The sequence below is a fragment of the Apodemus sylvaticus genome, chromosome 11 (assembly GCF_947179515.1).
Source record: "Apodemus sylvaticus chromosome 11, mApoSyl1.1, whole genome shotgun sequence".
Lineage (NCBI taxonomy): Eukaryota > Metazoa > Chordata > Mammalia > Rodentia > Muridae > Apodemus > Apodemus sylvaticus.
In genome coordinates, this window is record NC_067482.1 from 45,858,745 (window position 1) to 45,930,833 (window position 72,089).

At 44.7% G+C, this 72,089-nt stretch overlaps 1 long non-coding RNA gene across 2 annotated transcripts; it reads right to left on the reverse strand.

Annotated features, from left to right (window-relative positions):
• Positions 1-35,243: 35,243 nt before the first annotated feature.
• Positions 35,244-59,539, reverse strand: LOC127696612 (uncharacterized). 2 transcript variants are annotated; one of them, XR_007980282.1, is made up of 6 exons: positions 59,183-59,539; positions 45,016-45,139; positions 44,785-44,914; positions 42,528-42,607; positions 36,230-36,619; positions 35,244-36,105 (listed from the first exon to the last, which is right to left on the reverse strand). It is a non-coding gene; the product is annotated as an uncharacterized LOC127696612 (long non-coding RNA). The 2 variants fall into 2 exon arrangements; XR_007980281.1 differs by having other exon boundaries at positions 35,244-36,619.
• Between the last annotated feature and the right edge of the window lie 12,550 nt (positions 59,540-72,089).

The following is a 72,089-nucleotide window of genomic DNA, read 5'->3' on the forward strand; positions in this document are numbered from 1 at the left end:
CAAGTTGTTTAAATACTAACATTCTTCAGCTAGCAACTAAAAGGCCGTTGTTACCATCCCATTTTGAAGGTTAACAGATGGACTAAGATATGAGGAACCCGGAGCTAAGGCCTGGCCTGTGTGTGCTGGTTTATAAATAGGGGACAGGAAAAGAACATCTCGCAGCCTTACTGCTCAAATTAGCTTTCAGGTCACACAGTCTGACATTCATCTCAGAATTTCAAAATTTACCCATGCAATCAAACATGTTAAATGCAGGTGCTGCCTGACTAGCCATGCACACATCAGGTGCGTTTTTTGTTTTTTATAGCAGCTCAGCAAAAGCCCCAACTGTTGGGCATGAATGAGGTTTTAGAGAGTATCCAAGACTTAGGCAAACGGTAACATATTTCCAGTTGAAACAATGAATAAAGCTCAACCTGATTGAGGACAAGAGACTTGGCATTCCACCCCGCCCCGCCCTGCCCCACCCTGCCCCGCCCTTCCGTAGTAATGAGGATGCAACCTGGAGCTTGCTGCTAACTTGCAAGTGACCCAGCAGCTGAGATCACCTCTCCCCAAATCAAGGAAAATGGACATTTAGAGAAAAGACGTATCTAGAACCCAAACAGACATGAAAGGAAGAACTTCTCCGTGACAGAGTACATAGTTGAGATGTGAAGATACGAAGCAAAGACAGCTTACAAAAAGACGTAAGGGAGGTACAATTGACAACCACACTCCAGGATGGCCCCATGAATATATGGGCAACACAAACCAGACTGTCACTTCTTTTTTTAAAAAGGGAAAGGACATGAAGTTGGGAGAGTGAGAGGATATAAGAAAATAATCAGAATACAACACGAAATTCTCAAATAATTAATATGTTTTATTTTTAATTAAGGAAAGAACTGTGGGGAGGGGAGACATAGGAGACATTTGTGTGAGCTGAAGCTGGCCAGTCAGGAAAGCACTTAGCTTGCAAGTACAAGGACCTGACCCCCCTCACCCATGCAGGCACAGACATTGTTGTTTAAAAAGTAATAAAAATATGCATGCACCAAACACCAAGGATCCCAGATGCATGAAATAAACACACACACACACACACACACACACAAACGGTCAGACAAGTCCTGATACAATAATAATGGAGGATTTCACTTTTAACTTTGTGTGTGTGTGTGTGTGTGTGTGTGTGTGAGGTTGTACAAGTGTCATAGCAAATGTATGGAAGTCAGTCTTTTCTCTCCTGCCAAATAGATTCTATCCGGCTTGGTGGCAGGCACCTCTACCTACTGAGCCATCTTCCCAGCCCATGGTGAAGGACTTTGTAACTCACTCTCATCTTTACTAAATCAACAAATAAATCTTAGAGTTAAGCTACCCCATAGATCAAATGGACTTAACAGACATCCACTGTGTATTCCGCCCAACAGACACACAATGGGCACTCTTCTCAGCGGCCCGTGGAACCTTCTCTAAATTAGATCACATACTAGGCCACAAATCACATCTCCCCAAATACAAAAGAATCAAAACATCTCTTGTATCTTGTCAGATTATAGAGCAATAAACTAGAAATAAACAGCAATAAAAACTATAGAAACCATACAAACACATGGATGCTGAACCCTCTTGAGTGACAAGTGACTCACTGGAGACTTAAAAAGGTTTTATAAGTAAATTAAAACAGAAGCATAACTAACAGAACCTTTCAAGGCAACAGTAAGGGGAAGATTTAGATCTGTGGGTGCTTATACAAAACAGTCCAAAAGATCTCAAATAAATAACTCAATCAATAACTATGCACCTTACAGTCCTAGGAGGAATCCAAACCCCAGGCAGTGTGTGGCAAGACATAGTAAAGATGAAAGGCAAAAATGAATAAAATGGAGACTGAAAAACACAACACATTGAACCTATCAGAACTGATTCTTTGAAGAAATAGACAAGAGTGCCACCTCCTACCCAAAAAATACCCAAGTCTTTGTTAGGATAATAAGGCAAGAGAAAGAATACAAAAGAAATCAAATTATTTTACCTGGATAAGAAATGATTAAAAGACCCTAACATCTCCACCCTCAACCCTTTAGGTGTGTGGGTGCTTTGCCTGTTTGTATGTCTGGGCACCTCTGGGCACCAGGTATGTGCAGTGGCTGCAAAGGCAAGAAGAAATCATTGGAACCCCCTGGGACTGGAATTACAGACCATTGTGAGCCACCAAGAATTGAGCTCTCTTCTGGGAAGAGCAACAGTGCTCTCAGCTGCTGAGCCATCTCTCCAGCTCTGACAAAATTCTTAAACCTGATGAACACTTTTAACAAAGTATCAAGATATAAACTCAACACATATACATCAATAACTTTATTATCTGCCAGTAATAAACTTACTCAGAAAGAAATCTGAGGTGGAAAATCACATTCCCAGGACCTTCAAAAAGAAACGAAGTATCTAGGAAATGTAGCCAAGGGGGGTGAAAGACCTCTACAATAAAAACCTTAAGACACCAAAGAAAGACATTGAATAAGACACTAAGGTATGAAAAGACTTCATATGTTCATGGGTTGGAAGAACTGATATTGTGAAAGTGGCTACACTGTTAAGAGAAATCTACAGGTTAAATGCAAGCTGGATGCCATTTTTCACAGAATTTGAAAAACAAACAATATCTGATCTCAGATTTCATTGTAGGGTCATAGTAACACAAGCAGCACACTACTGACCCCCAAACGGGCATGTTGATCAGTAGAATAAAATAGAGGCGAGGACGTAATCCCACACAGGTGCAGCTCCCTTTATTCAGAAAGCTATTAAAAACAGGCATGGGAGAAAACTCAGCCTGCTGTGGTTTGGATGGTTCTGGCCTTCACAGGTCTTTGGAAATGGTTTGTTGGGGGGAATGCGAAAGAGTTTAGAATGTTGGGATAGAAAGATCTCTAATTCTGTAAGCAGAACTTAACGGTCCATTCTGGTAAGCTTTGGGAAGCTGCTCAGTAGCTTGGGGGAGATGCTCAGTAGCTTTAGGTATCAGGAGGATACCAATTAATGCTGTGCCAAAATCCCATGTCACCCAGTGAATGGTTATCATCAAGAAAGCGAAAGACAACCTCAAGGTGGTGGAGCGAGACTTTAATTCCAGCACTCAGGAGGCAGAGGCAGGGAGATCTCTGAGTTCAAGGCCAGCCTGGCCTACAGAGGAGTTCCAAGACAGCCAAGGATACGTCTGTGTTTCCTGCTGCACCGTTCACAGTAGCTAGAAATTAAAGCAGCCTAAGTGCCCACCAACAGATGAAAAGAAAAATGTGATGCATATTATCAACAAACGAATGTATGTAGCCATACGGAAAAATGAGACCAACTGGATAGTGGTAGCACATGCCTTTAATTCCAGCACTCAGGAGACAGAGGCACATCTATGTGTGTGTGTCCATACATGTGCATGTGTGTGTATGTGATACACATACATGTACATAATGTATACTATGTAATATATGAATATTATGAATAATATATACATATATGTATATAGATATGCATACACACAAACTGCATATGTCTGTGGATGTGTGTTTATATGTGTATTTGTAGGTCATTAAAAGGGGGTGTCATGAAATAGGAGGAAGAGATTGTAAAGGGAGGTGGGAAATGTAGAGGACAGTGGGGCACTCTGAAGCAAAGCAGGAGGAGACAGACTCAGGAGAAAGGGACTCATCTGGAGAGGAGGAGGGAATGAGGGCACAGAGAAGGTGAGTGGGGGAGGGGAACACAGGAGAACAAGCTAGAAATCACTCGTGTATGAAGACGCTGTGATGAAACATGTTACGTCATGTGCTGACCTCACATTTTACTTTAAAAAATTACTAGGGTCAGTAAAATCTAACTCGGCATGCAATATACCAAAGAGAAGTTGTGCTAGTTAAGGGTGCAATCAGAAAAAAATGTAGACTCTTCTAGAAGGCTCTACTCTCAGTACCAGCGGTAGCCATAGCTACATATCTTGCAGGATTCCCCCACAACCACCAAACTCCGTGACTTAATCATGAGAGACAACTGAGCCAGAACAATTCATCTTCATTATTGTATCACTAGCTAAAGAGAGCAAAGGAGAGCAGGCGTTTAATCTGAAGCTTGAAAAACCAAGATGCCAAAGTATAGGAAACTGTAACTTTAAAATATCCGATTACAGTTATACTTGTCCATAAACTGTAAGCCATTACAGCAACCATCAGCGAGAAACACCACAGCTATCTATACACATTATAGACCATAAAGGATTAACAAGACAAAAGGAAGACCTCGCTGTGTTGCCAGGGCTGGTCTGATTCCTGGACTCGGCAGCCTAGTGGTTTTTGAAAGGAAACTGCTTCACTGGCTGGCCGGCCAGAACTACTCTCTTTAAGAACATTACCTCACTACAGTTCTTTCTTAACTTTTCCTCTGACTCCTCCACTGCTCCCAGCAGATCTCTCTCTATATATAAAGGGCACATCTGTCCGTGTGAACCTCCTAGTTTCCTCACATGGAATCAGAACTGCTCCTTATCACCAAAGAATAAAGTTCAAACTTGGCAAGTATCGTTTAAAAAAAAAAAAAGGCAGTTGGAATATATCTCCAAGACTTGTGCCAGAGATACCGTCTGTGGGAACACTACCTGCAGCATCCCATGTGAGACCAGACATCCACGGAAGAAATGACTTCCCTTTTCCATATGTGACATTGAGTATGATTGGGAACCTGCTAAAGATATCTGTAGTGTCATTACAAGAGCAAAAGGCAGTAAATATGTACATGTCCATTTAAAGGGGGACTATTGTCTCTGAGTCAGAGCAACCTCTCTTTCAGTCTTCAATAGGCACAAAAGACATCAGAGTTCTGTGCTTTTATAGTTAGTGAATCACTGAGGCAGCAGCTAAGATAAGAGAACCGAGTCCTCCCTGGACCCCCTGTGATCCTTACTTCCAGACATTGGCAATTGCTCCAGGCCCATGGGCCAAAGCATAGGATGCCAAAACTCTAAAAATCTATAAAATCAAGACCAGGCTTGTAAGAGAGGTTTCCAAAGCTCAAGATAATTATCAGAAACCATACACTATAATAAATGTTAAATTTATGTGCTAAATTAAACATGAGGTTTTCCCTTCCACCATGAAACTTCAGTCCACCCCGCTTAAGTAACATTATCAGTGAGAAAAAAAAATATTTGGTGGTGGGAGGGTTGGATGGGAGTAAGCTTTACTACATGGGGAAAGATGGACATAATAAACAAGGAGGGAGAAGGAGCAGGGAATGCGATTGAGTCTCCGTGCCCTTCCTCTACATACAGAAAGTCTTCCTGTGCTTTGTTCCTCATAGAATTACTTTTATTAGGAAAGTACAATATACATTTAGAAGGAAGATTATGAAATAGAAGTAAAATTAAGTAAGGAAAGCATAAAATAAATGTAAAGAGGTATATATATTTGACGCTATTTGTGGTGGTTTGAATATGCTTGGCCCATGGGAAGGGCTACTATTAGGAGGTGTGCCCATGTTGGAATAGGTGTGGCACTGTTGATGGAAGTACATCACCAAGGGGGTGGGTCTTCAGGGATCCCAGTGCTCAAGTTCTGCTCCCTGCAGGAGAGCCTCTGCCTGGTGGCCTTTGAATCAAGATGTAGAACTCTCAGCTCCTTCTCCAGCACCATGTCTGCCTGGACACTGCCGTGCTTCCTGCCATGGATAATGGACTGATCCTCTGAAACTGTAAGCCAGACCCAATTAAATGTTGTCCATTATAAACGTTGCCTTGGTCACAGTATCTCTCCACAGTTATGAAATGCTAACTAAGACACTATTACTGTAACAATGACCCTAAAAATGTGCCTTTCCTGTGAGTTGGTAACACCATTCTTAGGAATGCTGAGAAAATAAGTCATGGCTACCCAAAAGCACTTATATAAAGTGCTTGTTCTTGGGCCAGGGAAATGGATCGGTAGGGAAAAGCCTTGCTATGCAAGCCTGGTGACTTGAAGTCCATTGCAAAAGCCATACAAAAAGCTGACTTGGTGGCATGCCCCTGTAATCCCAGCAGCCCTGTGGCAAGCCCTGTGAGCATCACAGGGAGACTCTTAGGCCAGTTAGCCTAAAACAAGCATGCAGCACCGAGAATAAGAAAGCAAGCATGCAGCACCAAGCATTCAGCACCAAGCATGCAGCACTCTGTCATGCAGAGTCCTGCTGTGACAGAGTGCAAGTGAACCGTGGCTCCTGAAAGGTATCCTCTGACCTCCACATGCGTGCTACAGTGCCACATAGGCACAGGTCTCACACGTGCCCACGCATATACATACACACACAAGTGCAAGCAACCCTCAAAATAAAATAAGTAAAAGTTAAAGAGAAAATGAAAATTTTAAATTCTCACTGTAGCACTAGCTATGAAAACAACAAACTCTCTGCAGCTTACATGTCCAGTGTGAGAGGATTCCTTAGGAAACCGAGCATGTTCACACAGTGGAGGCCATGAAAAACCACTGTTGAAGAGACTCCTGATATGCAGTGCTAAAACTCAGGCTGGGATGGAGCTTGGCGGGAAATACTCACCCAGCATGGGTGACGCTAAGTCCATGGATAATATACCAAAGGGGAAAAGGTGATGAAAATCAAAGCAACCTGCGAAACTTTCCATCAAAAATAATGCATATTTATAGGATTGGTAACACTGGCCCTCTCCAATTATCTTTTATATTTAAAAAAATATTATATATGTGTATACACACACACACACACATATATATATATATACAGAGAGAGAGAGAGAGAGAGAGAGAGAGAGAGAGAGAGAGAGAGGAGGGAGAGAACACTGTCACTGTCTTCAGACACCAGAAGTGGGCATCAGATCCCCTTACAGATGGTTGTGGGCCACCATATGATTGCTGGGAATTGAACTCAGGACCTCTGAAAGAACAGTCATGCTCTTAACCACTGAGCTATCTCTCCAGCCTAATCTCCAATTATCGTAATTACAAGTGATTACATTTTTTATTGTTATATATTTTCTAAACCCTTTACCCTGAATTTGATTCAGTTGCCTTTCCCGAAGGCATTTCTTTCTTTCTTTTTCTTTCTTTCTTTCTTTCTTTCTTTCTTTCTTTCTTTCTTTCTTTCTTTCTTTCTTTCTTTCTTTCTTTTTCTTTCTTTCTTTCTTTCTTTCTTTCTTTTCTTTCTTTTCTTTTTTCCTTTCTTCCACTCCTTCCTTCCTTTCTTCTTTTCTTCCTTCCTTCCTTCCTTTCTTTCTTTCTTTCTTTCTTTCTTTCTTTCTTTCTTTCTTTCATTTACTTATTTCACTTTCTGTTTATGAATGTTCTGCCTGCTATATGGATGTGGACTGTGAATGCCTGGTGCGCACAAAAATTAGGACAGGGACATCTGATCCCCTGAAATCACACATGGCTGTGAGCTACCGTTTGGATGCAGGAAATTGAACCAGGGTCCTTTGTAAAAGTAACAAGTGCTGTAAACCACAAAGCAATCTCCCCAGCCCTTCTCCCAAGCTTTAAATGTTTGTAGTAATATTATAGTTTGAAAATACAAAAAAAAAAAAAAAAAAAAAACCTTGTCTGGTGTGTTGTCTAAGGCTATGTGTACAATCAAGGCACAGAAAACATGCACCTCAAACAGCCTGTAATCAGCTCCTTCTCCCCTCTGTTCAGCCCCTGGCAGCTGCTGACCTATATCTATTCTTCCTGTGGTTCAGAGTTTTCCAGAATGTCACAGAAATGAAATCATACAGCATACACTCTTTTGAATCTGGCTTTAAAAAAAACATGCACAAGACTTTAAAAATTAATTAAATGTTAATTGAAATTAATATTAATTAAAATATTCTTGCATGAGTAGGTCACAATAGAAACTCGAATAACCACTCATGGACAGATGAACACTTGAGGAATTGTTGTTAGACTTTTTTTATTATGTACATATTTTTTACTTTGTCTGATGTGCATATGTTCTCGCTTCTTCTGTATTTCACATATACTTAGAGATGGGACTGCCAGGTTTTTGCTATCAGTACATTCCTGACTGCATAAGAAACAGATTGCTTTCCAAAGTTGTCTGCATTATTTTTCCACCAATTACTGTGAAGACTAATTGGTCTTGGGACTTTGGCTTGCTTATGTTTTTGATAGAATTGTTTAAGATTGTCCTAATATGTATAGAAGCACATCCTCTGGCTTTGATTTGTGCTTCCTTAATGAAGAACAGCGTTGGGCATCGTTTCCTGGCCTCCATCACAGCTGTGTCTCTTCTTTGACAGAAAGGCTGCTCCACCTTTCACCTACTTTTAAAGGAACTTCATGTGCTTCTACTGAGTTATAATGGTTCCTTTATTTGCTCTGGAACACTCTTATTAAGGAGTGATGTGTAATGTTTTCTGCTAGTCTGTGGCTTTTCTCTTGATAGGACTTTTCAAAGAACAGAAGTGCTTAATTCTGATGAAGCCCAATTTAATACTTCTTTAAAAATCAACTGTGCTTTTGTGTGGTGTCCGAGAAATCATCCTGTACCCCAATCATGACGACCTCGACTGTGTTTCCTTTCGGAGATAATGGCTCTAGGTTTTACACTAGGATTTAATCAGCTACATATTTGCAAATTGTTCCTTCCTGTCTGCATTCTTCTTTTCCATATTTAAGATGTCCTTGCAGTTTTGAATTTCAGTGAAGACAAATTCATTTTTTAATAGTTTTGTATGAGTTTTTTCACCCTTGCATTTAGATTAAATTTTTTTTGTAAATGTCTGTCCCTCCTCTTCTTCCTTCCCCCCCCATGCTTTTCTCTTTTCTTCTTCCCTTTCCTCCCATTCCCTCTTCCTCCCTCACCTCAGTTCACCCTCCTCTCCCCAGTCCCTCCCTCCTTCCCTCCATGGAGAAAGCCCTGGAGAGTACTAGACTGAGCTGTGGTTTCTAAAGGCCAGTTCCTCTGAGGTTTCTGCACACTGGGTTTTCAGGCCTCAAATCAGAAGCACACAGGAGGAAGGCAAGCAAGCCAGTGATGACATCAGCGACAGATACAAATGACAAGCTGTGGTCATTAAAGGGGGTCATTAAAGCCACACACTTCCTATCCACTCTGCAGAAGCGAGACATGCATACACGATTCCTTACTCGTCTCAAAATGTAAACAGAGTGAGACTGTTCTGTGGAAGTGAGGGAATTTGACTGTAGACGACCATTGAGACAGTGATCACTGTACCAGATTTTCCAGAGAGAGAGACTGTGTGCAGTGTATCTTATTTAGTGGATCAAACAAGAGCAGAGCCACTTCAGCGATGTATTATGACCTGCAAGGATGCTGGATTCTTAGGCTGATCTCTATTTTACATAATATTTCATATGCATCAAGGGGCAATTTTTAAAAGTATAGCACGTCTGAACAAAAATATTTGAAATCAGTGATAAACTGGCTGGAAGAACAATATCAAAATTTTAAAAGAAAGAAAGTTTTCCTTATGATGTCATTTAGGGAGAAAAATCTTAGGCCAGGTGTGATTTTTCATATTCTGGTTTGGGAATTGTAATAGTCCCAGCTTTGGTTTAGACACGGGATTGGTAAAAAAACAAAAAACAAAACAAAACAAAAAACAGTGCAGTCTCGTGAACTGAAATAAACTTGCAAATCCTCTTTTCATTCTCACACAGACAGATCCACCTTGGAACCCATGAGGAACAAATCAAGACACCAGAGAGAAATGGCAGCAGCATCTCCTGGAGCAAGCGCGTGCCCTGAGAGCATCCTCTGCCTTTACCGGGCCAAACTGTGTGTAGACGCTAAGAGGATATAAGAAGGGAAAGGTTGCTGATAGCAAACAAGTGTCCCGACAGTCACACATGGAACATGGTTTCACCCTGCTCTCTGAGAAACCCTTAGACCTCACAGAAGTGACACCACAACCATTGATTCATATTTCTTCTGAAATTCAGAACAAAGAAACCTCTGACCAGGAAACAGCTGATGCAGGAACCCATCCTGTGTTGTAAAGACTCAACAATGATGAATCTTGAAATATTTTGTAAGGGGAAGACATGGGCCAGGCTGGGCCAGCCTGGGACTCCCCTTGTTCTCGGCCTGCAGTTAGGCCCTTGCAAGAGGGTCCTAGTGGTTCACATGGAATCACTTTTCCTCATAGCTAAATCTTCAGTTTCCAGAGGGCAGGGAAACCCCACAGCACAACACAGTACAACACTATTATAGGGATGCTAGAAATAATCACTGATTAATACCCCATGATGTAAATAGCAGAGGAAATAACTTTCAGAGGCTTAAAAATGGGCAACTCTTACAATAATACAAAAGAGTTGGACTCTTTCTACAATGAGGTGTTGTTTGAGACAATGTCTTACTGTATAACCCAGACTAGGGGGGGAACTAATGATCATCCTCTGTCAGGCTACCAGCTGCTGAGGTTATAGGAGTGTGTCACTGTGCCCAGCCAGTAAGGAGGGTGGTTTGGGGTTTTGGTATATTTGTTTAATATAGAATTGTTAACAATGAAAACGCTTATTCCATGAATTTTTCCTATCATTTCTGTGTAAATTTCCATTTCCTGTCAGCCCTAGAAATCTAAGTAAAAATGTTTTGGTGTTTTATGACCTCCAGATATCCTTAAAACTATCTATGGAAGCCTTATTCAGCCCAATGTTTTCGATCTCAAAGCATACTTAGAAGGCCAAGCTTTAAATTGTGGAAAGGCTATTTTGAACAGACATTTCACCAAGAGACACACAAACCATGAATGAGCTCATGTAAAGCTCAAGGACAGTCACCAGTCACAAGAGAACCACAGTGAGATGCCATTCAAGGGGGAAAACAAAACCATAGACAACACCAAGTGTTGGCAAGGCAGGCAGGGCCAGAGGAACCTTCACATAGTACAAACAGGAATGCAAAGTGGTATGTGATTTAGGAACACAGTTGGGCAGACTTTACTATAGATTTACTTTCTGTATACATGCTGGATTACCTAGTATCTTAGTTAATGTTTTAGTGCTATGAACAGACACCATGACCAAGGCAATTCTTATAAAGGACAACATTTAATTGGGTCTGGCTTACAGGTTCAGAGGTTCAGTGTATTATCATCAAGGTGGGAGTCTGGCAGCATCTAGGCAGGCATGATGCAGGAGTTGTTGAGTGATTTTCATCTGAAGGCCACTAGAAGACTGGCTCCCACATGGTTAGGAGGAGAGTCTCATTGCCCACTCCTACAGTGACACTCTTCCTCCAACAAGACCACACCTCCTAATAGCGCCACTCCCTGGACCAAGCATATGCAAACCACCACACCTAGGAAACTAACCCTGTATTTTCCCTCCTGAGGAAACAAAGTATATGCATGCAAAATTATAGAAGCTTCCTTTTAGTAACCAAAAACTTGAAAGACCCCAAATGCCCATTAACTGATGTGGAAACAAATAGTGATAAATCCATGCAATGATAAATATATTCATCAATAAAAGGAAACCAACATATGTGACAGCATGGATAAATACCACATGTGTTATGATGAATGACTAAAGCCAGACTGAAAAGACTACAGACTATGTGCTCCATTTAAACAGTCATCTGAAATGGACGAAAATCCATAGCTGCAAGAGAAGTAGGGAAAGACCTGATAACAAAGGAGCATGAGAAATTTAAAGGAGTGGAAATGTTCTATGTCCAAATTGTGATAGTCTCTTGACCTTATGCACTTGTCAATATAAACAGATTCACAAAAACAAGCCAAAGAGACTGGTAGGCTGGACTAAGATTCAAACCTCAGCTCTCACATGCGGGGGATCTGAGTGTGTTGCTTGAGCACTGTCCACAGGAAGGCTGTGAGCCCTACATCCTCCAGGTCCTTTGCTATAGCATTACAATGGAAGCACTCATTGGGACCCAGGTGTCAACTCTGTCCCTGAGCTGTCCCATAGCAGACAGAGAGTCATCCCCTTTCAGTCCTGTGTCTTCTTTTGTAAAGTGTCTGTCACAATCTCACCAGGCTACTGTAACAAAAATACCTTAGGCTACATGGCTTATAGGCAACAGAGGTTTATTGATCACAGGTCTAGCAGCTGTGCAGTCCAAGATCTAGACATTGGGAGATTTGGTACTTGGTGAAGACTCACTTTCTGGTTCTTAAATGATATCCCCAGTGGTGAAAGGGTCTCTGGGACCTTTAGACAGAGCCTCACTCTGTAGCCCAGGTTGACCTTGAACTTGAAGTCTTTCTGCCCCAGCATCCTGAGTGTTAGGATTATAAAGTTGTGCCTGGCTCCAAGGCCTCTTTTACAAGGTGGCTAATCCCCTTCATGAGGCGGGATCTGCCCTTATTATTTAATCACCTCTTAAAAGTCTTCCTTCTTACTAGTCTTCAGAGTTAGGACTTTAACACATGGATTTGGGCTTGGGAGATAAACATTCAGACTCTAGCAAAACTTCCATTGGATATAATCTTAGTGTTAGCATGTCAGTCAGATTCCATGCTTCTGTGGTTTTCCCTGGGGAGAAGGCAGCCTTACCAATAGAGCTCCAATCTACCAATCTCTTGTAGACTTCCAATTCACAGCTATGTCTTTCTAGGTTCTACTTTTGCTTCCCAACAGGTTTAGGCATTTTGTAAAAACCTTAGTAGCCTAGCAGTTCTTGAGTCAGATGAACCCAAGACCAAACAGAACACGGCTCTTCTCTCCTGTGATGCTCCCAACCCCACCCCAGACAATGGAGACCCTAGCAGGGATGCTAACAGTCAACAATATCTGGTCTCGGCCTGGGGGAGTCACATAACTGGTAAAGGGCTCACTTAGCATGGGTGAAGTCCCTAACACTGCATTAAACTGCTATTGTGATAAATATACAAAATCCTAGGACTTGGAAGAGAGAGGCAGAAGGATCAGAAGCTCAGAGTCATCCTCAGCTGCATGGAGTTTGCAGCTAGCCTAGGATACATGATACCCTGCCTCAAAAAATTAATTAATGCATTAAAAATAAAAAATCATGGTTTTGTTGTATATTAGCTGCTATGCGTAAGGCTTCTCTGCTACCCATTTAATCTTCCCCACAGCCCTTGAAGCAGTACAGTTAACCCCACTTTATATATGGGGAGCCAAGCTCTGAAACTTGACACCCACACTGCAGCTGGTGCTCTATTATCTCGATGGCACTAGGGCTACAAGAAACATCCACTCCACTGTGAAAAGAAACAGAGCCGTGAAAGGGGAAGACAGGGAGGAAGAAAGACTCTCAGGAAGGTCAGAAGGCAGAAAGAAATGGGAGCACATAAACATACACACAGACACACACAAATACACACGCATACACACACAGACATACACACAGACACACACAAATACACAAGCATACACACACAGATATACACACATATATACACATACACATACACACAAATACACACAGACATACAAACACACACAGACATATACACACATAGACATATAAGATACATATAGATATACAAACACATATATACACATACACACAGATACACACACACACACACACACACACACACACACACACCAAGCCTCTGTTCTTGGTTCTATTAACTATGAGTTTATTTAGTTTAAAGTCTATTTTAAATAGCTCTGGAGAGGGGGAGGGGAGGATGAGGAGTGGGGGACCTCCTTGTGAGTGGGGGACTCCTTACAAGAGTTCAGTGATTAGAAAGGAGCCGAGATTAACAAGCAGGAGGAATCAACTCTCTCTCTGTGTCTCTGCCTCTCTGTGTCTCTGTGTGTGTGTGTCTCTCTCTCTCTGTCTTTCTCTCTCTGTCTCCCTCCCTCCCTTCCTCCTCCTCTACTCCCAATGCCTCAGGCTTTTCCTGTCATAGCTGCCTTTATGTTGAGTGAGAACGTCTTTCTGGAGATCATATCTACAGAGACCTTAAAGAGCAAGCCACTGTGAGACAATCCCTGACGACAGAGACCGTGGTATCTCTTCACCAGTATCTGTGCTAAGAGAGACTAGAACTGAGACGTGTAGTCTAGGTGGACAGCAAAGTGGAGGAGCCCAAGAAACAACATCCAGTCTGCTCACCCCTCAGATTCACCATCAGAGCAGCTGGCATCTGCCCCACCTCCTTACATCAGGGCTAAGGACAAGACAGGAGACACAGAGTACAAAACTGCTTTTCACAAATGGTGCGGGGTAGGGAGGGGGTGCTAGACACCTAAGCGAGCTCTTGCTGACTGACAGACACCTGAGTGACAGCTGGTGCCTGAGGACAGCGCATCCCAGCTTTGTTATAAAGCCCCATCAGAAGCTTCGGAGTGATGGGGACAGGCTTCAGGGGAAACGATATCATTACAAACATCAAACTGTTTGAACACTGTTCTGACCAAAGCATCCTCTCTCTCTCTCTCTCTCTCTCTCTCTCTCTCTCTCTCTCTCTCTCTCCTCTAATGGAATGCCTGTCCCATTTAACGTGATGTGTCTGTTATGGAGCCTCTAATTAAAGACTTGTGAGAAAGATAAAAAGTCATTATGTCTCACCTTAGGAAGAACTTGTATTACTTAGGGTTTGCTGTGGAAGGCCCTAGGGAACATCTGTCTTCTCAGACTTGGCAAATGCACCAGGCTTCTAGACTGTTCTGCACAGGACAACCAAGATACAGATAGTCTGAGGCTCTAAGTGCCCCTGCCAGCAGCACTCCGGGGCACACTGAACTTAATCTGGGGTCCTCGAAAGAATGAAGAGAGAAGGATCAAGGGCCATCAATCTCTAGTCCCTGTGGAAAGAACAGGTGTGTTGCTCCCACAGGAGGTGACTCCACACACTGTGTAAGGTGTGGGAAAGGCAGAGGGAAGGCAAACGAAGTGGTTCTGAGGAGCAGGGAGAAGAAGAGACCTCACCACCATGTTTGACTTGTACCCTAAAAGTTGACACAGCTATCATATGCTGTTCATAGCGGCCTTATTTGTGATAGCCAGAAGCTGGAAACAACCCAGATGTCCCACGGCAGAAGAAAGGATACAGAAAATGTGATTCATTTACACAATGGAATACTACTCAGCTATTAAGAACGAGGACATCCTGAGTTTTGCAGGTAAATGGATGGAACTAGAAAATATCATCTTGACTGAGGTAATTCAGACCCAAAAGAGCATGCATGGTACGTACTCACTAATAAGTGGATGTTAGCTGAAGTGCCCAAGTGAGGAATCCTCAGTCCCACTTGGGAGAGAGAAGAAAGCAACCACAAGGGGAGGGAGGGAGGAACCTGGGAGAGAAGGGACTGGAGGGGAGAGAGGGGAACCTGATCTGGTATTGGGTGAGGGGGCAAGGACTGAAGCCCCAAAGACCAGCAGAAAGAATGGAGACAGGGAACCTTGGGAGATAGGAGGTTAGGGTAACCCTCCAGAATACACCAGAGACCTGGGAGGTGAGAGACTCTCAGGACTAAAAGGGAGGGACCTTAGATGAAATGCCTGAAAGTAGGGAGAGGGAACTTATAGAGCCCACCTCCAGCAGGAAGAGAGGGCATCAAATGAGGGAAAGGGGGGGGCATCCTATAGTCACAACTCTGACCCATATTTGCTCCCGTCTGAAAGAACTGCAGGGATGGAAATGGAGAGGAACCTGAGGAAAAGAAGATCCAGCGACAGACGACAGACACAAATTGGGATCCAGCTCAAGGGGAGGCCCCAAGGCCTGACACTATTACTGAGGCTATGGAGCGCTCACACAAAGGGGCCCAGCATGACTGTACTCCGGAAGATCCAACAAGCAACTCAAAGAGTCAGATACAGTTATTTGTACCCAACCAATGGACAGAAGCAGCTGACCCCTGTTGTTAAATTAGGGAAGGCCGAAAGAAGCTGAGGAGAAGGGCGACCCTGTAGCAGGACCAGCTGTCTCGATTAATCTGGATCCCCAAGACCTCTTAAACACTGGACCACCAAACAGGCAGCATACACCAGATGATATGAGGCCCCCAACACACACACAATAGAGGACTACCTGTGTTCATTCAGAGATAATGCACCTAACCCTCAAGAGACCTGGAGGCCCCAGGGAGTTTAGAGGTCAGGTGGTGTGGGTGTGGGGACATCCATGTGGAGACAGGGTGGTGGGGAGGAGGTATGAAATATGGAACAGTCAGAGGGTGGACAGGATGGGGGAAATAAAATAGGGAGTGTAAGAAAATTAATTAATTTAAAAAATAAAGGAAAAGAAAAGAAAAGAAAACAAAACAAAACAAAAGAGCCTGACTTAGGAGTCAGGCAGGACAGGGCTAGGGAGGCGGGGTGGGGCCAGGGAGGAAGAGTAGGAAGCTATTTGGGAAAGTTCCAGAGAAGTGGGAAAAGTGCAAGGCAGAGAAGTGAGAACTGGTTGATTTTTCATTCACCTCAAAATTCTCTGTAAGTCCCATCTCTATGGGTTCTCAATAAGTGTTCACAGGGCACGGCATTTCCTGTCATGCAAATTATATTCCAGCTATGATTTCTCTGCAGGAACAGGGCACCCTAGAACTCAGACATTCTCAGAAGATCCAAAAATTACATTCAGCAAGCTATAAAGGGATATATGCTTATAATCCTCACTCTGTTGATTTTTAATTCTAGGCTAGCCTGGGCTATACAAGGAAAAAACCCTGTCTCCCAACAAAATAAATACATGATTCAAATAAATAAACACAAGGTGTTTTAAGAGTGTATTACAGGTGGGTGTACCTTTGGAGTCTTGCTTTGGAGGCTACACTGATAATGCACAGCACTGCTTATAAAATACACTTTGGTCATTTAGAAATGTGTCATATTGTGACTATGATATTTGATACTATCGGAGGCCTTTGCCTTTAGAGACTATGATATTGATATTGATGGTTCTTCTGAGTCCTGATAATCAACAGTTATGACTGCCCCAGCTCCATTCCCCCATATCCTGGATTGACTTGGCTATTATTTTTATTCAGAGCCAAGTAAAAAATAGTATTTAAGCAAATTCCCTTTCTCTTTGAGATTCAGTAATTCATCACCTCTTGTCAGTCGCCTGTGTTACCACAGCACGCATCTCCTTCATGTTTCCTAGGTGTTGCTCTTGGTCGTTTGCCTGACACTCTTTGAGCACCTCTGTGTACCTGTCTTGCTCCCAACGATTGATTCAGCACAATGTCTTAGCTTATTATGTTTTGCAAGAGAGATGAGAAAAGACTGGGGATTAGAACAGGTGGTTCCCATGCTCCAAAGGATTGTGCAGCCATCGTAGAAATTTAGGGAGTGTGATGATTGGGGGGGGGGGAGGAACCAGGCATAGGGACACAAGCCTGCGATACCAGCACTCGGAGGTGAAGGCACAAGGATTAGGGGGTTCAAAGCCAGCCTTTGCAGAGAGAGCTCCAGGCTGGCCTGAACATGAGACCTTTTTTTTTCTTTTAAAGAAATGAGAGAAAGGGAGAAAAGAAAGGAAGGAAAGACAGAAAGAAAAAATGGCATCATTTCTAATATCATGTTTGATCTTCTTTAATGATTTCATGGTGATCTTACATTTTCACTTTGGTGTGTGTTCATGTGTCTGTGTGTGTATATGTGTGTGCTCCTCTAAGCATGGGTATTCATATTATGTACATGCATGTAACTAGAGTGAGATGGTAGGCTTGCACATCCCAAAACACACATTTAACGCATTTCGGTGTTAAAATTCTTTATACCATTTAGTTTATAACAGCCGGCACTTTTTTGTTTTGTTTTTTAACAACCTTTTTCCACTCAGTTTGTGAGCCACTTCTATCTTAGAGCCATTACAACAGATTTTACAAGAAGTATCTTTTCTTCTTTCTTTCTTTTTAAATGTTTTACTTTCATTTTTGAGTCAGCCTTTCTCTGTGTAGCCCTGGCTGTACCAGAACTTCCTCTGTAGACCAGGCTGGCCTTGAACTCAGAGATCCATCTATCTCTGTCTCCCAAGTGCTGGGATCAAAGTTGTGTGTCACCACAGTCTGGCTAAGGGGATGTCTTTTCAGGCATAGCTTAGAGACTCGTCCTGTAACTTTCAGTCTTTGAAGTCAAATTCCAAGTCAATGAGTGTGGTAAAAATGTAGAAGAACCCAGAGAGGAAGTTCGCTTCTGTCATCCCAGCATTTGGGAGCTTGAGACAGGAAAATCATAGGGGTTCCGAGCCAGCCTGAGCTACTTACACAGCAAGATCTGTTCAAAGAATAAACAGAAAGGGAAATGTCTGTATTAGTTTTGTTCTAAGAAGTCACCCATCTACTTTGAGTTTTCTGAGTGACCTTCATTAGAACATCTACTTTACCTAGATTGAATTCTGTCCTTCGTTCTCAGGCCTGAGTCACTGACCCCGAGGTTGCCAAGCAAACAGGTGCACTAAGTGAACGAATCACCCAGCACAATTTTTTTTTTCTTCTGTCAAACTCCCCAGCAGCTTGGCGTGTCCCGTGCCCAGTTCCCCTCTGTCTCAGCCAGGGATGCCTACATCTTGCCCTTCCTGTTTTCTCCGTTCTGAAAGCTGTGTGCGCTTTGAATCACCCTGCTCCTCAGTGCCAGCTCATCTGTCAGATCCTGTCCTTTAAGTCCAGGGGCATTTTCCACTGACAAGTCTTTCATTAGTTTCTCTCTCCAAGGGGCTGGAACACCTCGTCTGATCATCCTAGCCAATCTCTCAGCAAGATGATCGTATCATACAGATCATTAATAAAGATGAAGTGTGTGACACTGAAGTGAGCTCCCGGCCCCACCCAGCACTCCGCCCTGCGTCAGTTTCATCCCAGTGCATCTTGACACTTCTGTGCTTTCTAATTTCAACTCACGTGACCAACAATGACTTCATGAGCTGGACTCTGCAAGTCAGAATCGCCTGCAGGGCCTGCATCCCTGACACACCCCTGATATCCCTTCCCTGCCCATAGATGGCCTGGGCGACTTGCTACAACCGGACTCCACAGGATTTAGGAACCTTGTTGGGATAGCACAACCGGAAGCCTTGAGATAGGAAGGAGGTCGGGGAGAGCTCTCTCAGGGTCCTCTCAGCCCTGGGGATGGTAACAGCCCTGTTGGATATCACTCAGACTCTCTTCCATCTTCTGGTGTCTTCCCTGCACCCTGGCCATTCTTATAAGACATCCTTCATACCCTCCTGAACGGAGCCAAAATGAACATGCTATCAGCTCTTCACTAAAATTCTGATGGATACACCCAGTGTATGACCAGCCTGGGGCTAATGCCACTGCAGGGCTGGGCTGGCCACCACACCTGCCACCTCTGCTCCCAGACATTCAACACTTCTGCCAAAACCCTGTGGGCACCCAACCTCCTCTCCTCTCAGATCCACAAATGTTCGGTGATTTTGGAGTTCTTACATTTGTTCATATAAAAGGGCTTTGAATTTCTCCTGGCAAGGGCTGCTTTCAGTGTTCCAGCATTTCCATGTATTCATTTAACAAATATTTGTCGAACTCCTCCCATGTACCAGACACCGAGCTAGACAGCAAGCACACATCTGTGGGCAAAGCAGACTCTGTCAGGGCTGTGGGAAGGAGGCGGCAGAAAGCGCTGGAATGTTCCGATGGCCTCCTGCAACACAGAGCCTGAGGTATGTGTTCCCAATGAAGGATGTGCCAGTTCCTACTGGGGGCTTTTCTTCAACATGTCATGATGTCCCAAAAGATCTTCTGTACAAGAATGTACAAAAGTGATACTGCCCCCCCTACAAAGATACATTTAGGAAGTGTGGGGGGTGGAAATCCAGCTTCCATTTCATCAGCTTCAGGAACTAAGGGGCCCAGTAGCTGTGGCAGGGCTGAACGTGTAGATATCTCACGTCGTGTCATCTTTCTGTGCCTGTCATCTGCTCCCTCCTGATCCGCCCTACCTGTTAGACAAGATGTGTGTGTCCCTGTAGCAGCCTCTCCTCCTGTCTCTGCACTCTGGCTCTGTCTCCCTCCCACCCATTTCTAGATGCTGAGCCTTGGTCTCTGCTATCTCACAGCTGTTCCCACTGCACCTACAACGGGCAGCTCTTCCCACTCTTCCGGGTCTTTGACTTCTCCTGATGAGACCAGCCTGAGAACACCCTTTGGCTTTCTGTCTTCCACCAGGGAATCCTGTTCCTGTTTCTGGTTCCTTAAAACCCAACTCCCAGATTGGTTCTGGCTATTCCCTCTCCTCTGCCAGTCCCTAAACTCAAGGTTCCCTTTCAGTCAATCTCTCATCAGCTTCTCTTCAAAAGCCACAGAAAGCCCCTCCGCTCTCCTCCCTCTGTCCTCTGCACCTCTTTGCTGCTTCTCTCTTTTCCTACCTTGACAAATTTATCCCTTGGTCTTCCCAGCAAAATCTAAAGGCGTTTCTTATTTCGAATTTAGTGCTGGGAAGTTTGCTCACTTGCTGCAAAAAGGAAGAGGGCCCAAGTTAAAATCCCCAGCATCTATATCAAACCTGGACATGCCCCATGAACCTGTGACCCCAGTGTGTAGAGTCAGAGGCAGGCAGATCCCAGGAGCTGCTTTGCCACCTAGCTAGTCTATTCAAAATGGTGAGCTTCAGTTTAGCGAGAGAGCCTGCATGCCTTGTTTAAAAAAACAAACAAACAAACAACAAAAAGAGAGAGAGAATTGTTGAAAGAAGACAACCTACATACTTACACGTGTACACCACACTCACACACACACACACACACACACACAGACAGACAGAGACAGAGAGAGAAAGAGAAACAGAGAGACACATAGAAACAGAGAGGCAGAAAGGCAGAGACAGAAAGTTTTAAAAACTAAAAGAAAGTAGATATTTTCCTGGTGATTTGCTACAATTAGGATCTATAACATTTGAAATTCATTGTTTCTAATGGAGTGAAGAGGGTTAAAATAGCAACAGTAGAACTGCCAGCAACAGCGTTTCTTGTCTCTTTGCCAGGCAGGAGCTGTACTGAGAACTTCGTATGTGTGTGTCAGCTCTCCATTCCTGAAGCACAGTGCCTGAGAAAAACTCATTTGCGTTCATGGTTTTAAAGGGTTTAGTCCACAGCCAGTGGACACACTGCTTGGGGCCTGCGGCGAGGTAATGAATAAATGTTAAGAGTGGGGGGTGGGGGGAAGAAAGCTCTTAGTTCATAGCTGGGAGGAAGAGAAAAAATGTGCCCCCCATGCCCCTTAAGAGCAGCCCCCATGACCAAAACCCTGGTCCAGTAGGATCAAGGCTTTCACACAGGTATTCTTGGGGGTACATTTCCAGCTCTAAACTGTAGCAGCTAAAGTCCAACCCAGACCAACTCCATCCCAGATTCCAACTTTGCTTCACTGTGAGTGTAGCTTGTTTTAACAACCCTCAAAGGAGCAGTTGCCAGCTGTGGAAATCTATCCCCAGCTGCTCAGCTTGGAAGGTTCACTTCTCAAAAATGGAGCGTCCGCAATTAGTAAACCCATCCTCCGTCACTGGGGCCAGAACACTCATCAGAGAAAAGCCCTTGCCCTCTTCCCCTGCTGGTCCTGCACTGGGTGTGGCAGTGGGCGGGGCATCTCTTCGCTCTGCTCACCCAAGAGTCCTCCTCTGGCTAGAGAGATGACGCTCTGTTCGCTCTGCTCTCCGGACAGCTCGACCACAGAAGCAGCAGTAAATACGTGCACACTCATGACCACAATTGAAGCTCCTGACTAATACCGCCTCCTGTAGCCTGTGTCTCTAAGAGGAAGGACTTTATGGAGAAGCAGATACAGGTGGAAGAAGGCCATGGTCCTAGTTAAACTGAGCCGTGAGTGATGAGTTACTCACTCACCAAAGTATGTTTGGAACATTAGTGATATGCCAGACAAGGAGCAAGGTACAAGGGCAGTTTCTTCAAGGAAAAAAAGAATAAGACTTTGCAAGTGTCCCGGGGTAGACTATATGATCACCCAGCATATATATATTGCCCCTTCTTGGCCTCACTTCCTACCTCACTCATTTGAGATGTGACTATATAGCATATTTTGGTGCACTCTGATGGCTAATCTCAGTTGTCAACCTGGTGAGATCTACAGTTACCAGAGAAGTGGGCCTCTAGGCAACCCTATGGGGATTGTCTTGATCAGGTGAGCTAGGGTGAGAAGACACATCCCCGCTGGGTGGCACTATTCCCTGAGCTGGGCTCGTGGACTGTATGAAAAGGAGAAAATGAACTGAAAACCATCATCCATCACTCTGCTTCCTGACCGTGGATGTGCTGTGACCAGCTGCTTCAAGCTCTCGCTGTCTTGACTTCCTCACTATGATAGTCTGGACTCTTGAGCTGTAAGTAGAACAAGCCCCTTTTCCCTTAAGTTGCTTGTCAGAGTAACTTATCCCAGCAGGAAATTAAGATGCCCACAGTGTGTAGGTAGAAGTAACAATATGGCAGTTTCAAGTGAATCCTTAAAGAGGTGTTGCAATCATCAGCCAGCTTCCTTGGCCTTTTCTCCAACACAAGAATACTGCTTGCCACCAGGATTGTCCCTTATGCCTGGGCCTTAAAATAAGAAACCGTGTAGGGAAGCCTTGAGTTGCAGCATACAATGCACACCACTCACAGGCATATGAACAAAAAAAAAAAATAGCTATTTGTCATAGAAGGCCACTATCACTTGGGGATTGTTTGTTACATAGCATCATCACAACAAAAACTGACAAATCCACTCCCATATAGAACTCTCTACTGAACCTACGCTGAGATGTTTATGAGGCTTTAGTACATAACAGAGAACACCTGCTCGTAAAGAGAATCTCTTCATTCAGAATAAATGATGCCTCGCATGCAAAGAAGCTTTATAAACTGAATTATTGTGTCCATGTCCACCCGAGATATTTTCTGGACTCCTGGTTGAGTGAGGAAGCTGAACAAAATTTAGTTGTTTGTATGTTACATGTTGTATATTCAGAAGTCCCTGATTCCAATGCCAGGTCCTCAGTAAAGAATATTATTTGTCAGGACCAAGGTCATAAGTTCATAATCTCAGCTATTTGGATGGTTGAGGAAGGATTGCAAGTTCCAGGCCAACTCTATAGGCTTAGATTTTTTTCAAAACCTATTTTATTTAGGGTTTATTTATTTATTTATTTATTTATTTATTTTATGTATGTGAGTACACCGTAGCTGTATTCAGACACACCAGAAGAGGGCATCTGATTCCATTACAGATGGTTGTAAGCCACCATGTGGTTGCTGGGATTTGAACTCAGGACCTCTGGAAGAGCAGTCAGGGCCATCTCTCCAGCCCTTATTTATGGTCCTCAAACACTTCAACCTCTCTTCTAATCCATCAACCAGAGGTAGGGGGAAAAGAAGGATAATAGGAAAAGGTTGTTGTAGACCTGTTTAGAAATAGTTTCTTGGGGAGATTCCATTTTTCATTGTCAGGAGACCAGCAGTCCAGTCCAATAGCAAATAGCAAATATGAATCAGTAGTGGGGTCTCGATCCAGCAGAAACAAGACTCTGCTCTGTCAGTATGAGTGAGCAGAAGCTTCCAGGAGCAGCTGGACTACCACGAGAAGTTCTTTGGTGTACCTCTCTCCACGAAGTGAAGACCAGCAAAAACCAGCAAAGACCAGGGAAACATTGCATGGTGCAGCAATTCAACAGCTCCCTCTCTGGTTGTGGTGTTTCATTTATATTCTTTTTAAACATCATGTGCCCTCTCAAGGGTCTATTTTCAGAAAAAACATCACATGACACAACTGAGTTGTAAAAGAAACCAGAAATTTCCATTTCACAATTCTCTCAGTCCAACTAAGAGAGATTCTGTCTCAAAATGAGTAGTTTTTTTAAAGTTTGGTTTTTTGAGACAGGGTTTCTCTGTGTAGTCCCAGCTGTCCTGGAACTCGCTCTGTAGACCAGGCTGGCCTCAAACTCAGACATCTGCCTGCCTCTGCCTCCCAAGGACTGGGACTAACGGCCTGTGCCACCACTGCCTGGCAGTAGTGCACTTCCTTCACATGTATGTAAAAAGCCCTGGATCCATCCCTAGCACCATATGCATGCGATAGCGTTAGTCATACTGTGAATAGTCACAGTACTAGTCACATGTACTCCATTTTCTATTGTTCATTTATGATTTCTTTTTATCATCATGTGTGCAGACAGGTACATGTGTACTGTGGTGCTCATGGGGAGGTCATAGGATAACTTTCCAGGAATCCATTCTCTCCTGCCTTACAGAGACAGAGTGTCTCTTGGTCCTGTTGTGTTGTGTACTCCAAGCTGGTTGGCTCATGGGCTTCCAGGGAATCCTCCTGCCTCTGCTTCTTCTCTCACTGCAGGACTACTAGAGTTACAAAGGCATGCCACCACATACAGCTCTTTGAACATGGCTTCCAAGGCTCAAACTCAGGTCCTGAGGTTTACACTGCAAGTACTTTTACTGCTGACCCATCTGGCTGGCCTTTATTATTGTGTTAACATATGCTGCTTCTAAGGGCAAGCCTTCATGTACACAATCTGAAGCTATAAATCAGTTTGGTGTTTCTAATCCAAGACCAAGTCAGGAAGACTACGTATGACCCATAGCTCCTCAGCTCCTGATTCTGGTCTGGTACCATCTGGTACATTGAGGAAGGTCAATTGCCACCTTTCTATTTCCTCAGTCTAACAAATATAGGCTATGCCCTGCCCTGCTTCTCCCATGCACCAAACATCGGGCATACCAAAGGAGCCAAGCTCCTATCAACACACCAGACTGCCCCCTCCTGGAAACGTAAATATCAAGGTGTCCTGGGAGGTGGCTCTGTGGCAGAGCATTTGCCAAGCATGCAGAAGGTGCTGGGTTCCATCCCTGACGCTGGGGGCTTGAGGGATCAACAGAGGTTACACTGAGAAAGGTAGCCAGGCTATCCAGGGAGGAGAGTGCAGAGAACATCTCGGCAGAAGAAATGGTGCAGAGGCTGAACTGGAGGGAATATGAAATGTGGAAGACTCATAAGAAAGGATGGGCCAGGGCCCCATGTGGACTTGTTCTGATGCTGGCTGCTGCATCCAATCGGAGAATGGCTGAAACTCTGTCCTTGAACGCCTTACCATTCACGTTCACGGACTCCGTCCATGTCTACAAACTCCTCCATATCCATGTCCACGAATTCCTTCACATCAGCACCCATGAACTTTGTCTCATCTGTGATCAGACCCTATCCCATTCATATTCACAAACTGTTATTCTATCCATGTTCACAGACCTACGTTCATGCACGCAAACTCTATGTTCATGAACCCCGGCCCACCCACGTTCACGAACTCTACCCAGCCCATCCATGTCTACCGTCCATTCACTTGGCCCCAAATCCCAAGTATCCGAGACTTCAGTCCTACAAATACTTACATCTATAGAATCACCCCAAAAGCCCCCCATGGGAACTGTGCTTGCTAACAAGATGGCTGCCAGATGGCAAACAAAAGCACGAGGACACGAGGAAAGAAAGAATTGTTCAGCAACCCCATAACTGCCGTAATTCCTGACTGAAGACAACTTGTTCCTCCCTAGACCTGGCTGCAGGAGAAGGAGAAACAGCACAAAGACAGATTCCCAGCCTTGCCTCAGAGCCTGGCATGGCGTCTTGCCTCTGGGAAGGAGCTCCCCATAGCTGCTTTGAGAAGTCAGGGCCCCACCCACCACACCCTCCACCTCCCTCAGCTTTTTTGCCAGGCTGCACCTGGCCTCTGGCCTCACCTGCCCCGCCCGGTTACACCCTTGATTCCAACAGTGGCCAGCAAACCCAACGCTATCAGCAATAACAAAACAAAAGGAAGAAATTCAAGTCAAACCAGGTTCCAGCTGCCATCAGCCCATCCGAGCTCCTGCAGCCCCGTCTGGCGCTTCCAGCCTTCTGTTTCCCAAACCCAAGGGGAACAGCCAGATCCTCCTATGTGACTTCTCACTGGGCTATAAGGGTACTGTGTCCTTTCTGTGCCTGTGCTCAGCACACCTGCCTGAATGGCACCACAGGTCCAAAGAGTGGCTGCAGTGTTCCTACATATTGCACTGCCTCCTCTCAGTCCCCTTGACACAGCACCCTGTCTCACTCTTCCAACGATCAACCTTATGGGATAAGAATTTACTAGCCCAGTTTTTTCAGAAGCAGGACTTAAAATGCCACAGTCTTCCCCAGTGAGAAATAGAGCAGTTGATTACCTGATTAAAGTAAGGCCTTTCTTGGATCGTCTGGTTTATATGCCATGAATAGACCTAGTTTCCAAGACAGGTTTGACTTGGAAAGATCCTTCTTTTGATCGGGACCTGTGTGGTGGATCCACACCAGGCTGGGATCCAGCAGGATTTATGTTTGCCGTCTCCCTCCTCCATCTGGAATGGAGCTCTAGCTCTGGGTCACTCAGAACTACACAGACTGCTTTCAATCTCTTCTCCAGGGTCACACATGCTAGGCCAGAGGAAAGCGTTCCTGAAGACCAGGCCAGGAGTCAGGGTAGAGCACTGGACAGACATGGGGACCCAGAGTCCAGCGACAGGCCTGCCACACTTCTAAGCATCTATGCAGATCCTAACACTGATGGGAACTGATGGGGACAGACAGGAACCATTTCTGGACCAAACTCACAGAGCAGTGGCTGGAGGCTGGTGGGAATTAAAAGGATAAGTGTTTCATGGGAGCATCAAAATATCATTTGTTTTCAGAATATTTTTTTTCTAATTCTCTGGGGGAATGCAGCCTGAAGCTCTTTCAGATTTTTCTAAGAAAGAAAAGCAGCCTTTAGCCACCACTGAACCAAAGCCACCATCTACTGGTTTCAGAACCACATTCTGTAGCCCATCATACAGACACATCACAAGGCGTGTCCAAAACAGCCTGGTTTATTGGCACCCTGACCCCAGGTCAGAAGCCTGTGGAGATAAAGTGTGACTCCAGGCTCTTGCCTCGGGGCTCCGGGAACAGCAAGCAGGGACCCACCCTGCTCACACCAACTGGCCATTCTGGTTCCTCAAGATGAAATTATTTTCATTTGCAGCCACGCCCAGTGCTCCACCTGAAGAAGAAACAGGCCAGAAGCATCCAGCTGGACCCTTTCATGAAGGCTTCCTGCCCAGAGCAATGCAGAGGTCACATCTGCAACCAGGTCAAGAGTAAAACATTCAGGGACCCCAGGTGGTTCCCACAGAATCCAGTGCAGAAGAGAAAGGCCTCTAGCCTCAAAGCATTGCCTCAAAGCACCCTCCCTTTCTACCTACCGAAGGCCAGTCGACAACCAAGCTCTGAGTTAACGTCCAGCACCGCTCATCCACACAGATGAAGACAAACTCAGCTGAAGTGCAAGGTTCCAAAGGCTTGAGGACTTGTTGAGCATCAGGTTGAAAACTATACCTTCTTTTCCTTTTCTTTTTTTTTAACCTCTGCTTGCATTCAAACTCGAAAGAAATCAGGCCCATTAAATTAAAGGTTGTTTTCTCAGGCAAGCCTGATGTTCATTAACATAAGATGAGAGCTTTAGTAAGTACTGAAGTAATTAGGCAGGGAAGAGCTATAGGCCTTATTATAATCAGGATCCAGGCCCACCTGGCCCCCTCCTTCCTCTCCCACCCATCAGGCAGGAAAGCCCCGAGCCAGGTAAATCATATGTTCATGGATCTCACGTTTAAGAACCTAAGATAAATGCTGGAATGTTGAATGTATCAAATACATAGGAAAGAAATTGATGCTTGTGAGTTTTGGTGATTTAGACGTTCTTCAATTAATATTTTTTGTTTTGGTTTGGGTTTTTTTGTTTTGTTTTGGATTTTTGGATTTGTTTTTTTTTTTTTTTTTCCAGACAGGGTTTCTCTGTATAACCCTGGCTGTCCTGGAACTCACTCTGTAGACCAAGCTGACCTCAAACTCAGAAATCTGCCTGCCTCTGCCTCCCAGAATGCTGGGATTACAGGTGTGCACCACCACCGCCCGGCTCAATTAAAATTTTTATACAACATTGATCTAGAGACAAGCCTAGAATATTTTTCTTTATTTTCCCTCCAGGAACTGTTTTTTGTGGTTATTTCATGAACAAGTATAGGTCTAAAATCATTTGAAGTGCTGGTCAGGGGTAGGGTGGGGGTGACTAGGTAGGGGGGTCTGGGAAGTATATATTGGAATAACCAAACTCAAGGAACATGGTTATAGGGCTATCCCAGGTTCTTCATGGAAAGCATTAACATTCCATCAGAAGTGGGCAGATCTCCCAGGTCTAGACCTGACAATCAGCTGTTATGTTCTGAGAGGGCTCTTGTGTTTTCTTCTGACATGCTGGTGATATTGCTGGTTGAAAATGTGAGGATCATTCTATGTAGATCTCAAACTCTGGAGGGCAGGTATTAACTGAGGTCCAGCTTTGCTCATTGTCTCTTTCACCATTTGAGCCTTGGTTAATGTTTGGGGAGAGTCACACAGGCAGCTAATCCCCTGCTCCGGCCATGCATTTCATCTTCTAAGTATCTCACACCCAGAGGCTTTCTGTTTGGGGGAAGGCATGGAGACATGGCCCAATACCTTTCAGTGCTATGAGAAACAGACTCCCAGAGGCATTCCTGGATTAGAAGACAGCGACCTAGAGGTCAAAGGTTTCTGTCTTCCTGGTATTTCTCATATTAGATGCTTCTTTGCCCACAGTTACGGAAGCACCTAAGCTTTCTGTATCCAAGCCATTTTCTTCACTGCTGCCCAGATAGGTAGCATTTCCCAGGGCATTTTCACACACTATAGAGCTTTAGGTCAATGAAAACATGTTTCTAGAAGTCTTGGGGATAGGGAAAGGAGCTGGGAGACCTTCCAATCTGCTTGGTCACTTGTCACGGCCAGCTGCCAGAAATTTTGCTGCTGTTGTTTTTGTTGTTGTTTGTTTGTTTGTTGTTGTTGTTTTCTGTCCCCTGGACCTTGTGGGCGAATGCTTTCAAAGGGTGTCTTAGTAAGGGTTTCTATTGCTATGAGGAAACCCCATGAATAAGGTAACTGGGGGCTTCCTTATAGTTTCCAAGGCTTAGTTCTTTATCATAGTGGCAGGAAGCATGGCGGCATGCAGACGGGCATGGTGCTAGAGCAATGACTGAGAGCTTTACATCCTAATCCACAGGCAGCAGGCAGAGAACCACTGGGATTGGGCTTTTGCAGCCTCAAAGCCCACCCCCAGTGCCACACCTCCTCCAACAGGCCACACCTCCTAATCCTTCTCAAACAGTTGACAAACCGAGGGTTAAGCAAGCAAATATATGAGCCTATGGGGGTGAATTCCTGTAATCTCAGCACTCAGGAGGCAGACGCAAGGGATCACAAGTGGGAGCTAATCTTAAAAGTAAAGAGGCCAAATCTTCCAGTGGCTGGTTTCATACCTGTTCACATCTGAGTGACATTAATTTTTGATCCAGTGACTTATGAAGGAGAGGAGGGGAGGACATGAAGTGGGGGAGGGGCATGGGTTGATCTGTGAGGGGTTTGAGGGAGGATGGTAGTGGATATGATCAAAATACATTTATTTGTTTATAAAATTCTCAAAGAATAAATCCTTTAAAAATTATAGCTTTTGTGACTTAAAAATATAATAAACTATAAAAAATATAATTCTTGAAAGTTTATTTTAAAAAATATTTTTCAAACTATGAAAGAACTGTGGTCCAAGTAGATAGTTCAAGGTTACAGTGCACAGACATGGACACACTAAACAGAGAGGACTAATTTGGAAGAGTCTAGAATTTTACCATTTTAGCTGTGTTTTATGCAGAGAGTTACTGAAATTTGTATATTTAAGCCAGTATCTGAACATAGTGCCAGCATGACATTTTTTTTTTTAAAAATTTAAGATTTAGTTATCTGTTCTGATTTAACAGAGAAATGTCCCACATAGGCTCACCAATTTGAACACTTGATCTCCCTTTGGCAGCGCTCTTGAGGGAGGATACAGAACTTTTAGTAGATACAGGTTTGCTAAAGAAGGTAGTCAAACTAGAGGCGGGCTTGAAGGGTTCATAGCCAATCTCACTTCCTGGTTATTTCATCTGCTTTCTGCATCTGACTGAGATGCGATCTCTTGTTTGTCTTCTCTGGCTGCCCGCTGCCCTGCCCTCCACACCAGCATGGACTCTGGCCCACTGGAGCTGTAATCTGAAATAAACTCTTTCTTTTATAAGTTGCTTTTGGTCATGGTATTTCATCCCAGAAACAGGAAAATAACTAACACAATAAATATAGCATTTTAAATTGACTCTCTGAAGTAATCTTTGGGGGTTTTAAAACATTGTTATTTTTGTAGAGCTTGGTAGTTTAAAGAACACGAGAATTCAACACACACACACACACACACACATCAATGGTATGAGTCACCTGCTAAGGAATATCCAAACCTACAAACTACTGACCCTATCTCTTTCTGTAGGAAAAAATGAAACTAAACTGGTCAGCAGTTAGTTATAGCTAGTAGAGGCGAGGGCTGGCTGGATTTTGCTGTGCCTTTGTGGCCCTTAGTTTTTCACTAATTTCTTAGAATATCATAGCTGCCACAAGAGTCAGAAGCCTGGAAAGCTCTGGGCATTCCTCTGTGGACTCATGGGCTCACTCAGCTACTCTGCAAAGAGCACACATCAGATAGAGTAGGTGCCAGCTCTCCTAGAGCTCTGGTTCAAGGTCACAGTGCACAGACATAGACACGATAAATGGGAAGGACTAGGAAGGAAGACAAGAGAGTAGGAGACATGGAGTCACAGAGGAGGCTGGTGTCCTGGGCAAGTGAGTGACAGACCCCAGGGAAGACCCAGAACTCATGGCACAGATATCAGTAGGCTTCCAACCCCAAGAATAACCCTGGTTTGTTGGGGTGCTCTCTAGCCTCGTAGGATTGAGCCCCGTCTCTCCAGCTCTGTGGTTTTTAGCCATGCACCTGTATCTTCCCCCTAAGTGACAGTTCAGTTGCACATCATGTTTTTATCCCTGGAACTTGACATCAGTTGGCTTAACAACTCTGTGTGGATGCCTGGCGTGCTCCTTAAACCTTATCCAATCCACACCAAACTCTTGACCTTGCCGGGAAAACAAGGAAGTCCTTTTGGATATGGAAACTTTGAACAGCTGCAAAATGAGCATTCTAGAAAGAAGAGTGCAGAATGTAAGTGGGACTTGGGTTGGGACGTAGGGCCAACATGTTTCAAAACCAGCAAGGAATTGGTGAAGGGGAGAATAGCAGGAAATGAGACCCCAGAGGGAGAACCGGGAAAAGCCAGGAAGGCACAGACCTTTCTGGTCATACTGAAGATTTAGGAAAGCCCTGGAAGGTTTTGAACAAAGAATGATATGACTTGACTGGCCCTGCCATGCCTTCCTTCTGAATACTGAGGAGAGACCATTTGGGTCAGAGCAGTGACGGGAGCTGGGAAATCAGGCAGGCGCTACTGCTCAACTGTCCAAGCAAGAAATAGCAAAGACTAGAGTCGGGCCGACAGTGGCAGAGGTGGTGAGAAGGGAGTAGTTTGATTCCGAATTTCGTGAGTGCAGTTGCTAAGTTGGAGGAAGAGTTCAGAAGGAAGAGAACATGAGATGGCTCTTAGGTAACTAATGTGAACGCAGAGAGGTGGATCTGTTGTTTACTGAGGTGGGCAAGCAGGAGAGAAGCAGGCGTTTTCTGGGTAAGGCCAAGGTACCTTTTCAAGGTAAGGTGTGGATTGGATAAGGTTTAAGGAGATTTAAGCCAACTGACGTCAAGTTCCAGGGATAAAGACACAATGAACATCTGAGCTGCCACTTGTGGAGAAGCTGCAGGTGCATGACTACAAACCATAGAGCTGGAGAGACGGGGCTCAGTCCCAGGAGGCTAGAGAGCACCCCAACAAACCAGGGCTATTCTTGGGGTTGGAAGCCTACTGATATCTGTACCATGAGTTCTGGGTCTTCCCTGGGGTCTGACATGCACTTGTCCTTTTCCAACCCTCCCCCCATGGATAACTAGTCTGTGCCCGTTCCACCACTACATTTTAGAAGCATGGGACTGATCCAGGTTGGCAGGGTCACAGCTACAAAGGAATTTCCTGCATCTTCCTTTGAGTCTCCTCTGTATTCCAACTAGATGATATTTAGAGCTTTGAGATGACTCTGGGACAGGAGGCTATTGGAGTGCTGAATGTATGAGGAAGTTCTGGAAGAAGATCATGAGCATTGGGGGTGGGGCACCAGAGACACTATAGGGCAAATATTGGTTCCTCCAATTTACATTTAGAAATCTCTTCCCCCAGTGTGATCAACTTAAAAAATAAGCTTTAGGCTCTGATTGGGCCAAGGGGTTGAGCCCCCATGAAAGGGATTTGTACCCTTAGTATATTTTTCTTCTTTCATTTCTTTTGGGTTATGTGTTGTATGCATGTATGAGTGCGTGCACACTTGTGGAGGAAGACACATATGTGAGCATGTGTTCACAGGTAAGTGCATGCATATGAAGGTTTGAGGTTGATGTTGGAAATTATCCTCAATTGCTCTTCTAGCTCATTCACTAAGGGGTTCTCTCTGCCAGCCCCACAGGTTGCAGATAAGACTAGTCTCTCAAACCAGGTTGCTCTGAGATCCCTGGACTCTACCTTCCAGAGCTAGACTTACAGATGGGCCCCCACAGACACCCAGCAGTTACATACTTCTGGAGATCAGAACTCTGGTTCTTAGACTTGCACAGCAAGCACATTAGCCACTGAGCCACACCCCTTGGCTTCCAATGATTGCCCTTATAAAGAAGCCCAGAGAGCTTGTTCCTGTTCACTACAGGAGCATAGCCATGAAGGTGGCTGTGGACGCACTAGACACAGCATCTGAGGAAGTCTTGTTCTTGGACTGGTAGCCTTAAGAACTCTGAGGACTGAATCCACTACACCACACTGCTTAGGCTAAGACACTGTGTTACAGCCCCTGGCTGGACAGCGATGCCTCCTTGTAGCAGACATTTTAGCAAGCAATGTCCTTTCTCAGTGTCATCTGGAGAGCAGAGACCTGTACATACCAACCCTGAAAACAAGTGAAGGAAGGAAATGAAACCCTCAAGCCAGCTCTGCTTGTCCCCGGGCATGGAAATAATCTGAAGGAGATACTTTGCAGACACAGAGAATGACTTAACAGGTCTGCTGTCCCCTGTAGCCCCTTCCTATGGCATCAGAACCAGTTTGAACAGGTTTCAAAGAAGGCATGGGGGTGGAATTGGTTTCAGCCTTATTTCTGTCAGGATGGGAAATGCTGACAATCAGATGGCATTTTCTTGGTTAAATATGAGCTGGTTCTATACAAGACCAGCGATGTAGTGTGGTACTTTAGAAACTTCTCTGCCTTCATTCAGTTCAGAAACAGTTCAGAGGGTAATAACATATAGATAATGTCATGGAAGAAAAGGAGACATTTTAGGCTGATTATGGGGATATATACACCTGCCTGCGATCCCAGTAGCTGAAAGGTTGAAACAGGAGAATCTCAGGTTAAAGTCTAGCCTGGGCTACATACTAAGACCCTGTGGAAGAGAACTGGGGAGGGGAAGAGAAGGAAAGGAGAAGGCAAGGGAAACAGAAATAGAGAAAGATGCCTGGATTCACGGGAGTTAGAAAGCATCCTCTACTGGATCCAAACTGCGACGACGACGTGCTGAGCCTGCAACCACCCAGGCCTCACACCAAACAAGGGAACTGTTATATCAGGCTCTGAAAGGCCCAGGAAAAGCCTCTCTGAGGAGAAAAGGAAGCTGCCAGAGCCCCTTCCTCACACCAGAGGAGGGCCGACAGGGCCTCAATCCCTGGCTGCTGACAGAGGTCTCCTGATCCCTCTCACTATCAAACCACACAACAGCCATTGGACCTCCACCACCCAAATAAACACAGGGCTCAATTATGTGTCTGATAGTTAACACGGGCTGTAATGCCATGGGTCACATGGGTTAATTCAGAAGGAAAACAAATGCAATCATGCCATTAATCATTGACTGGCGATCTTAACTCCCACGATAGGCTGAACACTGAGACTTTCTTCAGAAGAACAGTAATAAAAGAGGGTGGCCCCCGTGGGGCTCCTGGCAGCTCTCTAATCAGAAGAGATTTCAGGGGCCATAGACTTTTCACACTGGCAATTAAGCTTCGGGGCTAAATCAATGCGTAGACCTGGCATATTTCCCTAAGCTCTATATTCAATAATTCCATAGATTGGAAGCACACGACACAAAGGCCGCCGATTCTCGCTGCTGCAAAGCAAGAGCACGGAAGTTCACATCCCCCTTGGCAGGCCGAGGCGGGGCACCTTGGCAGCTTGGCCGAGTCTGGTTTCAATTCCCTACATCTGCACCCCAAGGACTTGGTTCTTCAGGAGATGGTTGGCAGCAGGAAGGTTCCTCTGTGATTGGTCTGTGAGCTCCAAAACCTTGATTTACAACTTTACAGACATTGTTTCAGGGAATAAAACCACTTTCGTGGAAGTGAACCAAATCTCCTCTAACTTGACATTTTGCTGACCTGGTAAACGTCAAGCCCAAAGTTCCTGGAGCTTATGTGAGGAAACAGCTTGAGTGTGGTGGACACGGCTGGGAAATACTCTTTTTTTCTTTAAAAACAACAAAATAAAACAAAACCTAAAAAATTACCTTTATTTCCAGACCTCAAAACATATGGGAAGGACCACATTTTTAAAAGAGGGAAGGAGAGGGCTGGAGAGAAGACTCAGCCATTAAAGGTTAGGCTCACAACCCAAAAGAAGGGAGGAGGGGCTGCGGACGTATAGAGCACTTTCCTGGCATCCATTATATCCTTGGTTCGATTCCCTGAACCTCATAAATGAGGCATTGTGGCACACACCTGTAATCTGAGCATTTGGTTGGTAGAGTTAGGAGGATCAGAAGTTTAAAGTCATTCTTTGCCCTGTAACAAAGTTGAGGCCCACCCAGGTCACAACCTGTCTTTTAAAAAGTAGGGGGAGGGGGAGGGCGCCAAGCCTAGTTCTTGTGGTCTAGCCTAGTCCCTGGCACTGAATAGGGGTTGAATGACTATTGGAGGAACTAAGCAGAAAGCATGGGCCTTTCCAAAACATTTTGGCTCGTCCATTTGTAGTAGAGTAAAATCTTGCCAACAAATAAATGTTTCAACACAATCATTGCTCCCAAGTATACATGCAGACTCTGCTTCAGGTGGCAGATGGGAGCCAGCGCTCTCTCTCTCTCTCTCTCTCTCTCTCTCACACACACACACACACACACACACACACACACACACACATATACACACAGAGTTATATCAAACATTTGCTAAAAATGTTCCGTGTGCCAGACAATGAACTCAAATCCTCCAAACAAACCTGTGAACTGAACACAATATATTTTTTTTTAATATTCCCACATTCAGGTGAAGAAATCATCATCCAGGGAAGTAGAGTGACACGTGTAAAGTTGTCACACGGCTGGTAAGGATGTCAGAGATGAGTTTAGAACCTAGGTGTTTTGACTTCGCCATTTATTCCCATAGGTCTCGTAGGCTTCCATAGTCTGTCTGTCCAGATGTGCTATCTTACCAGTTTATCAAGATGAGATGACTCTTAAGATGTATCCATTTGAATTCAGCCCCCCTCTTGAAATTCTGTTGACTCCACTAAAGGAAAAAAACAGTAAAACTTCTTAAACCTCTTAGTAAACTGAACACCCCAACAGAAGGGGGATCTCAGGTGCTGCTGGGTTTGGATGGTAGTGGGTGTTTCGAAGAACACTTTTCAGTCAAGGCAATGTTGTCTCCCATATCTCCATGCCTGTCCCTGTCTCCCCATTATCAACATCTGCTGTCAGAGTGGGCCTTTTATCACAATTAATAAGCCTACCATGACACGTTGTTATCATCCAAAATTCATTGTTCACATTAGGGTTCACTTTGGTGGTGTTCAACTGTGGGTGTGGATGACTAAGTACTGCCACCTGTCTGAGAGTTGGCACGGCAGATCATAGTCATGACAAAGAGCTCCTCTTAATCTTGAGCAAACTCCAAGAGCCTCCTGGGTATGTCAGGAGCACAGGCACCCTGTGCAGATGGCGGGTCAACTTCAGGGGGTCTCAGTTTCTTGTCTCTCTTTCCTTCCCAATTCTTCCTTCAAGTGTTGTTGGTTTCTGCCATCAAGACCACCAGCAAACAGGATCAGAGAGTTGGCTCAGTGGTTAAAATGTTTGCTGTGCAAACACAAAGACTTGAGTTCAGATTCCAAGAATCTATGTGGTCTATTTTTATTCTGTTGCTATGACTAAACATTCTGATCAAAAGCAACTTCTCGATGAACGAGTTTGTTTCACTTACCCTTCCAGGTCACAATCCATTTTTGAGGGAAGTCAGGGACAGAACTTGAAGTAAGAGTCGTAGAGAAACACTGCTTGCTGGCTCTTTCTCGCCCACTCATCAGTTCATTCTTAGCTAGCTTTATATATAGCCCAGGAAGACATACCCCAGGAGATGCAATGCTCACATTATGCTGGGCCCTCCTGTAATAACTAAGACAATCAAGAAGATTTCTCACGGGCTGGAGAGATGGCTCAGTGTTTAAGAGCACTGATTGTTCTTCCAGAGGTCATGAGTTCAAATCCTAGCAACCACTTGGTGGCTCACAACCATCTGTAATGAGATCTGATGCCCTCTTCTGGTGTGTCTGAAGACAGCTGCAGTGTACTTACATATAATAGATGAATAAATCTTAAAAAAAAAAAGAAAGAAAATCCCTCACAGACAATCCCATTCACAGACCAACCTGATAAATATACTCAATTGAGACTATTCCCCCCACCCCAGGTGATTCTAGGCTATGTCAAGTTGACAGTGCTAATTGGACACTCTACCCCTTGTCAATTGACATACAAGTATATAATTTTTAGTCATAACCTTTCCTTTTTCTTATCATAATTTCATATTAATATTAAAGTATAAAACATAGCCCAACTTTTAAGCATTCCACAGACTTTATATTTTTCAACATGTTAGAAGCACTAGGTATTTTTAAGAATTCAAAGTACTAGTTGTGAGTTCTTGTTAAATCAAAAGTAAATTAAATATGTTTTCATTCCGAAAAGGAAGAACCAGGGTATATGAACAATCACATCAAAGTAAAACCAAGATCCACCAATATAAATGCAAATCCTGTATTGCAGTTCAGTGTTCATGATCATGGACTCACTCATGATCTTCTGGACTCCACAGGGCTTGCACAGCCCTAGTTCTCCAACTCTCCTATTCACAGCACACACAGAGTCTTATGTGTTCAGGTTTGTTATACTAAACATTTTTCATTGTCTTTGGTAGATATCCCAAGGTCCTGGCGCCTCCAACATCCTGAAATCTCCACTGCGACTGACTGACATTCACCAATGGCTTCTCCCAGGCTCTTTTTAGGGACTCTGCCCCTGTCACACGGTGCCAAGCCTCAGTCCCTCTCTATGACTCTATCAGAATTCCATCTTTCATGCCTTTAAAATAAGTACCATATAGATGACTCTTACACAAGAGTCATCTTGTGTAAGAGATGCAGCCTTAGTCATCCCGAACCAAAGCATCTATGTGTTGGCCTTGAAGACATGGTTCCCAAAAGATTCCACATCAAAGATACTGACCTCTTATTAATCACAATTAATTTCTCAGCTAACCAGCATTCACTGCTCCAATGAAGCATAAAAAGTTTCACTTCAGAATTTCTGATCCCTTGTTCTTTACAGCTGGTTCTTTAGCACAGCTGATGAGCAACCACAAATACTTGAAAACACAAATGATTCTTGTCCTGGTTCTTAATTAACACTTGCTCCTCCCTGAAACCTCACAAGTCTCTCAGCGTTAATATCTCCCAAGCTCTCACCGGAAATAGCCCATTAAGCTCTGCTAAGAGTTGAAATGTGAGCTCTCAGCTGCTCCCAGTCAACATGCCCACTGCTTGCCATTATGTCCTCCATCTTGATGGGTGCTAAACCTCTGAAACCATAAGTCAAATTAGACTCCTTCTTTTAAATATTGTTTTGGTCATGTTGTTTGATCACAGCAATTGAAAACTAACACAGAAGTTGGTTTAGCACTAGAAAGGGGGTTATTGCTGTGAGGAACCTGACTGGTAAGTGTGTGTGTGTGTGTGTGTGTGTGTGTGTTGTTGTTGTTGTTGTTGTTTTGTTTGTTTTGTTTTTTAATGTGGGATAGAAAAACAATTAAATAAAATAATGTAAGCTGGTATGACAGTTTGTATATGTTTGGTCAAGGGAGTGGCACTATTAGGAGGTGTGGCCTTGGAGTAGGTGTGTCACATTGGGTGTGGACTTTAAGACCTTCATCCTAGCTGCCTAGATGTCAGCTTTCTCCTAACAGCCCTCAGATGAAGATGTAGAACTCTCAGCTCCTCCTGCACCATGACTATCTGGATGTTGCCATGCTCCTGCCTTGATGATAATGGACTGAACCTCTGAACCTGTAAGCCAGCCCTAATTAAGTGCTGTCCTTATAAAAGTTGTCTTGGTCATGGAGTCTGTTCACAGCAGTAAAACCCTAAGCTAGCTGGGCTTACCAGGTATCTTAGTAGATGCCTGGAAGGCAATTGATGAAAGCTAGGTCGATTGTGGAAGACCTGCTCAAAAGACTTCAGAGGAAACAATATTAGCAACCTGACTAAAGACTATCTTTTAACGTTTTGGCAAAGACTATGGCTGCTTTCTGCCCATGACCTAAGAACTTTCCTGAGGCTAAATTTAAAAGTTGTGGACTAAACTCTTTGATAGGACAGATTTCAAGACAGCCTAATTGTCTTAATTAGGCCTTCCGTTTGGTGTGAAGAGACACCATGACCTAGGCAACTCTTAAAAAGTACACTATTTATTTGGGGCTGGCTTACATGTTCAGAGGTTTGGTCCATTATCATCAAGGCAGGAAGCATGGCAATTTCTAGGCAGGCATGGTGCTGTAGAAGGATCTGAGGGCTCTACATCTTGTTCTGAATGGAGCCAGGAGAAGAATAGCTCCCATATGGCTAGTAAGATAGTCTCAAAGCCCACCCTCTCACAGTGACACACTTCCTAAACCACCACACTAAAATTAGCTCTAATGTGTTGATAGTAATAACCACTCTTATTCAGGTCTACAATGAAAATGAGCAAGTGATGTAGAGAGAAATACTAATGTACAGTTTGAAAAGGAAAGGGCAAGGCTTGTACTAAAAGAGAGGCCACATTTGCAGTTAGGTAAAGGAAAAGTGGTACCACTGGGGCACAACCCCAACCAGCTAGGCTTCTAATTTGTGAAAGGACAAGGTCTGCTCCTGAATAACAACGGCAAAGGAAGCTCCTTGGCAGATGTAGGAAGCCAGGGTCCACCCCAGGTGGGCAGGAAGACAGGGCACTATTGTCCATGTGAATCTGGCTCTAGACTTGTATGGGATGCATGAAGAAAGAGTCGTGAAATATTATACCTTGATTAAGGAGAGCGGCTGAGGCCAGGCAGTGTGTAGCATGGCAGTCCCTACATGAAGGCCCTGAGAGGTCCTGAGGGGCCATTGCATTAAGTTCTGAAAGGAAAGCCTGAGTTGAGTTGGAGACCATGAAGTGTTAGAGGCGCCAGCGTCATGAAATGTCTACCAAGAAGAACTGTAGAGAAGGAGTGGAACCATCCTAAGAGACAGAAGTGTGTTACAGACACCTGGAAGGGCAGAGCCATCTAAGCCCTTTGACATCAGGCATGGAGCTACAGGAATCAGGAGTTTGCCTTGTTTGGTTTCCATCTTGCTTTGGCCCAATGTTTTGTCACTACGCCTCAATTCCTTCCTTTTGCCTTGGTGACCCCAAGATGTTAGAGATGCCAAAGCCATGGGCTATCTGCTGAAGAAAGCTTCTAACAGGGAGTAGAACCAGCCCAGGAGAAACAAGTTTGTTGCTGTCAACAAAGATATAAAAGGAGTTGGAGATCTGAAGAGTGCTTTGAGATCAGACACAGAGATGCAGAGTTTGGAGTTCGCCCAGCTGGTTTCTTGTCTTGCTTTGGGGATTACAGTTAAGTGATTGGATGAATCTCAGAAGAGACTTTGAACTTTGGATTTTTAACATTGTTGAGACTGCTAGGGACTAAGGTGACTTTGAAAGTTGGATTAAATATACTTTTTTATTATGCTATGGCTAGGTTATGGCCCCTGTAGACTTATGTGTTTGAACAAGCCTATGGGGGCCAGGAAGTGGAATATGATGGTTTGTATATGCTTGGTCAAGGGAGTGGCAACTATTAGGAGGTGTGACCTTGTTGGAGTAGGTGTATCACTGTAGGCATGAGCTTTAAGACCTTCATCCTAGCTGCCTGAAAGCCAGTCTTCTCCTAACAGTCTTCAGATGAAGAAGATGTAGAACCCTCAGTTCCTCCTGCACCATGCCTGCCGGGATGCTGACATGCTTCCTGCCTTGATGATAATGGACTGAACCTCTGAACCTTCAAGCCAGCACCAATTAAATGTTGTCCTTATAAGAATTGCTTTGGTCATAGTGCCTGTTCACAGCTGTAAAACCCTAACTAAGACAGACAATAATGGGAGAATATGATACATTTTATGTGTGTGTTTGCACATGCATGTGTGTGTGTGTGTGTGTGATTTTGAGAAATAAAACATTAAATTTAAAATTAAAATAGACTAAGAATAAAATTTATAATATAAATAATAAACCAAACATCACTATCTACAATGTAAAAAAGAAAAAAAAAACATCAAATTTTCCAAAGAGAACGAGTAAGAAGAAAAGCCTATCCAATACAACCAAGAGAACAAATAGTTCAGTAGAGAGCTCATCCAAACAGCAAAATAATTTAATTATGACCAGAAAATGCAAATTTTTATCACGATAGGAGTATCATCTGACTCATGTCACCTGCCAAAACAGAACAAAACACCCATTTAAACTGAATATTAAGTGACTCAGATTCCTCAGCAGAGGGGACTTCTCATTCACTGATGGTAAAAACACAATCACCATGGCCTTTGTGAAGAGCAGTCTGACAGTGCTGTTAAAATCCAGTAAGCACTGTCTACCCTCTGATGTCTAGTCTGCTCTGGGGAACATCCTATGAACATTAATAACAGCACTGGAGGAGGACTGTTTGCAAGGATATGGATTGTAGCCTTGTTTGTAAAGATAAAATGTGAAAGAATGACCATCAATGGGCAAATGGTCCAATGTCTGTATTCAACAAAAGTTTTGTACAGCCATTGGAATAATGAAGAATAGCTTTATCTGTTGGCTTTGAGAGACTTCCATAAAGTATTGTTGAATAAAATATACAAGTATGTATAAAATGAACATTTTTGTAGAGTTAATAAGGTCACATCTTCATTTGCATGGTTACATTTATGAATGAAAATTTGTCAGAATAATATTCCAGGCTATAAACATGACAGAGTCCAACAACAGGGAAAGAGGAACAAACAAAAGGAACAGGAAAAATAAAACTATGGGAAATATTAATATCTATGAAAAATCATATGTGAACTTTTTTACAAAGTAATATTTTTATTATTTACATTTTAAGTTGGAGACAAAGGCAAAGATGGTCAGTGAACATTTTGTCTCATTGTCAGTGAGAAGTCAGCCTCATAAAGCTGGAGTAGGCCAGGACCTGTGTGATGTGTGTGTGTGTGCGCGTGTGTGTGTGCGTGTGTGTGTGTGTGTTTGTGTGTGTGTATGTTTGTGTGTGTATATGTTTGTGTGTGTGTGTGATGATGTCAGAGCATCTCTGTTCTGGCCACATGTAGTGAGTTTTGGTTTAGTCCCATCTTTCTTCCTGAAAGCCTCTCTGCTGAGTGAGCAGATGTGCAGGCCTGGACAGTCATAAAGGAGCCATCAGCACTAACAACAGAAAGAGTTCTTGAGGTTTAGAGGCACAACCCAGAGTCTGCAAAGCCACGTTAAGAAGATACACAGATACTGGCATGAGATGTGAATCCAAAGGCCTGGAAGCAAAATGCAGGTGAGACCTGGGAAGGCAAAGACGGGGAGGCAGCCAGAGTAACTGGCTGATGTGTCTTGCAATCCAGTGGGACACGGTGACAGGGCATCTCTCCTGCCGTCAATGACACATTTCAAAAATCATCTGTGTAGTGTGTCACCAAGCTAGTGGGAAAGGGAGGCCTGTCCTTAGGCCAACTATGGAAGAAAAGCTAGAGCTCAGATGGCTAAGCCCTGTTGCTCTTGGGGCTTGAGCCACGCCTTGGTGTCACGGAACTTCTGTTTTGACAAGAGTTTTAAAGCCAGGTCTCAGTAACATAGGAAGAATTAGGAATGCCCCACACAGATCTGAGACCTCAGAGACCAGCACTGTCAGCATTAGGGGAAACTATAAATAAACTTCCTCCAAAGAAGAGGAAATAATATCAGGGCAAAAATTAATCAGTGTAAATATACATATACAATGGACAGGATGCATAAATTTCAAGTTATTGTTTGAAGTCATGTAGACCTGACTAGCCTCTGGCAATCCCGATTAAGAGAGAAAGAGCAATAATGCTTTTAAATAGACATTATGTGTGAATGGAGGAATATAACTATAGTTATATGAATATTAAAATGACATGGTGTGGGGCTTTAGCCTCCCGATTCCTTACCTTCACCTTGTAGATGATCTTCCTCTTTATATACTCACTGCATGTGTGTGTTTCCTTCCCCTAAAATCAGCCTCTCATCACTGACAAATAAATAAATAAATAAATAAATAAATAAAGCAAAAACAAACAAACCAGGTTGCTATAAATAGATTTATACTGACCAAATTGAAAGCAGAAAGATTCTTAGAAAATCTAAAATACTAAAATGTTATCAAAAACAAAAACAGGAAAATTGCAAATTTATGAAAGATGCTAAAATTAAATTCACAATTTAAAATCTTCTAACAAAGTAAATATATTAGCTCAGTCTCAGATAAATCTCATACACAATAGAAAGATAGACAAGTCTTCCCATTGTATGAAGCTGAAACACACACTAGAAACCAAGGCCCCTTTGAAAAACACAAGGCGGCTACTGTACCAGCGCCATGCCTGCCTGCCTGCTGCCATGCTCTGTCCCCACCATGATGCTAATGGGTTCTAACCCTCTGGAACCATAAACTTTCTTAATTGCCTGATCATGGTGTTATATCATAATAGAAAAGTTACTAAGACATGTCATATAAACTCAATCATTGCTAACTAAGTCCAAGGCATTTGCACATAACATGACATTCTTGGAGAAACATACAAAGAAGGCCCAAACACTCTGCCTAATATTGTAGAAAAACTAAAGAGTAATGTGCTTCCTCGTCTTATGCCAACTTGACACAGAAACTACAGTTAGCTGAAAGGAGGGAACCTCATTTGAGAAAATGCAGCCTTAAGATTTGACAGTAGGACATTTTCTTAATTAGTTATTGATAGGAGAGGACTATTGTGGGTGCTTCCATTCCCTGGGCTGGAGGTCTTGCATTCTATAAGAAAGTAAGCCTAGCAAGCCATGAGAAGCAAGCTAGAAAGAAGTACCCCTCCATAGTTTCTGTATAAGCTCCTGCATCCAGGTTCCTACCCTGCTTGAGTTCCTGTCCTGACTTCCTTCCAGGATGAACAGCAATATGGAAGTGTAAGTCAAATAAATCCTTTCCGACCCAACTTGCTTTTTGGTCATGGTGTTTCATTGTAGCTATAGAAACCCTAAGAAAAGCAACATTGTAGGCATACAGGAAGTTACTAGATACTGTTGAAATCTCATATACCATTGCCCAGCCACAATGGGTAGGTAGCAGCCTCATCTAAGAGACCATGTGGCTCCTGTTCATCACACTGCTTCCAGCCCTCTACACACTGCCTTGCAGGCATTTGAGAGTTCCCTAAAGGTTCCTTCCAATGACTGTTGGAAGGACCAGACCCTCATCCTGGCCCCATACCCAGTGCTTTTGCTATCAATTTTTCACCAGCAGTTTTTAGAAACAATGAAAAACAAAAACAAAAACAAAAACAAAACAAAACACCATCATGCAAAATAAAATTTCTTTTCCAGTCACAGATCTGGTCTTGTGGGCCTAAAATACTTCTAGCAACCCACTGGAGGAAAAGATCCTTTGACTATGCCCATCATGATGGACCTCACACCACTGGTCCATCTCCAAAGTCCCCTTCTAAAACGGAACTTTCCCCTTCTCCTACCAAGTTGCAGCTCTTACCCTTCACTTTTAAATACTTGCAATGTCTAAGATTTAACTGTAAGCCCACAGTTTCTCAATTCTGACAGTCCCCAGACTCAGGGCAAGAGGAGACTTTCTGTGATGACTAGGTTCCCAATTCAGGGAAATTTTGAAACTTCTGATCATTCAAGTTCTAGCCGAGCTTGGATTTCCTTCCTCTTTCTTACACTTTTTGTTTGAGGAAGAGTTTACTTTAGTGAATCATTGTTAAAAAGTTAAAAACAAAACAACACTTGACCATCTGCTAGCCTGCGTGTTAGGGCAGAGAGAGGTTCTTAATCTTCCTTGCGCTGCAATGTTGCTACATAACTGTGATTTTGCTACTGTTATGGATCACAGTGTAATGATCTGTGGTTTCTGATGGCCTTAGTCCACCCTTGTGAAAGGATCACTTGACCCCAATGGGGTCACACCCCACAGGTTGAGAGCTTCTGTGTTAAAGGCTTTGTCCCCCAACATGGTGATGTTGAAAGAGGATGGAGAGGTGTAAACTGGTTATTGTGGGCCTTGAAGAGGAGCAAAGGACCTACGTCTCTTGTTTGAATCCATCGGTGGGGTGGATGTCTTTTTTCCCATCAGACACCACCGTGATTGACCTCATAGTCAACCAGTCATGACTGAAATCTCCCAAACTGTATACCTAAACAAACCTTTCTCTCTATGAGTTCTCTCTCACGTATTTGCTTCAGCAATAGAAAGCAATAGGCATAGCTTCTCACTCCAATCTCATCTTTGTAGTTCCTTTGGGGCCCAGGCTTCCCATCCATGCCTAGGACGTCCCTGCAGAGCACACCAGAATAGAGTCAGTTGAGAGTCATATCTCTTCTGTGTGTGGAAGAAGGAGGCTAGGAAGGAAAGAACTGAGTAGGTTGACATCCTACCTCTGATATGTACTGCTGTAGCCTATCCTCCGCAAATTCCAGCTCCTCAGTGGGTCTTGGTTTCCTCAACAGCCAAGGAAATCTCAGTCTATAGAACAGGTTTTAGAGCTGGGTAGCTGATGTTCTGCAGAGATGGGGTAAATGTGATTCATTTGAGTGAATTGAATTATCAGTTTGACAGGATTTAGGAGCAACAAGGAGACATACCTCTAGGTGTTTCTGTTTTCAAGAGGTTTAATTGAGAAGACCTATCCTAAGCAAGAGTCTCAGAATAAATAGATAAATAAATAAATAACAAAACAAAAACCAACAACAAACCCAATATATTTGATGTATTTGTATATAAAATTCTCAAGGAACAATTCTAATTAAAGGGAAGCCAAGAGAAAGTAAACTGAACACTATCAATCATCTGTTGCCCAAGGATTCACTGCGACCAGATACCTCATGATCCCGCCACACCCTCCCCACTGCAGTGACTGTGTCTCTTTAAACCGTGAACCCAAACTCTTCTTTAAGTTGCTTTTCTCAGATATTTTGTCATGGCAACTGAAAAAAAAGATAACTAATTGTTCTAGATTGATTTCTTGTTGTTTGATGAAACACTCTGACTAGAATAAACATTGGGGAAGAAAAAGAGCTAATTTCATCTCGGAGATCCCAGTCCATCATCCAGGGACGTCAGGGCAGGAGCTCAGGGCAGGAGCTTGAGGCAGTTCCTCCATGGAGGAACGCTGCTTTCTAGCTCATTCTCTGGTTTGCTCACAGGTTCATGTTTATCTAGTTTTCCTCTGCAGTACAGGACCTCTTACTTCGGGAAGAAGTTTGGCCCCATCTACATCCATTAGCAATCAAGATAGTGCCCACTAGCCAGACTGATTTTGCAACTCTTATCTAGATTGTGTCAAGCCAATGACAAAACTAACCAGCAAACCAATATACTGACTATAAACTCCTTCAAAAAATGCCTGGCTTCTGCTTAACTCTACTCCATTACAGCTATACATTGCTGTGTATAGCTAATGCTTCTAAAATTCCAAGGTGCTCCTCCTACACGGACCATTATTTAGACTCTCTTGATTCTGTTATTGTTTTGTAAACCATTTCAGCCTTTGTTTTGTTTTGTCTGTTTGTTTGTTTTTGATGGGACCCCTACGGCCTCTTTCGTATAGCACATCATATAACCCTAAGAACATGCCTGGTTGCCATGTTGCCTGTAACTTTCTACAGTTCTCAATCTTGTTCACATCCTCAGACTTCCTGAAACAGTTACCATCAAGTCAAAAATAAATACCATCACAACATGTGCTAAACCAGCAACTGGTAAGAGGAAGCAAGGAGAAGGAAACCTTTTTACAGAGTCTAACTAACCCTCAGCTGAACTGGGATTCCGGGAGCCAAGCCCAGCCTCTGCACCATCCACGGCCTTCATCTCTCCAGCAAAAGCTCACTCCGGGGAAGAGTCCAAGGCTTCCTCCTACCCTTCCCTGGCAGGCTGCTTACTGGGCGTGGCAGCTCTGGGTTTCTGCACGGATTGTTTTCTGCTTGGACAACCTATGCTTTTAGAAACAGACCCTAACGCCTCTGAAGTCATTCCTGCTTGGAATTTTCAGAACAGGCTGCTATATTGTTTTCATTTCCTGTGCTTTTAACTTCCTTGTCATAATAGTATCCTATATTCATGGTGCCGCTCGTCCACGGACCTGAGTGATAGACTGACAACGTGGCTCCAGCCAAAACTGTTTCATCCAACTTCAGTCATGACCACGCTGACGGGTTCTACAGATGCTATTTTGAAAGTTGGGAGAACGGGGCTGGTGAGATGGTACAGCAACTCAGAGCAAGAACTTCCTTCCCAGGGACCTAGATTTGATTCTCAGCATCCATATGGTAACCTACGCCATCTTTAACTCCAGTTTTGGGGGACCCAACACCCTTGTCTGGCTTCTGTGGGTACATACATGTAGGCAAAGCACTCACGCACATAAAATAATGTTTACAAAGAATATTTAGGAAAGAAGTTGGAAATAAATGTCCCATGAAGGCAAGGGATGGCTTCAAGCCCGTATGGCTTCCATATAGGGAACTCCAAGTTAAGAACGGCTTAGAAGAAGCCAGGGTGACCAGAAAGCAATCAGGAGTCAGGTGCGTACCACCCAGGGATGCAGAAGGTGTATGTCGCAAGCTGAGCCTCCTTCACTTAGGTCTCTTAAGTCAGTAACTCAGAACATACGGCCACAGGCCTGACCCCCGTCAGACTCCTTCCCTCTTCCGTGGCTAAACTGTCCACACTGCTGTTCCAAGCAATGACCAGACAACCCTAGTCCCAGTTACTGTCACCGACCCCACAGCCTGACTGTGGTACCCAGGACATCCAACACCCACCACAAGTGAACTCGATCTTTACCCAAGAGCACTCTGAGTATGAGATTGGGAAGGTATCAGAAGCACTGGAAATGGCTAATGGCGGTTGTAAAGCATGAGGTGTTGAAAGACATTCTTACATCCAAATGTTAAAAAACAAAACAAAACAAAAAAAAACCCCACTATACAATATTATAAATGTATTGACCCTAAATGTTAACATTTTAGCTGTTTGATTCTCTGGAGTACTAGGTCCCTCCTATTATTGATGATTCCAATGACTAGGATAGCACTAATATTTTGACTGTGTTTTACATTTTATACTGTGCAAGAGATTAAAGCCTCAGAGATCACCAGCTGACCCAAAAGGAATTCTGGAGTCTCCACCCCGATTGCCCTCTTCTTCCAGGAAGAATTCTTTCTCCTGGAATAGAAGCTGTATTGATTTACAAAATCAGAGGCCGAGGTGAGGAGAGTGTTGAAAAGAAGAGAAAAATAAGTCACAGAGATTTGGGGTTAGAACATCAAACCAACTTTTCATGATTTCAAGTTGAGTAGTTATTCTGTGTGATGTTTTATTTTTTTAAGTGGGACATTTGAAACATAATTTAAAAAGAAATTTTAAGGATTTGTTTGGGTATATATATACACATACATACATTCATGTGTATGTGTGCATGAGTGCAGTTATTTATGGTGGGCGATAGATTGTTATGGAATTATCAGTTGGTTGTGAGCTCCACAACATGGGCTGGAACTTGGGTCCTCTGAAAAGCATATGACTCATATTCCTAACTGCTGGTCCATCACTCTAGCCCCTAAAACATAATTTTAAAATGCTGCTGGGTCTGGTAGTGCAGGCCTATAACTCTATCCACTGTGATGGCTGATGCAAGGGGATCATAAGTCCAGGGTGTTCCTTTGGAAGACCTGGACTCAGAATCAAAAACGAAGAGAGGTCTGGGACGTAGCTCCATGGCAGGGGGCTTGCTTGCCTAGCGTACATGAAGCCCATGTTCAGCGCTAAGAACTGCAGTCAGGAGTCCTTTCTCTTAACCGACAAATAATCTTCACAGAGTCAAAATGATAGAGACAATAGTATAGTCAGATATGTAATAAACATCCTACAACAGTGAAGATTTCACAACTGGACTGTAATTCCTGACCTTGTAAATGTTCCAAAACACGTGGTCAATCATGCCAATTTTCTTTTTAAAGATTTATTTATTTATTTTATGCATATGAGTCCACCATTGCTCTCTTCAGACTCATCAGAAGAAGGCACCAGATCCCATTACAGATGGTTGTAAGCCACCATATGGTTGCTGGGAATTGAAAACTCTGGAAAAGCAGTCAGTGCTCTTAACTGCTGAGCCATCTCTCCAGCCCCAATCATGCCATTCTTAAAAGTACTGGTAAGGGGAATTTTGCTCACCAAATCCACTCCTAGGTGAATTCCTGTAGAAAACAGAATTTATCCATACAATGTCATACTGGTAAATGCCAGTCACAATAGCCAAAAGGCGGAAGCAATCCAAACATCCCGCAACTGGTGGGAGATGAATGCAGTATGGCGGAAGTCCACACACTGAGTTCATTCAGCAGCAAAAGAGAAGGAGCACCTCCAATCAATCGGCCCTGCCTAGAGCCACACACATCAAGCTCAGGGAAGAGAGCGATTGGCCACCATCCTATGACACGCCCTGCACAGACCATTCTCCACAGACAAAAAGTAGATCCGAGAGGCTATTGCAAACGGCTGTGAGGTGTTTGACTGGGACAATGGATAGATTTTAAGACTGGGCCACAGTAATGACTGTCTTTCTGTTTCTTTACCGAAAATCATTGTATTATTATACATTAAAATAAACATACTTTATGGACTACTAATTCGGCCTTTAAACCTATCAAAAAAAGAAAAGGGGGGAGGGGGAAGGTTGAAAAATAAGTGTGCCATTCTGGTGGACCCAGAATAGATTAATGGAGGGAGAGGAGGATGGAACTGGCTTTGTGAGTGGAAGGGTTTGTCAGCTGAAGGAAGGACTAACAGCGCCCCAGGCTGAGTGCAGAGAGTCCTGCTGGGTAACTGGTGCGCATCCATAAGAGAGGGTGAGGAGTGATTGACAGGAAGGGGAAGTTTGGAATGTAAGGCTAGAGGACCGACATCAGCCTCAGTATCCATTAACATAGCTGAAAGGTTGGGTGTCTGTGGACAGAGGCGCTGGCGCTGGCTGACCGGCATGCTTTGCTGCAGCACTGGGGAAGCCAACGTCTGCTTCAGAACAAAAGAAATTCGTCACCTCTGTAATCTAGTGGCTGAAAAGAGTTTCTTTCTTCCCGTAGGTGAGTGCTCATTCCTTGGATACGGTTTCAAATGCATTGCCTTGAAAGTAATTCGTTCTGACTTTTATGATATGTAAAACTGTGTGTCTTATTTACAGTAGGGTTTTATGGGCCAAATGACTTAACTTGTACCGGTGAAAACTTCAAAAACCAGGAGAAACACCTGGTCCTGATAAGGATTAAAGCAAACAGAAGAAAGTACCAAAGTCTAGGCAAACAGTAGCTTCCTTGTGCCACCCGGAAGCTAGAGGGACTCAGAAAAAGCCAAAGCCCAACACGGAGAGACTCAGGAAGGCCCTTGCTCCCCATAACCTCTGTACCCACCTCCACTCTGCCCTCTCCATGGTCCCCAGTGTTCAAGACCTGAAGGACAGAAGGGGGGTTATTCCATCCACACACCTGCCTGGTGACCCACATGACATTATGAAGTATTAGTGGGCCCCCCATCACCACTGCTCTGCCATACTCTGTAGCAGAAGAATGACCACTCTGTGTAGGTCATTCTCTCAGAGCAAGGAAGGCCTTCTACCAGAATAAACAATATCTATTCAGGTCTTCAAGATGGCTTCCACCAGGACTCGGCTCTTACAGGGATGGAAGGGTGTGCCAGTATGGACGAGAACTTGGCAATCATCGCTCAGTGCAGTAGCCTGGGCTCTAGCGGCCCTGAAGACCCACGGTGACTTAGTCTCCCCTGGGGACCCATGTAATCTTCACGGTTACCCACTAAAATGCGTGCAAGTCACCTCTCCGTTTGCAGAGAAAGAAACTGAGGCTTGGTAAGGCTTGCACAAGTACACTCGACTAATTCTAACCTCATGGGCTTCTTCCCTACCGTGTTACAGGTTCCCTGAATTAGACCAAGAATAGGTTTATTTATGAAAGGGGGTGCGAAGTCAGAGTCTTGTTCTGCTCCTTCTAGATGAGCCCTAGCCGTAGCCATCAGTCTGGATAGGAGGATGTCTTCGTAAGCATGGTGCAGGGAGCTCCAGTAAAGATCTGTGCGTGGATCATCATCATCATCATCATCATCAATCATCATCATCATATGACCATAATCATCATCATCATCTGTTTCAATTTATTTTCTCTTGTTTGTTTTGGTTTATTTTGTTTATTTTTTTCAAGAGCCCAGGATTGTCTGGAATGTACTGTTAAGACAAGGATTCCCTTGCCTGTCCATCCCAAACACTGGGATTACAGGTATGCAGTGCTGGGGATTGAACCCAGGGCTTCCTTCGTACATGTTAAGCACACACTCTACCACCTGAGTGACATCCCATGTTTCTGCCCATTTTAAACGGGATAGGATTTGGAATCAGGAGGAAAAATTAAAAAGGATTCTAAACCTGGGCTTTGCGATGTAGTCTCGAGTGGCCGTGGGGAAGTTGCTGAAATGCTAAGCCTCTCTGAAAATGAAGATAATCGATCCGGCCTCCTGCACAGAGCCCTTTAAAGACTTAAGATCACTTTCTAGAGGTGGGCTTTGTAAGGTGCTGTCCATATAGAAATCAATAGTTTATTAAATATTGACCCTCTAGCTTTTTAAAAGTAGCCCAGTCCCCTGTTGTTTATGCCAGACCTCGACTTCATAAACTAATGCCCTATGTCTTCATCCAAGTTGTTCAGACAGAGAGGAGCAGGGAAAGAATGAAGGGTGTGGGAAGGTGTGCAGGGGAAGCAAGTCCAGCAAAGGACACAGTTCTACTGCCTGACGCTGGCAGCCTCCCTCTGGATGGGAGAGCACTTCTGATTAATGACAGCCCAAGTCTCTAACCAGCCACACAGCAATCTATTCATCCTAAATCAGCCTGTGTTTCTCAGTGCTTTCTGAAAGCGATCACGAAAGACTCTGTCAAATACCTTGATGGAATCTGGGGTTGTCCTCATGACTCTCCCTGATCTGACAGTCTAGTTTTAATCAAAGAAATCGGGTCTGCTGGGCCATGGTCATCCCCTGTCTCCCACCCCCTGAGTTCATACTCCCTTCTGGATCACCTTCAGAAGTGACTATGGTGGGGGGCGGATGGCTCAGCAGTAGGACCACTTTCTATTCAAGCATGAGGACCTGGGTCTGAAACCCAGCACCCACATAAAATCCTGGGTGCCACACATGTCTGGAACCTTAGTGCTGTGCCCGGGCAGAGAGATAGGAAAACCACTGGGGTTTGTTGGACACCAGCCAAGCTCGGTGCAGTATGTGACCCTGTCGGGAAAATAATGTTCAGAATGATGGAACAGGACACCTGATATCCTCTTCTGCCTGCTATACACACTTGCATGATGCATCCCCAAGTGTATACTACACACAGAGATGACACACACACACACACACACACACACACACACACACAGAGAGAGAGAGAGAGAGAGAGAGAGAGAGAGAGAGAGAGAGAGAGAGAGATGCCCTTTGGGAAGAATCATTCTTCAGGGAGACCTCAACATAAGGGCAAATAAATATCGGGCTTTATCTGAACAGCATGAATGAGGAGCAGAATTTCATGGGCATTTTTGCAGAGAGACCCCAATCATCCATGTAGGACTCAAATCAAAGTTTGAGGTATAAACACATTGAGTATTAACGTCTCTATGGATCAAGACTTGGGGCAGAGGGGCTGGTTGAATGTTACCCACCCATGTTGAGGGCCACATGCTGAAAGTAGGTTTTCCTTTAGAGTTCTTACAAGCATCAATCCTTGACACAAAAAGAAGCACATGCTTTCACTGATAGTTTCCAGAGCCATTGCCTCTTGCTCCATGCAAATACACCCAGTTGTGTCTCCTGGTGCTTACCCTGTCAACCCTGGTGCCTAAAAAGCGTGCCTGACTCTCTTCTTGTGCTCCATTTCTCAGCTCGTCCAGTGGAGTTGAGTCAAGGTAACAAACATGGGCCTTGGTGCTAAACTGAACTGAGGTTTGCACCTGATAATCCATTTACTTCCTTAAGACTAACCATGTTGAATCTAGATTATTTCATTGAAAAATAGGGGATGACAGCAATCCAACTTCATAGGGTGGCAGGGGTGCAGGGTGGGGTGGGGGTGGGGTGAGGTCAATGAGCCGTTCATAAAGCAGCACAGCGCCTGCATTCTAAGCATGCACCAACTGCTCATACCTCCCCATGTGACCGTGCATTTCCCCCACTGAAGATACCTGATACCCCCCGTGGTCCTGACTCTTGGATGACTTGTAACTTGTGTCAGCCCATAGAGTGTGGGCAGCCCAAACAAGGAACAGCTTCCAAGAAGAGGCCTTGAGTGTTCTGTATTTCCACTCGTCCTATTTGTATTTCTTCCATTGCCAAGAGAAGGGCATGCCCAGGAGGGACACTGGATCGATGAGTGTGGAAGTCTCATGCAGCTGACTGGATGCAGTCCATAGTATACAGCTATGCCAAGAAGAACTCAGCCTAAATCAGGCTTTGAACGGTGAACAAGAAACAAGGGCGTATTGTTATACACCACAGGATGTTTTTAAGTGGTGTTATTGTGATCATTTCTAGTTTCTTCTCAAACAAGACCCATGATCTAAGCTTGCTGAGAGCAGTTAAATAGGTTCTGTTGCCACCAACCCTCTGTGCAATGAAAGCAAGTATGGCTTTGGGAAACAGAGAGATGTAATTCACATGAGACTTCTGCATCTTTGCAATTGAGTAGTTTGGGGAAAGTCTATTCTCTGGGTCTCTGCGGTTGTTTGAGTGGCACCCTCAAAACTCATGTTGAAAATTAATTGACAGTGTGGTACTGTTGAGGTGCAGGGATTTCAAGAGGTGATTGGCTGGCTGGCATGGCTCCTGTCTGTAATCCTGCACTCAGGAAACTGAGCAGAAGGTTGTCTGTGAGTTTGAGGCTATCCTGGACTACACAATGAGTTCCAAGCCAACCTGATCTACAAATTAAGACTCTGTCTCAACAAAGGAGGTGATACATGCAGAGCACCCATTAACAAAATAGCATCATTCAGAAGTGGACAGTTACAGGAGACACTCATATCTCTGCTGCTGTAGCAAACACTATGACCAAAAGCAACTTAGAGAAGAGAGAGTTGATTTGGGCTTACATTTTCAGGGGGATAGAGGCCACCGTGGTGAGGGAGGGCACCACAGGAGGAGAATGAGGCCACTCCAGTAATCAAGAATTAGAGATAGGGACTGGAGAAATGGCTCAGCAGTTAAGAGCACCGATTGCTCTTCCAAAGGTCCTGGTTCAAATCCCAGCAACCACATGGTGGCTCACAACCATCTGTAATAAGATCAGATGCCCTCTTCTGGGGTGTCTGAAGACAACTACAGTGTACTTACAAATAATAAATAAAAAATCTTTAAAAAAAAATAATTAGAGATAGCTTCTATCTGTGCATGAGAGACAGACAGACAGACAGACCAGGAAGTAAGACTATAAACTTCAAAGCCTATCTCCAAGGACTACTTCTTCCAACGTGGCTCCATGCCCAAAGGTTCCATAAACTTCCCATATAGTCTACCAGTGAGAGGACATGCATTCAGATATGGGAAACTTTGGGGGACATTTCTCACTCAAACTACCATAGGAGACCTGGCCTCTGATAAAATGATAGGTTTGCCTCTCCTCTCTGTCCAAATTTCCTGTCTGTTATGGTGACAAACAGTATAATCAAAAGCAACTTGGGGAAGAAAGGGTTTATTTGACTTACATTTCTATAGCATACCCCATCACTGAAGGAAGTCAGAGCAGGAGCTCAAGGAGGAAGCGGGAGGCAGAAACTGAGGCATGTGCTATCTTCAGTAATAGAGTCTTACCATCAAGTTCTGGTGGGCAACTAGGAGCAGTGGTGATAATCTATATTGTTTGAGGAGTCTTCAGGAGCCTATGACCAACAACTTGAAAAGGTATCCCATACTACACCTATCACTGGTTTTCTCTTTTCAATCTATGGCTTCTGGGAAGATAATTATTTCCTATGCAAAGTAATTCCAATTAAATTTATATTTCAATTATATGTATATATACATACATGTATATATGTATATGTACATATATATCTAAAGTAGTAGGCTTCCATATTCCAAACATGCTTAGTGTTAGCATTCTTCCCCCACCCCCCATTCTCTCTTCCTTTCACATCATTTGTATTCTATTATCTTCCATTATCTCCACTCCCTTAAGATTCCATCCCCCCACGCCCACTCACCAATGGTCTCTTTCTAGTATCTCAGGTTTCAAAGAACTCCAAATTAAACACACAAATCAAATGCTAAGATCCACCTATGAGTAAGATGAGAAACTTTCTAGGTGTGGGGAACTTGAAATCTTAAGGCACAAGAGTAAATCTATCATATGGGGGGGGGTGAGATTTATTTGGCCACTATGTTCAGAAGACCCATTGATTCCAGAACCAGAGATAGAAATAGAAGATAAGCTAAAAAAAAACAAAGGATCTCACTGGAATGGAGAGGGCCCATCAATCTCAGTTTAAAAGCCAATTGTTTGCTTGAACAGGTATTAACTCAAGAAATGAATTTGGTGGAAAGTGTTGGAGGTGTCAAAGACGCCACTATAGTCTTGCTATGAGCTGGTTGTGGGCGCCACTATAATCTTGCTATGAGCTGGTTGTGGGCGCCACTATAATCTTGCTATGAGCTGGTTGTGGGCATAAAAGCATGGTGGGGGGGGAAGGGGGGGAAGGACAGACATGATGATGTGTTTGCATTGGTGGGTGTGGTCAGGGCTTGAGGGAGAACAGGGATGGGGCCAAAGAAAGGGCAGGTGGAAAGGAAAATCCAACAGGCTCACAAGCTTGCCGTGATGCTCAGAAACTCAAGAAAATGAGGCACAGGTGCAACGGCAGCCACACCATGAAGACCACATTCTATGTTTTAATAGTTCTCCTTCTAATGAAAACTATGGACAAATGTGTGCTCAAAGTGTCCTTAAGGCCACATGAGCTAGGGAAACACAGTATGATTAAAGTTCCCTAGTCCAAGTAGAAAATGATTAATCTCAAAAGGTCTGGACACAATCCTACATTTTAAGTCTTTTCAAAGTCCAACGTCACAGAATGAGGAGCCCAAATACTTCTGTAGCTTCTAGAATGTCACCCTGAACCTAGTTCCGTTTCCCTTTGGGTTGAATGGAGAAGAGGCACATTTGTCCTCAATCTGCTGGGTCCCTTACACACCCTTGGGTAGCTTAAAGGGAACCAGAGATTGAATCAGAAAGGACTGAACTTCTGCACCTAAGTCCCCTGCCTCAGCATAGAGTACACTGGTTTATTTACCAAGTCTTGATTTAATCTGACACACTTTAAAACTAAGTTGGGTATGCTTTATACCCTTAGGAAGAAGTCTCATCTGACAAGCATGAATCACAAATCTGTAACAACAATAGCCAAGACAACTTCACCCAGCCATGGTGTTACACCTTTGTAATCCCAGCACTCAGGAGGCTGAGGCAGAAAGATGAAGAACTCAAGGGTAGCCTGTCCCGGAGTCACCTGGGGGAAGGGAAAGAGAAATGGCTCAGTGGTTAAGAGTCCATGCTGCTCTTGCAGAGGATCTAAGTTCAGTTCCCAGCCTACAGGAATCCAACACCCTCTGCTGGCCATCAGCAGCAACTGTACCCACAGGCGCACACTCTCATAGAGACACAGAATTCAAAAGTTTAAAGGGAACAGTATGGAGAGGACAAGGCAGGAGAAGAAAAATAAAGGAAATAGAAAAGGAAGGGGAAATGGAAAGAGGAAGAAACCCCTCTGTCATCTTGACACACCCAAGCTTCTCTGAGTTTGTCCCATCTTTCAGTGACTGTTTATACTCCTGCATAGCTTCACCCACTGCCGCTCGCGTGTGAGCTGGACCTTTGTCCTTTCTTTGTCGTCACCGGATCTTGAATTATAAAGGAATATACCTCGTCCTACACTCACACATCCTGAAGTCTTCATAATTATTCCCTTGAACGGTGTATCGTTTTTCCAGAAAAAAAGAAAAATCTCTCCCCTTTAGTGGTTAAATTCCTACTTTTGGAACCAAAAAGCCCTGGATCTAAGCTCTGACTTCGCCATTTATCATCCTGGCAACTGTGGTCGCCTTGGGCCCTTGAAGTGTTTGTGTCCTTGTGTCCAGTAAGCAGACAGTGACCACCACTGCCTACAACTGATGTGGGAGTTCAGGCAAGATACTGGAAAATAGACTTAAGTGAGGTAACCTGCCTATGGGAAGGACTGAGAAGCAGAGGCTATTTGATACAAAATGTAGAGAGGTTCCTCTAAGTTTCTCAATAGACAAGGCTGACTGTGTCCCATGCTAGGGAGCCAAAGAGTATAGAGAGGCCATGTGCTCTCCCCTCCAAACAGAGCAACCAGTGTCCAGACTCTTGCACCTCAAGCTCCCATCTGATCTCCTTCCTGAGCAGGGATTTACCTGCTCAAGCCCCACTGTGAGGCTGTAGGTCAATACAGCATCACTTTTGGTAAAGGACATCAGCACCTTAGAGGAACCAAGCATTGAACAGACCCATGAAGCAGAAACAATGTCCAAAGCACGTTTAGCCAGGCTGGAAGAATCTGTGCTGTTTAGGAAAAGCTGCTCCTTTAGGGACAGGAGCTCCGTGCTTAACAATACGCTATTCATAACTGGCCCAGCTAAGCCCTGATGCCTAACTCGAGGGTGAATTCCCTTCATTAAGTACTCAAAGGCATTTGCTACCTGAGGTGGGGCAGGCAAGTTGTGCATGTGTGCTGACTACTTTTATGTCAGTTTGACTAGGCCAGAGTCATCCAGGAGGAGGGAACCTCAACTGACCTGTGGGGGAGCCTGAGGGGCCTTTTCTCAATTAATGGTTGGTGTGAGGTCCCATCTACAGAGAGCAGTGCCACCCCTTGGTGGATAGTCCTGGATGGTATAAGAAAGCAGGCTGGGTAAACCAAGAGGAGCACGCAGGACTCTTCCATGGCCTCTACTTCAGCTCCTGCCTCCAAGTTCCTGCCCCGACCTCTTCTCTCAGGGATAAACTGTTACCTGGAAGTGTAAGATAAAATCAACCCTTTCCTTCTCAAGCTGCTTTTGGTCATGGTCACACCAGAAATTCTATCTCAGACCATGTACATGTAAAATAGACCAGTGGAACAGTTATTATTTCTATAAGGTGAGGGGAATAATCCTTTTTAACAAATCAATTATTAAACATTCACCCACCTGGCTACTTTTCAAATGTATTTCTTTTTCTTTCATTTGTTTATATTTACTTTATTGTGTGTGCATGTGTGTATGCATGTGTGTGTGTGACAGAGGCGGGTGGGGAGTATGCCAGTTCTCCTGGAGGCTGGAAGGGCCTGGTATCCCACGAAGCTGACATTAAGGATAGTCCATTGAGGATGAACCAACCTTCTTGAGTCTTGGAACTCTTCAAAAGCAGCGAGTGTTCTTACCTGATAGACCATCTCTCTGACCCCAGCTGCTACTTTTTATTGAACACTTACTATGCCTTAGATGCTGAGCCAGCATGGAAGCCACTTCTGGATGCTGCTATGGCTTATATATGACTTGTGTGTGTTTACATATACACATATAAGCAAAAATGATAGAGCCAGAGGAAATGGTCTGGTAAAGTCACGGGTCAAATACGCTGAACTGGCGCTAGCCCTGACCACTCTATTTCATTGTTCAACCTTCCCGGATCTCCACACATCCAGTCCCTCTTTTTCCTGGCTTTTCCCTGAAACATCATGTATACGTACATATATGTATATATCAAGTGTACATATCATATTGTATATATGCATATATAATTTGCGTATTGCTTATCTATTTTTCCCTGCTAAAATGTAATCTCTCTACAAGTAAGGAAAGAGGGGTTTTTTGGTTTGTTTTTGGCTTTGGTTATTTTGGTCAGCTTTGATACACACCATGTATCTAAAAGAAAGTCTGGTATGGAAGAGGCACTCAGTAAAGTTCCCCAAATGCAATAGATCAGCTGGGGTTCTAGAGAGTTATCCATCCATCCATCCATTGAATACACATCTGTTATCTTCTCTAGGTAAAGAGAAGACAGTTTTGATCTTCTCTAAGGGTTTGGTGACCTGGACACGGGACAAAGACATCCTGACCGCTCTCACAGTGTGAGCCGAGACTGCAGAGACAAATGCACAGGCTACATTTTTGAGCATGCTGGATGCTGGGCGTGGTGGTGACTTGCGGCGGTGACTTGCTGGGAATGAGGCTGGCCAGACATTGCGGGCGCCAAGTCTAGAAACCTGCTCCCCTGACTGAGCAGCTGAACCCTTACAATCCTCAGAGACATAAGCTTCATTTTAAAATAACTCCCTTTAGATACAGACTTAGAACGCCACCAAAGCCAAATAAGCCAGCCCGTTTGAGAGGCAGAAAGCCAGATGGCAGGAATACCAAGAGCACTCTCTTCCTGGAATCACAGATACTGGTCAAACATCACATTTTGCTGTTCTTCGAATCACAGAGAGGACTCACATTCACAGGTACTTTAGGAACATACTCGGGCTGTCTCCAACTGCACACGGATGATTCCAGCCAAAGGATCGGATCAGGTGTGGAGGAAACGCTCTCCTGGCTCTCTGACTATCAGTCACTTCCAGGGGAGGAAGACTTGTTGGCTTAAGCAGTGCACCTTGGGAAGATGCACCTTTTAGGTGCAGCTGCAAATTCCCTTTCTACTGCAGGCTGCATGCAGCCAGCCCAAGGAGAACCCGCTGAACCTCGGTGGGCAGTGAGCTCCTTCCCAGGCACCAGGAACAGCCACAAATAGCAAGAAGGGTCTGGAACAGTTGATGACTGGCCCTATGGTGGGGAGGCAATGCTATAAAAATCAGTTGCGTACTGGCATCGGGAGACGGGCTGGCTGCTCAGGCAAAAACAGCATATAAAAATAATTCTGTTATAAACTGACTCTCTCCTATATATAGTAAAGACAAATAATCGCCCACTTCCCCTGTTAATGTATTTTTCAAGTTCCTGTTTTTAAATACCAGTCTTTCTTAAAAGCTCACCTCATTGAACTTTCTAATGGTGGCCACAGAGGGAATATCTAGCCATCACGAAGGTGACCATACAGGGGACAGGAGGGAAGGGAAGGGTTATTGCAGGGACCCTGTAGCTCATCCACAGGGAAAAGCAGGCCACTTGAGAAAGATCCAGAAGCATCAGTTCCAGATTTTTTTTGTTGTTGTTGGTTCCTGTTCTCTGCTGGGCTGAGGACCTCCCAAGACCCTTCTAGCTGACTCCTCTTGTACCTGCTCTGGTGCAAGATAAAATATCTAGGAATAACGCCGGGGTGGAAGCCATGTGCACGCTTCAAGGTCTATGAAATGTACCGATCTCTGACCAGTTGCGATGGTATCAAAGTTGCCTTTCCCCCATGAACACGGCTTAAATGAAAAGACCCAGACTCGCCTCCTAGGAGAAGCTCTGCCCAGGAACGGTATCTCAGCCAGTGTGCTGAGAAAGACAGACCCACGGATGGAAGGAGCCACAGTCACTCTTCCAACCAACTCCAGGCGAGTCCTGCTGGGAATTGCCACCTCCTAGACATCTTGTCATTCTATCCAAGAGACTTCATTTTTCTCTTCATTTTCTCTCCTTTACCTCTTTCCTCCCTCAGGCTTGGGAAGAGATTTGAGCCCTGACTACTTCCTCACAACCACTCTCCTGAAAGACAATTGACCAGAAGAGGACTCATCCCGGCAATAGGTGACACCATGAAGATCACCTATCTAGACTTACATTAAGCGCTGGGAACAGGACGGTGGTGATGTCGTTGTGCTGAGCGCCAAGGTCTGAAATAGCAGCAGAGTGTTTGCCTTCCAGCTACTGCAGTGGGAGACTGTGACCCCACCATTCCTTCAGCGAGTGTGTGTGGGATACAGTGTCTGCACCACTCAAGGGATTGCCAATAGCTTAGCACGCTGTTCTAAGCCCAGGACTACCTGGTGCTTACGAGGGCTGTTACCTAAAATCACCCAAACCTCTGTCGGTCTTGCCATTATGGTTCCCAGTGTATGATCATAGGCACCAAAGTCCCTTCAGGACACTTAGCCATCCCATTCTCCTGACCCGGGGAGACAGGTCCAAAGGAGATTGCGCAACCCACACTGAAAACCGGTTCCAGGCACTGCCCTCAGAAAAGTCCCTCACCGAGGAGCTTTTGAGCTTCTCCCACTTCTGTCACAGTCCGTTTCCTCTTCCTGGCCTGCAAGCTAGAGAATGAGGTGTGGCAACTTCCGGGAAGGGAGGGGGTGTCCGCCCCACCCCTCAGGACACCCTACAGCTCTGGATGGGAGCATTCCTTCACAGTAGCTGCGCTGGAACCGAAACCCTTCCTATGAAGGTCGCCTGCCCCCATCGGAAGTCCCCCACCCCCTGCATCCTTGTCAAAGCTTCCCCTCCTTCCCTCCCCCTCCCCCCGCCCCACCTCCAGCCCTCTCCGCCTCGGAGAGCAAAGGTTCATTAGCTTGCCAAGAAATCACATCTCTGCCTATGGTGCTACGTGTCTGGGGTCTTGTCAACCGACAACATCCATTACAAGGGGCAGGAGGACTTTAGGGCCACAGGCAAATGGCATTTTGGGTGCCTTGAAATGTCTACACACCCAGGGTTCCATCTGCTGGCATTATGTAACCTTCTTATTTATTGGAGCATGCTCAAAAGTCAGAGACACCATAGGGCTCAGACGGCAGTACTCCGCCCACTGGGAGGACCCCAGGGCTTGGGTCTCTAACAAGTTCCCAAAGAGATGCTGTTGGTCCTGGACCACACTGCGGTCTCCAGAGATTACTTTGCGGTGCAGTGGTGGCCCCAGCAACGCCGTTCCCACAAAACGCCGTTAAAACATGATTCCAGGATAACTTATTATGTAAAAACCCCAGAAGCACCAATCAGCGCGCAAGGTCAAGAGGTAGAGGAGAGGGAAGAAGTGAAATCAGGCAAGCCCCAGCCAAACAGTGAGAAGAGAGCTCTTGACAGTGGCCTGGGCCTCCCCTAAGGCACACACAGCGAGGGATGGTGGAACCCGGCTTGTTTATAGTAAGGCTTTCCCTCTCATTCCTAAGGTGACCACAGTTGATCTGGGCAAAACAGGCCTGCCCTGCCCAGGCCTGCCCAAGGTGCTCTCTCATTCCTTGGAGATGATTACCGTACGGGGTGCGGGGTGCGTGAAGGGGTATGAGGGACATGGACTAGGGATACTGTCTGTCAGCCTGCCAGCCTGCGTGGACTCTGGAATTCCAATCTGAGTAGCTGAGAAGACCAAAAAGGTCCTGACCCTTTCTGCAACCACAGTTTCTAGAAACATAAACATCAGAAGCTAAAACCTGAGTAGATTATCACCGTTCCACTTCATTCCAGATTCTTTTGTCCATTCCTTCTGAATGGAAATTCCTTTCTTGCGGCCACTCCCAGTCTCCCCTCCACAGCCGGCTACGGCTCCTCTGTCCAACGTGGTCCCAGGCACTTCTCCCTCTGTCTGCTTCCGCGCTTCCTGCAGCCTTTAGCCAATCAGCATGGCCTTTGCAGGCCGCCTGCTCCATTGTCTGCTCCCTCTGCCCTTACTCAGTTGTCATTTTCCTTCCTGTGGCCTCCACAACAAGAACTGAAGAAAGAGAAGGAAAGGTAGTTGTGTGCAGAGCAAGGCTAGAAAGGTATTTTCTCTCTCAGAGAGAGAGAGAGAGAGAGAGAGAGAGAGAGAGAGAGAGAGAGAGAAGAAGAAGGAGGAGGAGGAGGAGGAGGAGGAGGAGGAGGAGGAGGAGGAGGAGGAGGAGGAGGAGGAGGAGGCCTAGAAGTCCCCTGGAGGTTTTGAGGCAGGAATACCCAGGCAGGTTCAGGAAGCAATAGAAAGAGACAGGGTGGAGACTGCAGCAAGGACAGTTCTGTGGGGTTTTTACAGGGTGTGGAGAATGCAGTGAAAATGCAGCGATTCTGGAACCTCTTTGGGTCCCTGGGACCCTTGTGGTTTAACTGCATCACCCCTCTGGGACTAGATGACCGGGGTTCAGCCTCCACTAGCTCACCTCCTCCTCATCCTTCCATCTTTGACCTTGCCCTTCCCAGGGTCTGGCACAGTGCCTGGGCTGTGCTAGCATCTCAGAAAGGGCTCCCTTCTTTCCTCTCTCCAGCTCCAGGGCACCCTTCATGCTGACAGGGGTCAGAATGGAGAAGAATCTGATAGGACACTAGAAGATAAGGAAGAAGGGCAAATAATACATCCCCACTGAAGCTCCCTGGACCAAATACCAGTTGCACAATGCTGATCTTGGCAGGAAGCCCACCATCCACCAGCCCCCTGCAGGCCTCTGGGGTATGGCTAATTAAAGACACGGTTACTCATTTCATTCCCGAGTCGCTATTTAAGGAAGTAGAACCATGCCATTCCTATAAGGCCTCTGACCCGGTGCTAGAGGCAGACAATGCCGGGGCTTGTCCGAGCGGCCATAAATGTAGAGCTCTTCAAAGAGCAATTGAGGGCCAGAAAGGGAGGATAGCACAGGCCACACTGCTGGGCCAGCTGCTGATGGTCCCCTCCTTCCATTCTTCCCGCTCTCGCCCCTTCCCCCAGTCCCCTGCAGAATCTAGTAGTAACTCTCCCCCTCCCCCTTGCAGTTAGCTCCTCCTTCTCTAAGCTCATTCAGACTCGTGGAGAAGCATGACTCATGGCTCAGAGAAGCATCAGAGATCTCTGTGGACTTCAACCAGGAGCCACTTGCAGCATTTGGGGGTTTTCAGGATTTTTTGAGACTAAAGAAAAGCATGGATTTTGTACATATGTGTGGTGCATGTGTGCATGTATGTTCATGTGTGCATGCCAATGCATGTTGGCAGAAGTCAGAAAAAGACTCCTGATATCTTGCCCCATTACTCTCCTCTTTATTCCTCCTGGACAGGGTCTCTGAACCTGTATCTGGACTGGTACGTTGGGGAATTAGTTCTAATGCTTTGGTTTAATCGGGAATCCGTGTGTCCAAACGCTGAAGAGCCTTGTTCCTGATTGGTTTTTGTTTGATCAATAAAGATGCCAGCAGCCAATGGCTGGGCAAAAGGAGATGGGGGTGAGGCAGGACCCTTAGATTTGTGAGGGCTAGGATGAGGGAGAGAGGAGTCAGGACAGAGGGTTGCCATGATTCAGGACAGAGGATTGCCATGATTCGGTAGGGGATGGATCAGATTTAGAGCTGCAGGACAGAAAGCCATCGAGCCACAGAAGATTCGGGTAGGCAGCCATGGGCCACGTCCGGTCCCTGATTTGGCCTGGGGTAGCAGGCAGAGGATTAGAACTGCCCAATCTTTGAGCTAATCACAGCATTTCAAAAATAAGGTAATGTGTGTGTGCCTTTCATTCACCGATCCAAAGAGTTCCTGGGCAGATGGCTGGAAGTCTACGACCTGCCAACCTGCCGACCTGCCGGGAGCACAAAGTGGAGTAGGCCATCTCTGGCTCCTCCACCAACCCCACCCCCACCCCTGTCTCAGCATTGAGGTCAGAGGTGCACATGCAGCCATGCCTGGCTTCTTATGTGCACCGTGAGCTCCAAATTCTGGTCTTAATGCTTAATGATCTTGCTTATTGAGTCATTTGTTCAACCTCAAAACACAAACTTTAATCCACACACTTTTGGCTAGGATCTGCCTATGTGAGACCTGGTATTGGGAAGGAAATGGGCAGAGTGCAAAGCTTTCGATAGACTGTAGTGACAGCTCAATAAAGGCTCTCGGGGGCTGCTTTCTGCTTCCTGCACTTCCATGGAGCCTCTGGGAACTTGCTCTGGCAGACATGATGTAACGAGCTGAAACCTCCGGACCCGTGAGCCAATGTAAACTCTCCTCCACCATCCCTGTTGGATACTGTGGTCAGAATGATGTATCAGTAATAAACACAGAAAACAAATAGCAGAGAAGCAGGATGATTTCTACCAACACCCAAAAGACATCCTGTTTAGACTTTGGGAACTAATTTGTGGGAGGAGTTTGGAAGTCTGGGGCAGTGGGTCGGAGAAGCCCTGACATGCTATGAACTGATCATCGTAATGGAAGATTCTGGTTCGAGTGCAGAAGAACGCTGGCAGAAACACAGATGGCAAACGGCACGTTCAGAGGCTCCAGACAGGAATGAGGACTGTGCTGGAAATTAGATCTCAAGTAATTTATATTATATCTTAGGAAGGAATTTGTCTGTATTTTTCAATGTATTTAAGTTTTGAAGTGAAGCTGGGTTTTTCTTCTTTTTTTTTTCCTTTCTCTCTCTCTCTCTCTCTCTCTCTCTCTCTCTCTCTCTCTCTCTCTCTCTCTCTCTCTCTCTTTTTCAAGTCAGGGTTTCTCTGTGTAGCTCCAACTGTCCTGGAACTCACTTTATAGATCAGGCTGGCCTTGAATCCAGAGATCAGCCTGCCTCTGCCTCCTGAGTGCCGGGACTAAAGTTGTGCACCACCACAGCCAGCTTTGAAGTAGTGGGCTAATTTGTTTGGTTGAAAAAATTTTCAAATCTTCACAGCATTCAGGGTGGTACAGGGTCATTTTTGATTGCTTTTAGTCAGGTTTATAGTGGGGACACTCTGAGCAGAGAGATGTGGGAAAACATGCAGTTTGAGAGAGGAAAAAAACCCCCACAAACTTATATAAAGTTGGAGATACAACCAGTATAGACAAAGCAGCTCATCTGTTAAACGGATTAGCATTCTTCAAGTAGCTGCACACAGGGCACTAGGAAATAGTTGTGGAGGTGAGACCTTGCCCCTGGAAGGCTCTATAGTATAAAAGTACAAACACATTTGAAAGAATTTCCTTCATAAGAGAGAGTGAAAAGCATGCCTTCCCAAGCAGGGTCTTCCAGATACAACAGGACTGATACACATGTGCGCTCCCAGAAACTGTAACAATACAAACAAGACCTGTGTAGTTACAAATCAGACAAGAGTCCAGGGCTGAGAAGGAGAAGTGGAGTCCACTTCTAACCAATCCTAACCAACAAGCTAGTTACAGAGGAACCTATTGGGAACAGGAAAACCGGTGTTCTTCTATGGAGTGATACTCAGATACATCAATCATACTCCAGGGCAGACTCCACGCCCAGAAAAGTCAGCCGGCTAACACAAAGTAGCCTCGGTGCTTGTTCTGTGTGAATTGCGTTGTTTTATTTGGTAGTTTTTCTTACTGATTTTCTTTTCTCTTTTGTTTTGATTTTTCTCTTTCATTTTTCTTTTTCTTAAGAGTAAAAAGACGTGAAGCTCTGTGGGGCAGGGAGATGTGGAGGATCTGGGAGAAGTTGGGGGAGAGGAAAAAATATGGTCAAAATATATAGATAAAAACATTTTTTAAAAAGTTTTAAAGACCTCCTAGAAAAGCGCTGACTAGAAGTCTTTTCTTTGGTTCTGAGAAGGAGAAGTGGAGAAGGGGTTAACTTTTAACCAATCGTAATCAACAGGTGGGCACTCAGAGGCTGTGTGTGCCTGACACAAGAGTGTACTCAGAGGCTGCGTGTGCCTGACACTGCACATGTGTGTGTGCACTCGGAGACTGCATGTGCCTGACAACTACCTGAGAAGCTACAGAATTTGATGGCCATCATGCTGGGTTTCAGTCTTGCTTTTTTGCTGTCCCCTCATTCGTTTATTCTCGAATGGTGACATTCATGCTATCATATGTGCCACTTCAGTTTTGATTGAATGGCTCACAGCGCAGAGTTTCTCTTGGGCCTCAGGAGAGACGTTGGAGTCTACAACAACGTTGAGACTAGTAAGACTACAGGAATTCTTTAAAATAGACACGATGCAGCTTGCGTCATGAGATGCCTTTGGGTCCAGTGGTAGAGCATTGAATCTGAAGTGTCCTCACAGGCTCAGGCTCTGAGAGCTTATTCCCCATCTGGTGGTACTATTTTGGGAGGCCGTAGAATGGAAAGTGGAGCTTTGCTAATGGAAGGAGGTCCCTTAAGTCAGGCCTCAGAAGATAGCCCAGCCTCCAGCCATGGCCCACTGTGACATGAGGGTCTTCTACCACATGCTCCGGCAGCCATGGGCTCTGACATCTCTGCTCCACTCTGAAACCAGGAGTCAAAATAAACTTTCCTTCGTATGATGTTTCTGTCAGATCCTTTGGTGGAAGCAATGTGAAAGTCGCTGCTCCAGAGAGGCTCTCAGATCCATCTGAGGCAGGATGTCTGTCATCCATCCCACGCTGGAGACCAAGGATAAAGTCGGTAGGTGTGGCCCTTCCTCCAGGCCCTTCTGCAGGCAGTTGCCTCGTCATTGATGATGGCTTATATTGCTGGTCAATATGGTGAGATATAGAATCACCTCAAAGGCAGATCTCTGGGCGTGTCTGTGAGGGATTATCTACTTTAGGTTAATGAGGTAGGGCAATCCACTGGCTCAGTATGTTCCATGGGACTGAATATTATATTATGAACTGAATATTATATCATGGGACTGAATATTATATCATGGGACTGAATATTATATCATGAACTGAATATCATACCTCCCCACCGTGATGGTCTGTGCCTTCAAACTGAGAGCCAAAATAAACCCTTCCTTAAACTGTAGATATTGTTCCAGTAACAAGACGAATAACTAACATTCTAGTTAAGAATAGAAAACATCTTTCAGTGCTTCAATGTCCCCAAACAACTCTGGTGGTTTTATTTTATGTATTTTTTTATTACTTTGCTTTGGTTTATTTCCATTTAAATAAAAAAAATTTGTCTGTACAAAGTGAATTCTTTCTTCTGACTGAATGGTAAATCTTCAGTGACATTTTATATTAGATGGGACTGACAAGATGGCGGAGCAGGTGAAAACACTTGTCACCAGGCCTAAGAGGCTGGGTTTTGTAAATCCACAGGGTAGAAAAAAGAAACCAATTCATGTGTCCTGTCCTCTGACCTCCACAGGTGAGCCTTGGTGCAGGGGTTGAAACTGATTTGTAACAGAATAAGCAAAAGGTTTAAAGTTACAAAGTAACTGTAAAACTAATTTTCATTGAGCTAATCTGACAACATAACTTTAGTTCAAGAACAGAGCTTGTTCCCTAAGTGAGTAATTAAAACCCATTCGGTCTATACAGATGCCCCTCTGGGAATGGGGGAAGTATGTCTTTAGTCTGAATCGAGCTTGGTAGGAACTGGAAAGTCACCTTTCCTTGTTGAAGGGATGAGAGTTTTTTCTTTGAGAGGACAGAATTTGCCCTTCTTTCTTCTTCAGGCTAAGATCAAACCGATCCGTTTGTTCCTCGGTCTCCTGTTGGAAAGGGAGATCATTCTGGATGACTAGGGAGAGGAATATGGTATTAACAGGCTTCTGTGGCATCTAGCCCGCTGGTAACAGGCACCAGAGTCAGAAAGACATGGAATATTCGTTCTCTCTGCTGGCTGTGGCCTCAGATGAATGGGCTTGAGATACCACACCTGAGTTTCTGGTCTTTAGCTGGAGATTTTTTTGTAGTGTCTTAGTCAGGGTTTCTATTCCTGCACAAACATCATGACCAAGAAGCAAGTTGGGGAGGAAAGGGTTTATTGAGCTTACACTTCCACGTAGCAGTTCATCACTAAAGGAAGTCAGGACTGGAACTCAAGCAGGTCAGGAAGCAGGAGCTGATACAGAGGCCATGGAGGGATGTTTCTCTGGCTTGCTCAGCTTGCTTTCTTATAGAACCCAAGACTACCAGCTGAGGGATGGCACCACCCACAGGGGCCCTCCCCCCTTGATCACTAATTGAGAAAATGCCCCACAGCTGGATCTCATGGAGGCACTTCCCCAACTGAAGCTCCTTTCTCTGTGATAACTCCAGCCTGTGTCAAGTTGACACACAAAACCAACCAGTACATGTAGCTAGACCCTAGAGACTCTTAAATAGATGCCCGTATCGCTGTATGCGTGGTAACTGGTACATAGAAAATGGTCAACAAAAGGGTGGACTTTTAGGCAAAGCCCTTGTGGCTGACCCGGGTGGCTATCCTCCAGGACTGTGGTATTAGTGAAGGAGGTGACCTCAGAGTGACCTGGAAAAATAACTTGATAATGAACCATGGCTTCAGGAGTCTCCGGGCTGGCAGAAGAATTTCCCACCTGGATAGAGTTTCACAGGTGTGATTTTTGAACCAGGAAATCAGGCTGCATTCCTAGGCTCCCCAGCAGAGCTGTCTCACCCTCAGGAACTTGGGAACATCTGACCACCAGGTGACTGATCCCACTTAAGCTACACATTGTTGTGGAAAAAGTATCCATTTCCTGGGATATGTAGCAGGATCTTTCCATTAGAAGAGAGGGTGTCCTCGCTTCTGAAACCCTCCTAGACCGGCCCCTGGGAACTCTTCTTCAACAGTGGTGGGAACAACAGGTGCTGTTCATAAACCTTATTTTACATTTCATGTCAATCATTAGAATTTGTCACTGTTTTGTTTTGAGGTGTGGTCTTACCCTGCTCAAACTTCGCCTCAAACTCTTTGTGTAGCCAGAATGGTTTGGGAGTGTTAGAATTACAGGCATGAGCCATCAGGCTCAGAGAAGTACTTTAATAAGTACTGTATCTATACTGCCTCATTTATCCTTTGAGACCACCTGGAGAGGGAAACGAACCCATTTTACAGATAAGTGAACTTAAACGTACGGAAATATTACCAGGGCTCCTTCATCCAAGAATCAGTATAAACTTAATTTTGACTTCCGAATCAGTCAGTTAATCATCTGCTGATGTGATGTGCCAATGGGAAACGCCCTGGACAATTAAAGATAGTTTCTTAGAGATTTCCAGGGTCTTGGGAAATCTCAATCGATGCCCTTTTGGTGAAAATATGGACAGTTCCCACTTAAGCATAGCATGACACATACATGCGACATTGTAAGTGCTGTGGGCTATGCACCTGAAGCCAAGACAGAGATTGGGATCTGTACTCATATACCCCACAAGCCTCTGGGATCCCCTGGAGAGGAGGTCTGTGCTAGATTCCTCACCAAGTTTCTTTGCTGGAGCTGGGGCGGGGAAGCAAACAGAGTTTAAGGATCTCATTTTTTCTCACCCGCTGAGGACACAACCTCAGCCTGTGGTCACGAGTCAGGTCCTTCATGGATCCACGTTCTCCAGAACATCCCTGGCCTTTTTCATATGACATCATCATTTACCCCGGTGTCTGCTCAGGACACACTATAATAGCCCATTTCGACTTCTCTACTTTAATTAAGTGGCTGCAGCTCTGAAACACCTGGTTGGAGCAAGAGTGCCACCTGCTGGAATATCTGGGTCACTACCAACACTAATTCCTCCAGGCAAGCAGAAATGGGCAAGCCAGCAGGCTGGGGTGTCTGAAGGCTGATGAGAGTTTCAGGAAAGCTGTGTGGAACTCTTACTTCCTGGACATGTTCCTGAACAGCTCCAAGAACTCACTCAGCAATGTCCAGGTCCAGATTTCATTGAAGTTGCCAGGTATTGCTCAAGTACAGGCTTGAGACTTTTTGTGTGCACATTTCTTGGGTTCAAAGCCCAGGCCTGGCATCAGGAAGATAGAACCCAGAACCATGCTGGTACATGTAGTCTATCTTTGGATAACAATTTAAAATGTTGCATGTCAGAACCTTTTGGTATTCATTTTGATGTTTTCAAAATATGACTCACTTGTTTACAGACTCTGGGGAGGTACCTCTTTCTTTTCTTGTTTTCTTTTCTTCTTTCTTTCTTTCTTTCTTTCTTTCTTTCTTTCTTTCTTTCTTTCTTTCTTTCATCCATTCTTTCTTGTGTGTGTGTGTGCTCATATTCATACCCTCCCCCACCTTATTCTAGTGTCCTCCTATCCATGTCCTCCTCCTATGGTCTGACACTGGCCTGGATTAACCTACCTCGTCAACACACACCTCCTATCTGCATGATGCACCAACCCAACTCAACAGTGCAGACTCATGAGGCCCAAGGGGCCACCGGAGACTGAGCTGGTAAAAAAAAAATCAAGCTGGGTGGTGGTGGTGGTGGTGGTGGTGTGGTGGTGGTGGTACACAACATTAAACCCTGTACCAGGGATGCAGAGACAGAGAGAGCTCTATGAGTTTGAGGCCATCTTGATCTACAGAGTGAGTTTCAGGACAGCCAGGTCTACACAAAGAAACCCTGTCTGTAAATAAATAAACAGACAATCATGGCTTTGTGACAGATCACTGCCCCTCTGGCTGTCAGTGACCTTCAGGCCCACCAGGCCACAAATCTAGGTGGAGCCTCCTCCTGCCCACTCTACCCTCACCTCCCATTAGCCACAGCAAGCTGAAGTCTGTCCTGGGACATCTCCAAGAGTCTCTGAGTTTTAACGCCTCCATCCAGCCCTGTGCCGGCCGGATAAGATCACGTCTGTTCCCCATCAAGCTAAGGCCAAACAGGGAGTTGCCATCCTGGACCTGTGCGAATGGCTAGCGGTGGTGTTGTCAGGGAAATGTTGAGAATTTATGAAGCAAGTATTTTCTGCGGTGATGGTTTATCATACCCTGCCTACTCTCTGGGAAAGCTATGACCTTGTAAGGAATAGTAAGGATTTTTTACAAAATCGTCAGGCTTTATCAAGCAAATGGAAGGCAACAGTGCTCTGCTATGGCTGTAGAAACAGCATGGGCCACCCTGACAGAGACCTAGGCATTTCCCAGTGTGCAGAGTCTGGAGCTCGGATTGGTTGGGGTGGTGCAGACCGGTTGGGGGAGGCGCCTCTTCCAGATAAACAGATTCTCGGCAGCATGAGCAACTTCCTTCTTTGTTCCTGACTTGCTGCTTCCAGTCATCGCGGCCCTGCCGTGGTTCTCAAGTGGAGTTCTTGGAAAGCTGCAGACTCCTCTCCGGAATGCCCGTCCACCCGAGGGCCTTGCCTTCTGCAAGATCGTTTCTGTGCCAACCTCACTGTTTCCAGGCAGCCCCCAGCACTTCACAAACACTCCTGTTTCCAAATGTCAGCATCCTTCGCCCCAATTGTATTCCTATTTATCTATCTTCCTCACGATGTGAGGGAAGGCTTGGGAGGGCGGGCTACTAACTCTTGCTCATTTTGAAATCCTTAGCACTTAGCACAAATGTTAAAATGTCTCAATAAAAGAGTAATTAAATTTCGATTGAGAAAACACACACACACACATTTTATATATATATTTCCCCTAAAAACATTTCTTGGCTCTTTCAAAAATAGATGAGCCTTGGTAGGGTTGATCTACCTGTGCCCCCAGACTCCGCACACTGGGTCATGCCTCGGTCTCTGTCAGGGTGGCCCACGCTGTTTCCACAGCCATAGCAGAGCACTGTTGCCTTCCAGTTGCTTGATAAAGCCTAAAGATTTTGAAGATTTTTAAAGACAAATTTCACCACCATTCTTAACATGCCTTGGAGGTGTGGGTCTCCGACAGTCACGGCACATGTG